The sequence below is a fragment of the Hyalella azteca genome, unplaced genomic scaffold (genome assembly GCF_000764305.2).
Source record: "Hyalella azteca isolate HAZT.00-mixed unplaced genomic scaffold, Hazt_2.0.2 contig7076, whole genome shotgun sequence".
NCBI lineage: Eukaryota > Metazoa > Arthropoda > Malacostraca > Amphipoda > Hyalellidae > Hyalella > Hyalella azteca.
Window position 1 is genome coordinate 270146 of NW_025937210.1, and position 72089 is coordinate 342234.

At 39.5% G+C, this 72089-nt stretch overlaps 3 protein-coding genes across 5 annotated transcripts in view; 2 read left to right on the plus strand and 1 right to left on the minus strand.

The window, feature by feature from the left end:
- LOC108665772 overlaps nucleotides 1-8258 on the plus strand; it is a 17959-nt gene extending 9701 nt beyond the window's left edge. The window contains exons 5-8 of the mRNA XM_047881112.1: nucleotides 1912-2079; nucleotides 2316-2423; nucleotides 5102-5234; nucleotides 6549-8258. Of these exons, the coding sequence (XP_047737068.1) occupies nucleotides 1912-2079; nucleotides 2316-2423; nucleotides 5102-5234; nucleotides 6549-7432 (1293 nt within the window). The 3' untranslated portion in view covers nucleotides 7433-8258. The remainder of the gene's footprint in view (nucleotides 1-1911; nucleotides 2080-2315; nucleotides 2424-5101; nucleotides 5235-6548) is intronic.
- A 4788-nt stretch (nucleotides 8259-13046) lies between these two features.
- LOC108665787 lies at nucleotides 13047-20775 on the plus strand. Its single transcript, XM_018152589.2, has 11 exons — nucleotides 13047-13455; nucleotides 13934-14099; nucleotides 14291-14488; nucleotides 14776-14962; nucleotides 16541-16648; nucleotides 16931-16950; nucleotides 17383-17401; nucleotides 17640-17806; nucleotides 18116-18302; nucleotides 18641-18872; nucleotides 19160-20775. Exons 1-11 carry the CDS (start codon nucleotides 13280-13282, stop codon nucleotides 19317-19319), a joined length of 1620 nt encoding a protein of 539 aa, XP_018008078.2. The 5' UTR covers nucleotides 13047-13279; the 3' UTR covers nucleotides 19320-20775.
- Nucleotides 20776-26239: 5464 nt separating this feature from the next.
- LOC108665780 (transcriptional enhancer factor TEF-3-like) lies at nucleotides 26240-46080 on the minus strand. 3 transcript variants are annotated; one of them, XM_018152577.2, is made up of 10 exons: nucleotides 46073-46080; nucleotides 34094-34221; nucleotides 33197-33208; nucleotides 31352-31390; nucleotides 30692-30870; nucleotides 30044-30239; nucleotides 29543-29605; nucleotides 29261-29427; nucleotides 28603-28837; nucleotides 26240-28243 (listed from the first exon to the last, which is right to left on the minus strand). In XM_018152577.2, exons 1-10 carry the CDS (start codon nucleotides 46077-46079, stop codon nucleotides 28130-28132), a joined length of 1140 nt encoding a protein of 379 aa, XP_018008066.1. In that variant the 5' UTR covers nucleotide 46080; the 3' UTR covers nucleotides 26240-28129. The 3 variants fall into 3 exon arrangements, with proteins under 3 accessions (XP_018008066.1, XP_047737066.1, XP_018008067.1); XM_047881110.1 differs by lacking the exon at nucleotides 46073-46080 and adding an exon at nucleotides 46007-46017; XM_018152578.2 differs by lacking the exon at nucleotides 33197-33208.
- Between the last annotated feature and the right edge of the window lie 26009 nt (nucleotides 46081-72089).

Here is a 72089-nt window from a genome sequence, read left to right on the forward strand (position 1 = left end):
TGCATATACAGTGGGGGGAAATAAATATTCGTACACTTGAAAAATCAATATAAATCACTTCTCCTGTTCAGTTTGTGTACTTACATACATTAAAATACGATTTTTCAAGTGTACGAATATTTATTTCCCCCCACTGTAGCTTATGAAGTGATAGGCCTTGAATATACTATCATTTTTATTCTAAGGTTGCTGATTGACATTCCTGTTATTCAAATTCCAATAATTATTCGAATTTTACTTGTTGATTTTATATCAGTTCCGAGTTTTGCCTCATAAACTTGGTTCACCAATGGGTATGCGGGCTTCGATATCCCACTTATTGAAAATACACTAGTAAAATCGTAAAAAATTGCTCATTGCTGTGTAGTAATTTTCATCATGCAGCCGTGCATGCAATCAATGATATTTTATTATGTGCATTTTATGCAGCTGTACGTGTTAAGCTACCACGAGCTACGCTTCTTCCATTCATCAATTATACACATATACGTGTCATGAAGCAATTCACTAGTGCTTTTAGATAAATTTTCAAGTAATTCACACAGCTGTACGTGTTAAGCTGCTACGAGCTACGCTTCTTCCATCCATCAATCATACGTGTACGTATCACCAAGCAATTCACTATATGCTTTTAGCTAAATTTTCAAGTATTTCACACAGCTGTACGTGTTAAGCTGCTACGAGCTACGCTTCTTCCATCCATCAATCATACGTGTACGTGTCACGAAGCAATTCACTAATGCTTTTAGGTAAATTTTCAAGTATTTCACACAGCTGTACGTGCTAAGCTGCCACACGCTGCTATTCTTCTTGCCGCTGGCTGTGCTTCTCGTCATCTTCAGACGCATTGCGCGAAGACTCCTTATCGAAGACGCAACTCTGCGCAACCTCGACGACCGTCACCCCAACCTCCATCATCGAGTTGAGTCTAGTGCAAATGAAGCAAGAAGTTATTCACCGTTTGTGTCATATTATTATGGTAAACATTGTTTATTCTAGCTACGATTCGGATTGTTTTTTAATTTAATTCTTTAGGAATATGGCCATTATATCGGAAAAGCATGTGAAATTTGAACATAATGGTACAATAAAGTAAGATATTGTTAAAAACGATGAGATTTTGAGTACATAGCAACATAGCAGCGTATAATGAGCTGGTGTGAGGCACTCTATAATGCATTTATCTGTGTCGTTGTTAGGCTTTAAAGAATAAGGGTTGCAATTGTCCAATGTTCCTTTGCAACTGAAAGATAATAAGGATTTACGAATGAATACGTATAAAGAGCCTTTTTAGCGCATTTTCTCATTTATGGAAAAAATGCACTATTGTGCTCGCCATGTCCTTCTGTCTGTATGTCCGTCCGTCTGTCCGTCCGTCCGTGACCTCAAGTTTTCGTCGACGAGAAAATGCGCTCTCTGTCACTCACTGCAGTGAGTACTGAGTTTATTTTTCCCATTTGTGCTGTAAATAGTGACATAATTTATCGATAAAAAAATTAGAAAATGCATATGCAATGATAGGCCTTGAATATACTATTATTTTCATTCCAAGGTTGCTGACTGACATTTCTGTTAGTATTTAAATTCCGATAATTATTAGAATTTTACTTGTTAATTTCATATCAATTCCGAGTTTTGCCTCATATACTTGCATGGTTCATCAATGGGTATGCGGGCTTCAGTATCCCACTTATATATATAGAATAGTAAAATAGTACAAAAATTGCTCATGCCTGTGTAGTAATTTTAATCATGCAGCCGTGCATGCAATCAATGATATTTTATTATGTGCATTTCACGCAGCTTTACGTCTTAAGCTGCTACTAGCTACGCTTCTTTCATCCTTCAATTGTACGTGTACGTGTCACGAAGCAATTCACTTTTAGCTAAATATTCAAGTATTTCACACAGCTATACGTGCTGAGCTGCCACACGCTGCTATTCTTCCTGCCGCTGGCTGTGCTTCTCGTGATCTTCAGACGCATTGCGCGGAGACTCCTTATCGAAGACGCAACTCTGCGCAACCTCGACGACCGTCACCCCAACCTCCGCAACCCCAACCTGGCCCAACGCAAACAGGTCCAATATATATTTACTGAAAATGTTGAATGGTATAAATTCTTGAGTAACGCTGGGGAAACCAGAATTGTAGAAAATTGTCCTATCCATTTCTACTGTTATATTACATTTCCATATATTCATTTCCAGTATTACCTTCTGTTCTGTGCATTCTTCAATTTACCCTTCGGTTATTTCATCCTATATTCTTCATCCCTTGGTTTTCCTGCAGTCCTACCATCGAGTTTGTTGTACAGGTGGTTGTGATGCTGGCGACGGTGGTGGTGTTTTTCTTCATATGCCTTTTGCCGTACCACGTGCTCAGCTTGTGGACGCTGCTGGCACAAACCAAAATACCGTACGAGGTGAGATTTGTGATAGACCAATGTGTCATATCCATTTAATTAGGAAAAACTTCTCACTCTTATTTTTAAGGAAAATATAATTACAATTTATCCCGCAGTGATTTGTGATAGACCAGAGTTCATATCCTCTTACTTAGGATTTAATTTCCGGCAAAAATATAATTACAATTTATCAAGTAACGATTTGTGATAGACAAGAGTAACCTATCTTCTTAATTAGGATTTATTTTTAGAAAAAATATAATTACTATTTGTACGTATTTAATTGCACTACAGTATCAAGTGACGATGTGATTATGCCATTATCTGTTTAATTATCATAACTGCATAAAATGATTTATGACTTTAGATCTGACAGGAACCTTTGCTTGTTGATAAGAGACAATTGCATGGTTTGATTTTAATCATTTTCATAGATTTTGTAATCTAGATTTTTGGAGTCATGAGGGTTTTTCACAAATAGATAAAACGTTATCTGCCGAGCGAAATGAGCTAAATTTGCGGAAAGCGATATTGATATTGTTATAGTAAGTCGATTACCTACGTTAATCTCTTGGCTTATATAAAAATGCTGCAACTTGATAGCTCTTTACCTCTTGTGTTGTAGCTTGTGTATTTGCTTAGCGCTCTAATTGTTTATAAACTAAAAAACTTTATTCAAACTTGACTTCAGTCAACATTCGACTCCATGAACAAGTTGCTGTTGTAAAAGTATCAGCCGCATGAGATTCAAAGTTGTCCGGTTTGATGTATATTTTAGGTATTTTTTTTAATTAATTCAAGCGGCTATTGAAGTTTTTTCTTTCTTGAGCCTTCAATAAAACCTAAGTTCAACATCAAAATAAATTCTACAACGTATTTGTGAGAGCGTATAATCTCGGTTTCAGAACTTTGTAGTATTACTCATTTTGAATAATTTTTAGTAAGTAGAAGGATTAATTAATAGAATCATATTACAAATTAGAGTGGACTAGAGTTGAGTGGACTTAGGTGCTCAAGTTTGATAAATATGTTGGAGCCACGTAGGGCTTTCGAGAAGAGCACAATGCGTAAAAAATTCTATCAATTTGAAACTTTCTTTGCTCTTTGCGCTTTTAATTTCCACATGCATGACATTGGATATATACAGTCAATTACAGAACCGAGCTACGAAACCGGTTCAGAAAAGATTCTGTTCCACTTCCATTTCGTTCTTGCATGATTTACGCGATGGTTTTTCTCTACTTTGACGCTAACTAAACTGGAATCTCCATAAAGATGCCACACAATTTAGTCGTAGAACGACCAGCGAGTCAACGAGTGTTTCATTTAAGCTTGAGAAGCAATTTGCTCTTGCGACGCCTGGCTCATTCATCCTCAACCGCTGTACGTCCAGCCTGCCTGATTACTGTCAGTTCTTGCTATACGCAATCCTGCCTGCCTGATTACCGTCAGTTCTTGCTATACGCAATCCTGCCTGCCTGATTACCGTCAGTTCTTGCGCTATGCAATCCACTCCTCCAATTACCGGCACACGATTGCTGCTCCTTTGCGAATTCGAAGGAATCTTATAGCGCTGGTAATCATGCATGTAAATTGCTTTACTTCATTCTTGATCGATCTGTTGACGAGTTTGATCGTACTTACAATGATAATAGTGTTAGAATAAATTAAAAAAGTGGTAAGTAGTTTAATGTACTAAAGCCGGTGTTTACTATGTCTATTTGGATGCAATGCCTATAGCAGGAAAGTCAGGTTCGCTCGTGATGAAATTACTCTAATTGATGAGATAAATAAATTAATAGAGTCTCCTCTCTTCAGATCTTAGCAATTCATGCGCTGTGCGCATCCTAATTACCTTAATTAGTCTCACTTGAGTGTTATCGACGCAACGTTTTTCGCACTTCGATGTTTTCTCGTGCCATTTATGTAGAATTAATACATTTCAAGTTTCCATCTACATCACAGTAACACAGTGAGTTTGCATATAACACTAGAAACACGTGACAATATTTTTTCAATAACAATTTCTGACTTAATTAAACGGATCCTCGTTTTGCTCACATCTTCCCGTAGACAATTAAGTTGTTGACGCTACTGTATTTCCAACGCTTCTCTCAAAAAAATATTCACCTTGTCTTTGCAGCTGGAACGTTAGCGTGCGACCAGCGTAGCGTTCTCTAAAAAACGAGCAATTTGCGACTTAAAAGAGTGAAGTTGATTCAAATGAATAGCATTTTATAATTGCAACATGCATTTAGAAATTAACGACAGATAATTGCCAAATAAGCAATGTTTTTTTTTCTCCAAGAACTACAAGAACTTGGAATTCGAAAATATTTAATGAAGTGTTCAACATTTACGGTCATTATATTAATTTCCTTATATGCTTGATCTACCTTATATATCTGTCTGCGATATGTATGGCGATCATTCAATTAATTACAATAAATGAATTTCAACTGTTTACTTTTTTTAATTGAACCAAATATATATTACCTGTATTTCTTTTATTGTTCTAGTTCTAGTATCTAGTATATTTTTCCCAATAAATCTATTTTTTGGCCATTCTTCCAACGAGACAATTTAATTTGTTGTCCTATATACAAGAAACAATGTAGCAAAGAATGCTAATGCCCTAAACACGATAGAAATATAGCTGCTACTCGACTTCACGTAAATAAGTCCTGCCCGAACAGGTTTATTTCAACCTGGAGTTTCTAGTACGCCTTCTCGTTTACCTGAACTCGTCCGTGAACCCGGTTCTCTACAACCTCACATCTACAAGGTTTCGAACCTCCCTCCGCCACACTCTGCGCGGTTACCGTTCAGGTACGTGATATCATTTTGTGCTTGTTAATCTTGCATAGAATATTTGTTGTTTATATTAGTTTATCTTGTGACATTTTATATCATTACTTCAACGGTTGTGGTTATTATCCTTCAAATAGCCTGTTATGCCTTCAACCATTTTTTAACTTGAATTCAGCAGCTCATTTAAATTAAAATTTTAAATATTATTAAAATTAAATGCTGTTTATTATTAAAATGCTGCTTTATTAATCTTACTTATTTGGCAAATGTCATCATAGAAATGACATTTCTGACTGACTTAATGCCACCGATACTTCAATATAAATTCAGTCGCACAGAAACGCTGTGAAACAACACTCATAAGTTTATTAAATCATTTAGTAAATCGCAGCCAAACGTTATGGTACGTCGAAGTTTAGCTCGGTAATAACATAACTTTCAGTGCCTGCAGATTAACTCTGCAATCAGTTTATTATGCTAGTTAATCGCATTATAACGACACTGATACAAGTAAATTTCGCTGCAGTATCGCTGGGTTATAACACTGTTATTATTATCGTGCCTGTGCCGAAGCTTATTAGCTTTCTCGTATTACGCCACACAAGATAAAACGCGAAAACGTAGTATGACTGAAATTATTTAAAATGAAATAATTCTATGAAATAAGGTTGAGGTTTCTGTATAGTTTATGGCTGCTGCAAGCATTTATAGGATTTAATTTTGGGTTTAAATTATTTTGCGATTCCGTGAGATTGAGATACACGCACTGCATTGTGTAAAGAGACTCCGTTATGTAACTCAGAAGCAATCAAATCTTAGTAAAGTTTCTTGACAGCACTCAAGATGTTATTAAGAGTTAAGGTTGCAACTCGAGCGCACCTGCTACCTTAATATGATCCACACGGTATGGAGTATTACGAGGATTAAATAAAATGAAACTCTGATTATAATACTTAATAATTTTTAAAATGATGAATCAATTTTGACAAAAATGTTTTAAATGTTAATATTATGTTATACGAGTTAAGATATATCTAAAGCTATAAATCATTATGCACTATTATCGGGCACTATTGACACATTGAACAATACAGAACAACAGCTAAAGTATGAATTGTTAGCCGCGGAAGTACAATATTTACCGGAAAGTCTCATTAAAAAAATATAATCATGTTAAAACACTGGATATACTTGTAAAATGAGACTTATATTGACATAAGAAATTGAGTTTTAATTTAACTATATCGCTTTAGTATAGCATCAGGGATATCATTCAAAAATATTAAATGAATTCAAGGTTAATTCTCAACGAGAACTTTTTCAAATTTTCAGGCCGATCGACCTCGCGAAGTTCTTCCTTTCGGCCAACGGAAGTGGCGCTCTCGGTCTCCCCGTCACCTGCTTTATTAAGGAAGAGCTTGCGAGGCAAATCTGATCATCAAATAATATATAAATTTGAAAGAAAATATCGCTCGGTATCGGTCAGTTCGACACTCAACCTACGGAGCTCTAATCATTTCAAGTCTCTAGCATCCAATTCAACTCGTGATATTGCGAGTACAAGCAACAGTCACAATTTCGTTTCTCCTCAAAATATGCACTTGAATGGACCTGCAAATAACCAGAATGTTCCCCTTATTTCTTTTTCTTCGGCATCCACGGATTCAGAGGAATCGTCTACACATCAACGCCGTAATGCGTCTAGCCGAGAGTACCAAGCGCTCAACTCAGCCTCTTCCTCTGATAATAATTGTGTTTCTATGGATGAACTTTCAATTCCGGAGCGCCGGCCTGAGCGTGCACATAATAGTGCTATTGAAGAACAAATTGGTTTGTTATCCACTTCTTTGTTGAACGATGAATCATCCTATCAAAACTTTGCATTAGATGAGGAGTCTAACGGTAGTTGCGTGAAGAGTGACGTTCAACATGAATCTCCGCAGATATCAGCAAAACAAAACAGAATCGTCATAAAAAATTCTCCATTCTACAGGAAAAAAGTTAGGCTTAATTCAGAAAAAAGCACCACGAGCAGATTTTTCTTGGGCAGAAGTACATCTCTTCAAAAAAATGCATGGCAATGCAGCTACATTGGCTCCAGAGAGGTAAATCTGCCCCATCCCCCGTGGGGCTTGCGACTCCCGAGCAAGAGCTTGAACCTTCGATACGACACTCGCTCTCTCAGCCGATCTAACAACATGGAGAGCCATGTTTGAAACTTTTTTCTATTTAGCTCAATATCGATAATTAGGTAGACAAATTTTATTCGTTGTGACTTTACTACAGCTTTGTGTGTTTAGATTTTAAACTTGATAGCTATGTCCCCTATATGTATGGGGTTGAATGAATGAATTCATTGATATAACCAACGAATGTGTGAAGCACATAAGATTGCGGAGTTTTCGTGAACAACGAATTAATCTACGTGTAAATATTTCTTGCCGTTTGTCCTACGAATTTATCCATTATTAGAGTGTTTTTAGATTTGTGTCTCGGAGCCTAGGCGTAAACTATAAATTTCTAGATTATTTGTAGGTTTTAACTAGTTCCATCGTGCTGTGATTATTCGAGAACCTCTTTGAAAAGAAAATTTTATTCTTTTCTGTGTTAGTGTGAAGTTCTTTATAGGAGAACTGAAAACTGCCCATCAACTGAAATGATCGCTGCAGATCGGTAATATTATGTGCATAGGCTTAACTTGACTTCCTGCCTTAAAAAGACCAACGCTTTTCAAGTTATGGATGCATGTATTTTACGAAAGATTTGTTTGCAACTAAATAGGAGTAGCTTCCGTCAGCACTGCTTGAAAAATGACTGTGAGTTATTTACACATGTGAAAATAATCATTTTTTATAATTACATAACATAATTAATAATTTTCTCTCTGCGTCGTTTCCAAGATGGCGCTTTTCTCTTGTTTGCGTAACAGTATGTTATATTTGAAATTAGAATTCCGTCGCAATTTGCTTTGCTAAATCACCAACTCGAGGAGCGGTAGTTATTAAAATCCTTATTTTCTTTGTGTATTACCTGTTAGCTTTAGAATTAATTTTCTTATAATAGGTCTTAGTTTCATAAAAAAATATGTGAAGTGGTTTCAATTCTTCACTAATGACTCATGCTCGAAATTTCATCAAGGTCGACCCGGCCGGGAGGAGCCGCCTTTGCTCTGCAGAAAACGCAGTGCATCCGACACCAAGGCTCTGCTTGCTTTTTTAATGAGTCGCTCAGTGAAAGATCCCGTGGTCCAGTTAAGTTGGTTTTAATGCATCCAACGGAGTTGTCTTTATCCTAGATAAGTGCACGCTTATTACAGATGTACTCGTATCTACACGCGGCGATAGTTCCAGAATGCCTGTTTGGTAATGTTTTCCTTTCAGGACCTTTCTTAATGGTTTCATTGCCTGTTTTGTAATGATTTCCTGGTTTGGTAATGGTTTCCATTGCCTGGTTGGTAATGAACCTTTCTTAAAAAGTTACAAAGTGATTGTTACAAATCGGAAAAGAGGTTCATGATTTACAGATCACAGATTGTCATATCTGCATGGAAATACGAAAATTCATATTAATTAACATAACATTACACAGTGATGTCGGCGCTGAAGAGTAGGCCTGATGTGGCCTGTCGCCGATTCTTGTACTTTTCGTGACTTGTTCACAGAGGATCTAACATCGTATCCTTTGACAGGATCTCTTCTAGACTGACGATAGTTTGAAATAGCTACTAGACTTACACCGGGTTCGATATGGTGCTAGGCATTTCAGGACTTTTCTCTTGTTTGCGTAACAGTATGTTATATTTGAAATTAGAATTCCGTCGCAATTTGCTTTGCTAAATCACCAACTCGAGGAGCGGTAGTTAATAAAATCCTTATTTTCTTTGTGTATTACCTGTTAGCTTTAGAATTAATTTTCTTATAATAGGTCTTAGTTTCATAAAAAAATATGTGAAGTGGTTTCAATTCTTCACTAATGACTCAGGCTCGAAATTTCATCAAGGTCGACCCGGCCGGGAGGAGCCGCCTTTGCTCTGCAGAAAACGCAGTGCATCCGACACCAAGGCTCTGCTTGCTTTTTTAATGAGTCGCTCAGTGAAAGATCCCGTGGCCCAATTAAGTAGGTTTTAATGCATCCAACGGAGTTGTCTTTATCCTAGATAAGTGCACGCTTATTACAGATGTACTCGTATCTACACACGGCGATAGTTCCAGAATTCTCCATGACAATTGCCTGTTTGGTAATGTTTTCCTTTCTTAATGGTTTCATTGCCTGTTTTGTAATGACTTCCTGGTTTGGTAATGGTTTCCATTGCCTGGTTGGTAATGAACATTTCTTAAAAAGTTACAAAGTGATTGTTACAAACCGGAAAAGAGTTTCATGATTTACAGATCACAGATTATCATATCTGCATGGAAATACGAAAATTCATATTAATTATCATAACATTACATAGTGATGTCGGCGCTGAAGAGTAGGCCTGATGTGGCCTGTCACCGATTCTTGTACTTTTCGTGACTTGTTCACAGAGGATCTAACATCGTATCCTTTGACAGGATCTCTTCTAGACTGACGATAGTTTGAAATAGCTACTAGACTTACACCGGGTTCGATATGGTGCTAGGCATTTCAGGGCCTATACAGGTCTGAACATATATTTTTCCATAGCTTTATCTAGTCTGCTCATGAACGCGTTCATACTCGGAGCGCCAACGATGTAATTGGAGAGGCTGTTCTACATGTCGGTGATTCGAAGCGAGAAGAAATGTTGTCGCGTGGATAAGTTGCAGCGCAGTTTTCTAGTTTATAGCCGTGGCCCCTGGTGTTTGTTCTTGTTTCGAATTCTAGTAATCCTTCGGGGACCTTGTATAAACCAAGAGTAAACTTGTATACTTCAATGAGGTGCCCACGCAGACGTCGATAACAGAGGCTTGGAAGCTTCATAATCTTTAATCTTTCTTCATAGGAATTACCCTTCAAACATGCGATTATCATTGTTGCTCGTGTTTGAACATTCTCTATTAAATTTTTGTCCTTTTCAAGTCTCGGTGGAATCATATTTCCAAAGTAAAATTTGCTCGCGGTAATTACTAAATTTGTGATCAGAATTACTTGAATTATACGGCTAAAAAGTTCTATACAACATTTTTAGTTTTACACATTTCAGCGCAGCTGGAAAATTATTAGATCTTTAAAAGTCATAAAATATGTGCATTAGTAAAGCAAACTCTGTATCTATCGAGGAAACGTATATGTTGAATTATATAACTTGTTTGATAGTTGACTTATAAAATATATTGTAAAGTATTGCTGGACTATTTTATTTCATGGAACAACCGTAATTTTTCCCTGTCAACATAAAGAATGGACATGAATTGGAATAATTTGTGACCTCCTATGAGCGTCATTTAATCGACGACTCGTATTGAATTAAATTAAATGAAATAGCGGTTTCAGCGTTTATTAGGCCGTAGGGGTCGCCAGCCGAAGACCACCACTGCCGTGGATGTAATGGACCATCATGATTCCTGCCTTCCGGAACGTAGCCTTCAACACTTCAAGCCGTCCGTATCTAGGCCGTGGGTCGAACCAGCCCTCGGTCGAACGGCCACTTGTCGAAGGACGATAAATTTTGGAACAGAACTATGCTTTCTGAAACCTAACCTCAGATGCGGTGAACGTAAAATTACGTAATTTAACGATGCCCAGAAGTCATATTCGATCCGCGGCCTGGTGGACGGTGGTGCAAGGCAGGTGGTGGTCAAGGCCGGAAGAGGACAAAGCCGAGTGGTGCACGGCTGATTGGTGTAGGTCAGGAGAGATCCAAGGCGTTCGATTCAGGGCTTATTGGTGCACAAAATTGGTGGTGCACGGCTGCGCTCCCGGCCGTAGGCCTGTCGCCGATTCTTAATATCACAGAACATTCACAGCATTTTGCGGACCCAGAACTCGCAACTCACTGCTACAATTCTGCTTTTGTTTTAACCGCCCTGCTTCCTCGCCGATTCTGACCAGAAGCTGGCGCACAGAGCTGGGATCGAACCCGCGCCTCTCTGCACCAATCTTCGTACTCTGAACTTTAACCACTACAATTCAGGTTGGTGGCCGAGTGGCTAAAATTACTAAGATTGGAGCAGTGGGTTATGGGTAGAGACTTTCAGATGGCTGTGAAAATTCTTGTCAGAATTGTCGAAGTTGCCAGGTGACATTGTAACATGAATTGCGGACTATAGAACAGTATTTAGCCGTAAAATTTCGGTGATATTTCAGGCCTGTCACTACAGCCCCATGAGAGCGTCTGCAGTCATGCCATTACAGCCCCTTGAGAGCGTGTGCAGTCATCATGAGTCATGCCACTACAGCCGCTTGGCGCTTGAGTGCCTGTAGTCATGCCGCTACAACTTAATGAATTTATTTACCACGTTTTTCTTAGCTCGCTTTCGTGTCCTTCTGTCTGTGATGATCAAATCTTGCAATCGATATTTCACCAACTTTTCCGCTAGCTAGCGCTCTGAAACTTTCAGGAAAGCTCAGCTCCCGATGACAATACGATAATCAATAATTTGTTGCACGTTTCCAGGCGTATTTACTCAATGAAAGGTATGAAATGGAATACGGGAACAACAATGTATCCCCTCGAATACAATTTTCTACAGAACTTCGAAAAGAATTTTCTTTCGTGCATTTGCGTGGCCAACTGAAATAAAAGGAACTGAAATTTTCATGTGTAGCAACGGACTAAAAAGGAGAAAATACAATACTTAAAAAAACTTAAAAAAACACGTTTTTCTTGTGGACTAAAGAGTAGAAAATAAATTATGTCTTGCCCCAAAAAAACGTGGGTCGGGCTGTACGTTCACCATCAAATTTCCAAAATTCGTGTGTGTGCTTTAATCATAAATCTGCCCGACCCACGCTTTTTGGGGCGAGCCATAATTTATTTTCTACTTTTTAGTCCACAAGAAAAACGTGTTTTTTAAAAAGTTTTTTTTTTTAATATTTTATTTATATCTGTCATTCATCGTACGAAAAACAAATTATTTTCATTTCTTTTGTGTCCTTTCAACACATTTGATATTGATTTCAAGTTTTAACAAATTGCGTATACTTTGCCAAGTTGTGCGATGGATATTCTGCATATTTGGTAGTTCGAAACGAGAGTACGAGACGTCAATTTGAGATAAACGGACGGAGCTGCAGATAAGAAGGTGGACTGGGTAAGTGCAAGTAGCCCAAGTACCTGTCATGGGGCCACATTCTGGTCTTCAGAGGCTCCCGCAAATCTGAAACGAAACTAAAAGTAGCCAAGTACTGTAAGTGCAAGTAGGTAGCTAAGAACAACAAGCCGGGCCTCTAATGGTCTTGCGTATACCTAATTTTAAAGGGCTTGAATTGAACGGCCTTGAAGTAGTTGACTGCGTTAAAACAAAAACAAGTTCAAATATTATTCTGAACATCGTAGCCGCAATNGACTATGAGGAGCAGGAGCCAGCAATTTATGGTGAGTGAAGCTAGAGTATAGACCTGTATTTTGCATGTTTCAATTCAAGTTTAATTTAGCTAGTAAAAAAATGGCATCATTTATAAGAATAAAAGTAGTCTAAGTTACCCCATTTTACGGTACTTGCATTGTGATCTTAAAATATTGTTGGCAAAAATAGGCCATTTTTAGCGCATTTTCTCATTTATGGAAAAAATGCACTATTGTGCTCACCATGTCCGTCTGTCTGTCTGTCTGTCCGTGACCTTGAGTTTTTGTCGACGAGAAAATGTGCTCTCTGTCACTCACTGCAGTGAGTACTGAGTTACATTTTTTAGTTTTTTCGAAGAAATTGGGAAAAGAAGTTTGGCAGAAATTTGAAAGAAATTTCATTTTTCTTAATTTTCACTGTAGAAATTTTTGTGTAGGATTTGCCAAGGAATGTCTTTTAATGAAACTATCATTGTTGTGCATGAATTCTCCATGAAGAACTCCAATTAGGTATCTTGGAAATAATTCAAGATTAAAGTACCTCAGATCATTTCTGATTGTTTATTAAATCATAATTAGGCATCATTATTAGAAAATGGCTAACTTTGCTGGTGTGAGAGGTAGTAATGCTGGGCAAAAAGGAGACCTCTCTCAACAAAACACTCCAAGTTCAGCTGCTGCAAACATTGGCAGTGGCAGCATCTTCTTCCGTTCCAAGCTGCGATCAGCCATTAGCTCCTCCAATGACCTCATTTCTAGTATTTCTAATAGGTATGTTGCTTGAGATTGCATTTCTTGTTGATATGAAATATAATTAATTCATTGTTGACAATTGTTGAAACACATAGCAAAAATTATGTATAATATTGAATTATCATTTAGCGTTCTTTCTGCATAATTAATTACTCATGTAAATAAAACATTAATGAAAGTAAATTACCAGTAGATCTTTAAACTAATTTTTTACAAATGCTTGCCTCTTTCATTGGTATTTAATTCAATTTTAATGTATTTAAATTGGCGAAAGTGCTGGTGAAGTAAATTTGAAGTGACCATTCAAAATATTTACATGAATATTGCTGTTTAAATAGAAACTATGTAAAAGGATTCATGTTTGATATACTCCCTTTAACTTCATGACTGGTATTGAAAATAAGTGATTTTATTGTGAGGTATTACAATTATGTCAATTTAATAGGCTGCTATACATTCAGCACCAAATAATTAATTAATGACTCCTATCTTCCAGACTAAGCCTGTTGTCCAATCCTCCTGATGCTCCCCCAAGACTTCCTCCAACTCCCCCTGAGCAAGCCCAAAGTCTAGCAACCAGGGAATGGGTGGAGGGTGCATGGGCCAATAGGGGTGAGATGGACCCTCCTAGCAGTCCTGAAACCACCATAACAAAGCTAAAGGTAAATTGTGTGCAGTTATATATTGTGAAAATGAAAAAGATGTATAATTGGGTAATATTAATGTTGGGGATGTGTGTTAAGTAAGAATAATTATTCCTTTATTGATATTGCTGAGCTGAGGTTCAGGCAAATGTGTGTTGTTTTTCTGCTGTGATTTAGGTATCTTATTACATTCATGTTATTAATTTCAGGGCAAGTTTAAGTTGGAAAACCTTCAGGAAAACTTGCAAGAATTGGGTCCTGCTTTAGAGGACCTAATTGCACCTGACCCTGTGTCAGACCAGTCATCAACTCTGCCGTCTAACACTCCCCCTTACTCGCCTGGCATTGGAGAAAGAATACGAGCTGCCATCAACCCCACTCTGGAGCGCAAGCTTGAGGACTATAAGGCTAGTTTTGTTGAATTAGAGCAAGACTACCGGTAGTGATATCCTGGCTGCTGTGATTATCATTAGCCTCGTTTTTGAAAGGTATTGGAAGAATTACAATATTGATTATTATGCCAGCTATAAATTAATTGGGCATGATGGAGTGTTTCATGTCAACTTGCCTGATATTAGGTCAAAGTATTACCTCACTATTGATAAATAAAATAAATTGATTTTTTTTAATAAAAAGACTAAACGGTAAATAGATTATTCTGTTAAATGTATTAAAAAGAAGTATTCTTCTAAAGGCAATAGCGATTCGAACCTTGAGTGGAGAACCATCTGCAGCTGCCTGCCAGAAAATAGACTTGGATGTCGCTGGTGCTGGAGCCAAGCGTCTTTCTCAGACAAACTGCTCAATTAAAGTGGACTTAGTAGAAGACTCGTGCAGCCCGCGAGGCTCTCAAGGTGATCCTCAAGACTCCAACAGAGAAGGTGAAGGTCTTGAATTTTCAAACGCCATCTCTAATTCAAATGTTAATTAAAAATTCCTCAAGTGCAACCTCTATTTTTAAATTTCCATATTTATTCCTAATTGATTTTTTAGAATTTTTTGTATAATCTATGAACATTTATTGATTCCACTGAGCACCAAATAGGATAAATGTTATGAAAGAATTAGCTGTCAGAAACCTTCCCATTTCGAGGTTAATGCCGATGCGGATAAGATTCTAGCTATTATATATGTACTTAATTCTGATGGTTATAAATGATAGTCATTGATTCATTTCTAAAGAACTCTGGATATCCCTAGACTGGTGCCAATGGTTAGATGACTTAGATCAAACACTCGATGCTATAAATAATGTGAAATTTCTCTTATGATTTAAGTACATATTGCGTATGTAACAGAATTACTTGTATTACATTACTTCCAAATACTACAGTCGTTGTCACCAGTTGGAGTGTTGGGAGTTTGGTAAGACCAGAGTTGCTGCTGCATACGATGGCACATTCCAGGGTCAGTTTAGAACGTTCTTTCCAACAAAGCAACGTTTTTTGGGGGTCTGAGGTGTATTGATTAGTTTCAACACTTCAATGACTGATATACTAACATATGAAGGGTGATTTTTGATTTTCCGTGCATGTCTAATCTAATGAATTTTTTGTACTTCTTAATGTGGTCCTAACTAATGTAGGTATCAAGATTCTGCCCAGAAATTGGAACACTGTGCATAGTCAAAATAATTTGAGATGGGAATGCTTCAAGCGTCTTGTACTGAGCAAACTATACATGGTCTAATATGTTCTTTACTAACTGCATTTCTTACATTCTTCGTCTAATGTTCACTAACTAATGCTTTGAAGAAACGGAAGTGTGCTGAAAATTACCAGTCTTGATGCATACCTATGGAAATGCGTTACTATAATATAGGTATTAGTAGAAAATTTATCGTTAGAAATCATTCAGCTAAATAGATGCTTCGAATTTAGATGAAAGATTTCATCTAACTTTGATTCAATCTCGTTCCTGTAGGAGAGCTTCAATAACTATAACAGCATGCATGAACTAATTGAGACTGGGTCTTACAAATTTTTTAATCTAAACCCTGTCTACATTCCACAGTTTTTTTGTTGTATTTCTCGAGGTAACTGAAATAATTTTCTTCAGTACGACCTGTCTCTCTAAAATTGCACATTTGTTTCAATATGCCATTTGATTGTCGTTTCAGCCTATTTTTAGATTTATGGAATAATGTTTTAGTTTCTTTTGTGCTTTATCTAATAGATGAATTCATAGATACTGGAAGCGTTTCCATGCATTTATTCCTTCTATATAATTTTTGTAGCTATTATCATCATTGATATAATTAACTGATTTTTTTAGAGATCAAGAAACCTACCTACATTTGTTTAAGTATATTTGTGTTGAGATCAAGCTGCAGCGTTTTCAATATCAGTAGGTAAATTTTTGCTTAAATTAAACTTCTTTTAAATTTATCACTAAATAAGTTTTCACATATGTTAGCAACTAATGAATATATTGACGTACGACTTATGCTTGTTCTGCAGGCGCTACTGAAGGTCAGAGCGTTTCTGTGTCGTCACGCTCCTTCAACTCCCTTCACTCCCTGCACGCTACCGGCCCCGACCCATACGATAAACTCAAGTATAAGCACAGTGAGTTATCGATTGCTCGTAAGTTAATCATGCTGCTTTCTAGTAAATTAGTTCGGTTTTATTTATAATAATGCTTTTCTTGCAAATTGAATTCCAGCCCTATGTTAATGATTTATTTATTTTTTTAAAATGAATTCTAGATTTCTAGCCCAAATATATGATACTGGATTGCTTGGCCAATATTTTTGGACCGATCTCGAATTAGTGCGTAACCGCCAATAAGTCACTCCGGTGCCTGTCAAGTACTAATTTAAATCGGTGGTTGGCCTCTACCTTTTCCAGCTATTCATTCTCTTCTTCAAGTTCGAACCAGCAGCTTGTACACCACTTATTCAAACTAGAGTTTGTTCACTAATGGTTTTAAAATTTAAATTTGAAACCAGTGCTTGCCCACTACCAATTTAAATAAATTTTCTGCACTAAAAATTTAAAACACCAAACCAGTGTCGCTACACTACCAATTTAAACCAGTTCTTGCCCACTAAAAATTAATGCCAGTGTTTGTACACAAAATAATTTTTTCAACTACTAATATAAACCAGTGCACTACTATAAACTTAAAATTTAAGCCAGTGCTTGTCCACAATTATTTTGAATAAGGCCTGCTTTTCAAGATGTCCAGTTACAGCAGCCATTTTTTGTTGGAAATTTATAAGGAACAGTCGCAAAAAACTCGATTCAGAATCATGTGGTAGGTAGTTCTATAACATTTTTAAGATGTCCAAGTGTGAAAGAAGCTCTGGATAAGGGACGGTAAGATATTAAATTATGGTTTAGTTATTTCTTGGATTTTTTTTTCACTGATTTAAAGTATTATTTGATTATCTTGAAACTTCCAACCGTTATTATTTACATGATTCTTCTTCTAGCCGAAATCTGTTCCTCAAAACTGAAAATCAATGTTTCAAGCTATATTATCAGTATCACTTGTTGGTTCAATTGCTTAATTTTTCCGTATTACGTTTAATTGACAGTCGTTTATTTGTTTCAGGATCATTAACGTCATTGCAGTCGTGGGCATCTAGCCTTTCATACGATAGCCAGCAAGACGACCCCAACAACCCACGCGACTTCATGCGCAGCTTCGTCGAGTGCATCTTCAAGGCCCCCGATGACATCAGCGCCGTGCAAAAAGCGGCTTTTGCTGACGTTGCTAAGGTATGATCGGACAGAAATTTTACAGTGAACTTATCAATCGCATAGGTTTTTGTTCACTAGATAACGAAATTAATTGCATCTGGCGTGGTTACCAAATAATTGGTTTACTAAGTGCAGATTACTAAGTGACGAAACAAAATTTTCAGAGATTCTCTAAGTGTTGTTCGATAATCTTTTAACAAAAAATTTGATTTCATGATTGAGTCACTGCTTGCATATTGATAACAATTTTTTCTATGAAGTAACCCATATAATTTTAGCTTTAGAATTATTCAATGGAATAAATTAAGATTCAGTCATTGCGTGCAGACTGACAGCGGCCGACTGTGGTTCGCGAGATGCATCAATGGCAAGCGCTGCTGCCGGTGCGTGTGTGACGCGAGCTTCCTGGCGCTGGTGCAGCACTTCAGCGTCGTGCTAGCCGAGTGCGCTGAGGCTGATGACTTCTCGCCTGCTAAAAGCCTTATGAACATGTGCTTCACATATTACCATGAACGTGAGTGGCTGTTAACTGTGATGAAAATGTGCTTCACATATACCACGAGCAGAATTTATGATACTACCAATTTATTTTTGATACCATCAATACTATGATACTACCAATTTATGATAGCAAGTATGTCACCAGCAGCCATGATTGTGAGTAACTGTTACACAAGAGATTTTGTGGTGTAAGATTAATCTGTACGCTTGAAGACTTAACTTATTTTGTTTCCTGACTGTACCCCTTGTTGCTTGCAATGGAATAATGCTTTAATTTCGAGCTGGAAAATCATGTAGCTAAAATTCCCACCAGCTTTGGAAACATTGTGCTATCTGTTTACCATTTCGCAGAGAAAAGCCCAAATAGCGAAGTTCGGACCAAAGAGTTCCTGTACATGCACCTTCGACATCAGCCGATCTGGTCGTCGCTGCGATTCTGGAACGCAGCTTTTTTCGACGCCCTTCAATGCGAACGAACTTTGCGCCCCGTCGCCACGAGACAGGAGCTCGAGGCGGGATCTAAGGACCAGGCAGTCAAGGATGAGCTTCACTACCAGGAAAACATCACTTTTGGACAGCTTGGGTAAGTGTTTTTGAACTATAAAGCTACACAAGTAACACGATCAAGTTTGATGCAAGACTGGGTTGCCAAACACGATTAAGGTTCTTGAACTTTAAACTATTGATTTTCCTGCCTTCTTTCTTCAATAAATCAAGTCTGATTATTGAGAGAAATTTCGATTTATGGATGCCATGCAATTAATTTTCAAATGATTGGATATGAATTTATCCTATCTATTACTGATTTGCTAGTTTATTATTTATGTGAAATTATGGAGTATTCTTTTGGTGAATCAATATTGCTTTCAGGACGTTCACCTGCAACATGCACGCGTTTGGTCTAAGCAAAGAAATGGTGTCGGAGTTTCTGCGTAAACAAGTCACCATAGCCAGTCTGCGTTCAGAGCAAGTCCAGCTACTCAGAGACAACGTGAACCGCCTCTACAGCGAGGAGCCTGAGTGGCAATGAACTCGCTTACATATTTTTTTTCTAGGAAAATTCCTGATGTTTCCATTTAGATCGAAAAGCATGAAATTATTTGCTTTCATTTGCTCACGTGAAGATATTCCATGGCATGCGATATACTAGTCTCTGATACTAAAAGTTTCAGGTAATGTATTGTATTTTTCTTTAATGAAAATATTTTGCCTTCATTTCACTAATATGACACATCATTCAAGTGAAGACGCAAATTTTACAATAAATATTTCACCCATAATTCTGCGAAGTAGCACCACAGGTTCATTCATGCAGCAACGAATTGATGACGTCCAAAGTATTGAGGCGTTCTTTTGCAGATCACCTCTTCATAAAGAGTGTTTTACTTGGCCATAAAATATAAGTAGAAACACTATGTCAATTTAGGTCTTCCGCATCTGTTGTGGGTGTGAATTCAAGAAACACGAAGATCTTACCTTATCTCTTACGTGTTATTGTTAGCCTTTGTTATTGTTGAACAATATTGAAGTAAAATAAAAACTGAAGTCTTTCCTGTAACATTTCAGAGTCCGATCGTTCATGATTCTGGTTTATAAGAAAAAGCCTGATAAATGATTTATTCATTGTGACTTCAGGGCCATCACAATACTTCTTGAAAATAATTACTCCTGAAAATAATTACTCCATATTGTGATCACCCTGCGTTTGTTTGAATGACATAAACTGTTATGTTTACCTATCTTCGATGTTTTGGTTCCGTAATTAGTTTTAATAGTAATGGAGAAAACTCTCCATACAGTAAAGAAAGTATAGAAAGTGCGGTCAAGAGCAGAAAAGAATATAAATATTAGTAATAATTGTGCCAGTTTGGCTTCTGCAATATGTTTCTGCTAAGCTGTTCTCATTGATGCTGTGCGTGATTGTGATGAAAGATTCATCGTTATCATGAATACCTTTCTTGACCGTTTAGAATCATATTTAAAATGACTTAAGTCGTAAAATATTTAGAGGAAAACGTATCAACGAAAACTTTATTAATTCCTAATATGCATGGTATAGTAACTCATCACTATTTATTTATGTATTGCGCTGAACTTGGTCATGAGCCCACCAATAAGATTTATTCTGTTATAGGCATTGATGAAATTTGAAGCTCACAACTTCTAGTATCGATTTGTCTTATACTCGTATGGGAGGATTGTTGATTATTAATACTGTTGTTGACGACGGTGATGATATTTGTGATATTGTTGTTGATATTGTTAGCTTGTACACGAAACTGGTTAAATGCAGCAACAGCTTCTCTTGTTGTTAGAAACGCTTCTTGTTATTGCTGATCCATTACAGAGTGATTAAATTTTGTTACTAAAATTGAGATAATAGTTGATTTTCTGGTACCTGCAGTCCTTGGAATTTCGGAGTTTTTTCCTGATCACAGTTTTGATTAATTTCCACTGTCAGCTGTGTTGCAGGAAGCTGTGGCTGGTTTGCAAGTCATGACAAAAATTGGCTATACAACGACTGTATTTATCTGCAGATAAATTTATTGAATTTTTAATGGAATTTTTTAGAAACTTCAAAGTTAGCTTGCTAAGGAGATTTGTGAATTTGAAGATTGTTATGCTTTGTGCTTTCAATGAATTGGTTGTGAGCTAGAATAATTAGTCTTGACGCTTGAATCTCGCCTTCAGATTTTAGATTTAGCTCTCTTGACTACTTACTTGATTATTATTCTATTAATCTAATCAGCTTATTCGGGGAGAATCATTCTGTAAATATTTGCTTAGCTATTTTTTTCTTAATTTTTTTATTTACTCTACATACCGTTGTATAAACGCAAAATGTGTTGTTGATTTAAAAATAAAAAATTTAGTTTCAGTCAATGTTTTCTAACGATTGCTCCCCATAATTTTTCTTGAAATAATTATTTTAGTTATCTAGATACTTATGTTTTATTTGAAAGCTGACTTTCATGAGTTCTCAACTTGAAATTACAGAACAGTTTCTAATTATTATAGCTTGTATATTGTCAGTATAATAAATGATGAGAATCTCATGTTCCTCGTTGGTGCAGTCCACTGGTTGAGTTGATATCGTTGCTCACGCTGTCGTTGCTGCAATTAGAATTGTTAGTGCTACAGCCAGTAGTTATCACTCACGGGTATTTTGAATCTTTTTCTGCATTACTGTTAGATTATGACTTTTCATCTTTACAATTCTTTATGAACTTATATACGCTTCCCAAAAAAGTTATTTATTTCGCTTTCATTCATTTAGCTGGTCGATTGGTCTTTGCTCTCTTCTTTTAATTGCACTTCAGAGAGAAACTGCATCTTTTGATTTGTATGGATGTATTCCATTAGCCTATTCATCTTCGTGAAGGTTTGTCACATTTTATGCTGTTGTAGGTATCGTTGTTACGAAGCTCTCTTCGCCTCGACTGCTACAGGCCCAGTGGTTAAAGTTCAGAGTACCAATATTTGAGCAGAGAGGTGCGGGTTCGATCCCAGCTCTGTGCGCCAGTTTCTGCTCAGAACCGGCAAGGAGGCCGAGCGGTTAAGCAAAATGAAGCAGTGAGTTGCGCGTTCGAAACCTCAACAAGCTGTGAATATTCTGCGATGTTAAGAATCGGCGACAGGCCTACGGCCTAAGAAACGCTGAAACCGCTATTACTATATTAATATTATGATTGAAATCTTCCTATTTGACCGCTTTGCTCCGGGATTTTAGCGTCGTTAATTGCATTGAAACTATTTTATTCATTTGCTTGCCTTGCATTTGTTTGCATTTTTTGGAACTCCTGTTCCATCTGAGAATTTTCAGAAAACAAGTACTCTTTTTTTTGTAACTTTCTCCACACTAAGCAGCGTATTTTTTAACAAATTTTGTTACGGGATCGCGATTTTGTTTGGCTTTGGTTCATTCTGTATGAAGACCGTAAAAATTTCTAGAGTATAACTTCTGCCATCGCATTCATTTGAAAATTGGTTTTCCTTTTAGGTGTCAAAAAACATGCCGCTAATCTCGAGATAGCGGCAGGCTGTTATAATTTATAGTAGAAGCTAGTAAAATTTTCGCTTTTGGTTGCCTTTTTCTACTTTTCTCCTTACAGGAATGTTGCTCATTATGAGCTGAAAATGTATTAGAAACTGCGAAGATTTTTGATGCATTGTTAGTTCTTCCTATTTTCATTTTGAAATCAATTTTAACAAATAATTGTAATATATGACAGGTACTCGCAAGTATTTTCAAGCCCGTTATTTCGCATCGAATATCGGAATTATTTATGCAGACTTTGGAAATTACCCTGGAATTTTACAAAAAATTCCAGGACATTTTCTGAAAAAGTCGAGAAAATCTTAAGATATCGCTTGCCGTTAAAAAATGGCCAAAAACCTTTCGTAAGTGGTTTACAAAGTTCTTTGTTTCCAAGTAATACCACTGTATCTGCCTGGTAAGCATTCACATTCAAAACGATACCATGCATTAACTACACGACGTATTTGTTATCAAACTCGCGATTTCTGTTAGCTCAACAATTATCAATGTTTTTGAGAACTGAATGCTAATGTAACCATTTTAATAATTTCCAATCAACATGTGCAACCATGAATGATTATAACGGAACTACACATAAAAATGACAATTTATTTACAATCTGTACAAATGAGTAAATTTTTACATTGAAATTTTGTGGGGTGGTCAACACTGAACATGTATTAGGGCTTAGCACCAACACATTCAACTTACATCCTTAACTTACGAACATTTATCAATAAAAACTGTGTCCATTCATCATAACAGGTTTGAACCAATTTCAAGAAATATTCAACATTTTTCATATTTTAAAATTAAACGCGGCTTTCATAGTGAATAATTAGGGAAAATTGATTGCATAACACTGAACAGGGAGCCAGTGGCATTGTTTTAGAATATCGTCAAATTGTCAATCTTGCGGTACCAGGATGAAAGTCGAGTATATCACGACCTAAATTATATCCCTTGATTGGTTGAACCAAAAATGTAAAAGAAATATTTCCTACCTTACACCGAAAAGGACTTCGGGGTTTCAATAAAAGAACTGTATCAATAATCTCTTCCAATAGTAATCACAGCAATCGTGAATTCGCAAAAAATTTAATCCTCACAAAAGCTGGTGGATCAATGAATATGGCTAACCGGTAGTAGGTATTACATCGTTGAAGCGTTAAAATAACGCGTGAAATATTCATGATGCAGCAACCAGTGCAGCTAATCAATGTCCACACATACAATAAAAAATGTTCCCCTAAAAACTTTTTTGTAAAAACGTCAAAACAATGGAAGTGAGCTCATGTCGAAAACTTCGTATTCAGTAATAGTCATCGCATCGAATTAAAACTCCGAGAGCGCTGTTAAACTTTTAACATCTGTGATGACAGCTCAATACCTCGAATAAGTTTGACAAATCTCTCAGTTCAGACGGCTGATATCGATGCCTAGTCTCGAACCAATAGCATTTGTTTTTTTTATCACATTCATTAATTTTATTTAAGTGGTATTAAGTTCTCTCCGTGAGCAGTAGCACGATCTCATCACAGCCACGCACATGACACCAGAGTCCCTTGCTATTTACGTGCGGCTGGAGTAATTACCGCCCTTTTCCAGCACTCTCGACCAGCCTTTCTAGGCGCACCATCAGCAACAACCCACTGAACAGGGCCTATAATTTCAAAAAAAAAAAAAGGTTGAGAGATCGTAAGTTCATGAGCCAATCATTGACGGACTATCAAACAAAATCCACCAATCATAGACAAGAACTAAGAGCGTAAGTACTTACGTTCACTTATCGAGTTTTGAAAGTATGGCCCCAGAGGTCGGCAATTGCGACACCGAGTTCCAGTTGTGCCGAGGCTGTCGTTATTCTCGAACACAGAAACAGAATTTTATAATACGCTTCAATTGAAATGTGTTCGACACCTCAAAGATATTGTGCAAGGAAAGAAAGCGGGGCTTCGCTGCAACTACCCAACATGATAACAGTCTAAGTTCTTTTTCACCGTTCAATTGTTAATAAAGGAAATACAACCGTTCGTTTTCTGTACTTTAGGCGCGCGTCACTCTGAAACAAAACCACCCAAGAACAGCACTCATGCCCATAGGGAATAACTTTTAACTAAATCAATCAGCAAGGTGCACATTTAGTTATCCTCGCATTAAAATACTGAAGAGGCTAATTTTCTAACTAAACACGGCACACAATGAGATCAATTCCTTCACCTCCGTTCACGAGCAAGCATCGAATTTTTCTATCCTAGATCTAGAGCGATGCAGAAGAATTATGATTGATGTGGCCTGTGTTACCCACGAAATGACAATTGTACACACATCATTTCAAATTAAAAATGAAATTTAAAATCACTCCATTGACTGAATCGTGAATAAATTAAGAATTAAAAAAAAAACTTGCCAAGACGAACCTGTGTCGTCGAATTTCATGGCTTTTTCTTTGGTTCTAAACTCTTGGACAATTAAATTTGTTCCATATAATCGACTTCTACCTAAGCTTCAATTTTGTAGGCCGGAATGGTATCTTTTAGGAATATTAATTAAACCTAGAACCTTTTCTGCGAGTATCAAATTCCCTTTTTTATTTTATCTTAAACGTTTGGTTCTATAGAAGCATCAAAAAATGAAGGTAGAAGATAATTGAAAAAAAAGCCAAGGCGGGTCTTCTACTATGAAAAATGTAAGTTATCGGGAAGGGAAGCATCGTGGCAGCGCCATGTAAAATACAATTTTAAAAAATTATTCTAAAAGCATTGGGCAATACATGTTGTGCTGTTCAGGAGAAACTAATGTTAAAAATCTCACACGATATAATCTTTAAGTGGTTGGTATGAAATGTAAATCATAAAATTCATTCGACATGACACCGTAGAACTAAAATGAGCTCTCACAGCAACCATCAAGCGGATGAATGACATTAGTTAAGTACAAAAAGTTGCATGCCGGAACTTTACCAGCATAAATATGAATGTATATCCTCCAGCCAGATAGTACTAATAACATAAAAGTAAGCTTACATTTGGCAGAAACAAATTAGGCGTGAGAATTGCTGCATGCTTACAAATATAAAACGTATAGTCGCTATATTTCGACACTCGGTACGATCGCCAGCCTCGTTACTCGACAGTATAAGCACTTTCAGGCCTTTATAACGACGAAAACGATGTCTTCAAAACTCCAACCTACGACACAGATCACCAAATCGATCGTTCCCAATGACCAATCAATCAACAAACATTAATGGCTCTTTACATGTAATTTGGACTTCATCGGCATGGCGTGTTTAAAAAGAATAGATGACTTTTCATGGTTAAAATTGTATGTAAAACCACAAGTAAAAGATGCACTATTTTTCTAAATTAGATATCAAGAACGGGAATTCGATTACGCGTGGTGAAATGACACCACTTGACAAAATTGAGTTCGGAGGCATTTGCTTCATCTTCCACTATCACGAGTAGGTGAAAGTAATGCCAAAAAATAGCATGTCTGGCATGAGGCCAGAATGGCCAGGAGGCTAACAGAAATTGATTCAAAGGTTCGGTTTTGAAGGCAATGGCGATTTCGAGAAAATCAGATTAACAATAATAAAAAGCAAGCTTCCCATCGTCGCTTTGAGATCATGGGCGCAATGCGGCCACTTAGACGAACTATTAAATAAAGTATTCAACAAGTCTAAAGAGAAGCTCATGCACGTAACAAAACTAATCTAATGCACCAGCTAAACGGATGCAGTCTTTACATAATGAAGGGCCACAGCAAAGGAAAAATATTTAGAAAACGAAACTATCATGAAAACGACAGATGCAAGCGTTTAGCAAACGTGTCTACAATGCTTGAACGAAGTCCAGGAGCAACAAAAAAAATGTATGCCATTGATAGATGTTACGAATATGAAAAATATGGTAGAAAATCCATCAAAATGTTTAAATTTTGAAAATTATCAGGAAAAAAAGGACTAGTCTCGACGACTCGACCTATAAGCTCTGGTTTATCACAAACACTATTAGTCAAGGACATCTTTTCAGCAATAAAAAGCGCAAAAAATCTTGAGATAAGAAAGACGGCAGAGGAAATGAAAAAGAGTTATTAGCCCATGGTAACGAAACTCGCTCTGCTGTGACGACAGCAATTCAGCAATACTTAAGAGTAATCTAAACACTAGGCAATATATATCTGAAGAGAAGCAGCTGTAACAGACGAAGTAACGGGCGACTTAAGCTTGACCCTCGAAGAAGAAGTCCAGCAGAAAGGAAAGCTGTACAAATAGAAATACAACAATATTCCCTAAGAATTTCAAATGCGCGAACAAATATATTACTTCTTAAAACTCTTAAGAAAAATATAGAATTGGCAAACTGACCCTTGGAAAGATTATAAATGAATTGTTTCCTTGATATGCACAGACCAGAATCATTTTAAACGGCACGTTGTGTCTAAAAAATTTCAGACAAATTTGAATTCATAATATAGACGTGAGCAATCGAATAGTATGAAATAAATGTTCAAAATCGTAGGACAATTTAAAATATACTAATTTTGACAGCAAATATGTGAAACGGAGGAGTGCAAGAATGTGGCACGGTTCGGACTTTAGTACGAGTCGAGCAGCAGGGCGGCATGGACTGGAGAATAATGCAAAATAGGTTGGAGGTGACAATTATAAATTGAACTACAATCACGCAGCTGCGATAATTACACTCACAATCGAGCTGCCTAAGAGAAAACAAACCATCATATTGACATAAATAATTTCAAGACAAAACCAATAGCTTGGAGATTCAACACCTGCAAATGACTCGTAAAAGAACTTGCAAGTGCGCTCAGCTATGGGAGCTCGTCGTTGAGCCACATTTAAGCACAGGCAAATGACAGACATGATCACAAATACGAGTTAAGTATCATTATGATATATGGGTAAAGCAAGACCCCTTCCCTTGGTAAGGATAATAGGTACAAATATAATAGATTTCCGTAACCCTAAAGGCACTTCATTACTTTCGTTTGCTTTAGGCTCGCGTTATATATACAAGAGTTGCACATTGCAACAGCGGAGTTTGCGCTTAATGACAAACGCAGTCTTTTGCAAAAATAATGGCGTGGGATGCAAGAGATCCAAGGAAAGGAGAAGTGATTCCTATAATTTCTTCACGAATTTTTGGTGAAAAAGTAGAACATATGAAAACATTAAGTACTGTTCGAAATAATGCAGCCAGTAAGAAGAACCAACCATAAACTGAATAAGAAATGAAGGCAAAAAACGCTGCATTTAATGGTCCTTACATTAATCCATAACTACCGGGACACCCTTTCTGTATTTGTCGCACTGCGTGGTCAGAGTGAAGTATGCTTACTTTTAAACTATATAAAGCATAAGATAATTGCGTGCTACAAGTCGGTAATAAACATAAAAATTATATGCACGACGATAATTTTGGTCAACAGACATAAAAACTTCAGACGCAGAGGATAGCTTAGTCTGCTCGTCTTGGATTTTAGCTGCACGCAAAATTGTTATCCAATTAACTATGCATTTTATACGAAAGTCATAAACTTGTCATCGACAAAATTTCAATGCAACGGAGACGAGAAAACAATGGGTTTTTAAGAGCTTGTATCATAAACGTTTATAAAGTAGGATTAACGTGGCTTAGACATTATACGTTTTTGCGGGAAGGTGTACGGGGAGGCTACGAGATACGGACGAGCGTGGGCACAGAGGTAACGAAGGAGATGTGGCGACATTTGTTGTGGGCTGCCACAACAAGCGGGTTGCTGAGCTTGGCCGTATGTTAGTCTTTAACGAGTCTGTATATGTGGTGCTGGGCGCCGTGCTCTGATGTCGACACTTCAAAAACGTAGGCTATGCAGAACAGAGTTTCTTGCGTCTCCCGGTGAGTCACCACCTAAAATTTTTAAATTCCTTTCAATTATAAGGAACAACATTGACTATGAGAAAACTAGCAGGTTAGCACGGCGTTCACGAGGATGGATTAGCTCTGTAATTCAGGGCTAAGGAATCTCAAATCTAGTGAGTAAAAATAAATCCATTGCGTAATGATAAAGCAAAGACATGTTCAAATTCATATTATACATAGAAATGAGTGGTACCATTTCAGTTCCATAAATAAAAGTCATGATTTTAAATTAAATTGATATTTACCGACAAAATTTCCAATTCAGTCTTCTCGTATATTGCAATAATACCACTGATCAGTTATCTATCATTTAAAAAAAATCTTGATGTAACTCTATGACAACTCACCTGCAATATGGTAAAATTCTCTAAGACGCTGTTCATCATGTATTTTTCCGGGAGATGTTTTAGTTTGTGTATAAAATTGATCATATATTCACACATGGGCGACCGTGTGATCCGATAAACAAAGCGACCGTTCTCGAATCTAGGATATTCCGTCTCGACCTTTTCGACAACCTGCTTGCCAAACGAGCACACTTTGGTCGAGCAAGTGATCGTCATATTGTCGGGGCTCTCGTATCTGTAACGGGAAAACAACATTAGTCAACGTAGCAGACAACATTAATCAACGTATCAAACAACATTAGTCAAAATATCAAACAACGTTAGTCAACGTATCAATGAAACAAACAAGAAAAATAAATAACGATATAAGACGTGTCACGGTCAAACGGAGAACAAAATAACGAGCGAAGAACTCTCCATTTAAAATTAACGCGTTGAGTATGTATTGGTTTATACATGTATAGACATGTATTTTAAACATACGTGTTCGCAAACAAATGTATTCCTGATATTGAATATAACGATCAATATTACGGCAAAATCAGTAGGTAAGGACGTAATATCAGGCATCGTAGCCTGAGAGTTAATAACACTTTTTATTAATACATCGAGCCCACAATACAGAGCCTAAATACAAGAATTATAGAATAGGACTGACTGGCTGGTGACGCCGTAGAAGGTGCCCGTCTCATCCTGCATATTTGTATTGAGGTCCGCCCAGAACTTCACAAGGAAAAACGCGCTCTGAGGACCTTTGTCATAGAGGTCTTTTAGCCCGCCTTTTTTCTCCGGAAATTTGTCATAGATTTGTCGAATATCCACAGCCTGTGAGCATAGAAATTAATACGATCAAGAATTGACTCGAATAAAAATACGGGAATTAGTGATATATATGGCAAAGAAGAATTCAGCTGATATTGTATGATGTTAAATGTCTTACTTCCAAAGGAGGATCGTTGTATGTTGTCTGGCCCCCGATGTGGACGAAGAGATGTTTCTGGTACTGCACAAACGAAAATTTTTATAAATAAGCTAAAAATTTCCAATTCTCTGCTAGATTAAACACACTCTCAGGAATTTGTGGTAAAAGTCTTACTCCAATCCTGTTCTTCATCACGAAGGCATCACACGTCAGCACTCTACTCAGCCATCATCAGTACAGGAAAATTTGATCCATTATACTGATGATCGCGACTCCCATTCATTCATTTAATCAATCATAACTATATACTATTCTTTACAAAGATGCAACTAACACTAGACAAAAGCGAGGACAAATGTGATCAGCAATTTTCGAGGCTACCACGCAACTTAATTTATTATTAAAAATTCGGCGACAAACTTGATTTTTATTCCCGTAAAGAACTGTCCGTGTTATTTATTATTATTATTATTAATATACAAGTTATTTTTTCGTTGTGAACATGCAAAAGGCACTGACCGTGTCAGGATCTCTCTGGCTCTCGACGAAGGCACTGAACTCGACGAGTCTGAGCTTGTGCGTGGCTATGGACCGGCCCTCCCAGGGGGGGCCCATGACCCCGGGGGCGGCGCCCTGGTGCCCTGGCAGCAACATCGACGCTTTGCTCTCGTCTCCACATACGAAGTTACCACCGTGTTGGCTGAACGGCTTTACGCTGTGCAAATAATTATATTAACTCGCAGTCTGAAAGTCAAATAATCGATAAAAATACTTCACGATCCTGAAGTCGGATAATTTACGCTGGTCAAATAATAATATTAATACTTACAAGTTAAACATAGGGCGTGGTGTTAAATATCTATCATCTTGGAAGCAAATTCTGACAAAATAGCGGAACATTTTTGATCCAAGTAAAGAATATAATGATTTTTACATAATAGTTATATAAGTAGTAGTTATATAAAAAGTATATTTTACATAACATTGCGTGAAAATGAACGTACTCGCGACTGGTGCCAGCTTACTGTCTGCCCTTTCAGAAGCCCCTGATACAGTCATGTAAGACATGGAGGGCGGACCTATGTTCAGTTCTACGGAACTAAATAATTTTTACATAGTATTCCCAAAAGGTATTTTTACATAGTATTTTTCGCAAAAAAAACGTACTCGTGGCTAGTGCCAGCTTGCAGTCCCCCTTGCCAGAAGCCGCCGATGGACCCAGGGTAAGACATGGAGGGAGGGCCGAGGTTGAGGCCGCCCTTCTGGTGCATCGCAGACGCTGACACGATTTGAGCCGACGACATCGAGGACATCGTCTGCAGCGCTTTCTCCTTCGTTGCTTGGTCCTGAGGCACGAGGATTCGTGTCAAATTCGGTATTGGGCGCGGTAGTAAATAGAGTAACAACGGACAGTGAATAACTAGAGTGACTAGTGTTTCATATGCAAGCACCAATGAGTAACAATAGTGACATGAACCAGTGAACAACACGAGTGACAAGTGTGACATTTACCATTTCAAGCTAGGTTGCGAAGAAGACAAGACTTCTTGTAATTGACGTCGATAATAACAAGTGTGATGTATACCAGTGATGTTTCAAACATATTACAAGTGCCGGTTATACATTTGCTAAATATGGCGTTGCATAGTGAAAAATGGATACCTATAACCAATGAAAACAAAATGTAGTTCGATAAGTAGAAGCAACAGTGGATGTTCTCAGCCTTAACCTTTGTAAGACAACTAGGTTACAAATGTGACTAAACTCAGTTCGATTACAACGAATTAAAATTAAAGTATGACAAGGATTAACGAAGTAAATGCTCACCAGTCTTAGCATGCTGTTGCTGTCGTCAGGTGAACAGCCCTGTACAAAAAAACATTTGTGAACGAAAGACACGATCATGTTTCTTAACTTATTCTACAGGGGTTGGTCAAAATAAGGGAAACACCTGACATTTGGATATCGTAATTTTTGAACATGTTATAAACAATGAAACGTGACATTTTTATGCTGTATTGTTGCTGCTAGTTGATATTTTATCCTCGAACACGTATTTCTAGTAAATTGTTGTGTCTATAACCTATGAATGGCAAACCTCTCTGACTTTCAAAAAGGCCAAATTGTTGGTGCCCGTATGGCAGGTACGGGTGTGACAGAAACTTCCCGAATGCTTAGTTTCTAGAGGTACTGTCTCAAAAGTAAAGACTGCTTTTGAAAGAGAAGGAAAAACGTCCAAAGCAAAGCACAGGTCTGGCAGAAAGTCGAAGTTGTCTGAGAGAGACCGTCGGTACCTAAATCGAATTGTGAGGGACAATCGAAAGATCACGGCTGTTGAAATTACTGCAAAGCTCAATGGACACCAACAGAACTAGTTTCCGAAAAAGACTGTCCACCGAAAATTGCACAGATCTGGATTCTATGGAGGAGCTGCAATTAGAAAACATCTGCTTTCAAATACAAATGCGTGCTTCAAAGCGTTTAGAGTGGTGTAAAAACCTCCATAATTAGTCCCTCGAGCAGAGGAAAAATGTGAATTTCTCTGACGAATCATCGTTTACCTTATTTCCAATCTCAGGCCGAGTTAACGTTTGGAGGCAGCCAAATGAGTCATTTAATCCCTACTTCCTCCACCCAACCGTAAAACATGACAGGGGATCTGTGATCTGGGGTGCTATTTCTTGGAAATACAGCGGACCAATGATTTCTCTTCATGGAAGAATCAACAGCCGCGACTATTTACGAATTTTGGATGACCAAGCTCATACAAAGGCGTAAGCACTGTTACCGAAGGGGAACGCCATCTTTCAAGATGATCATGCCCCGATCCATACAGCTGGAATTGTTAAAAAATGGCACGAGGAACATTCTAATGAATTTGAGAATCTCATTTGGCCACCAAAATCACCAAACCTGAATATTATTGAGCAGTTATGGTTGATTTTAGATATGCAAGTCAAAAGTCGATTCCCGCCGTCATCCTATTAAAAGATCTAGATCATCGTTCAAGTGAAGAATGGGTTAAAATTTGTTTGGAAACAATTAAAAATTGTTATGAATCACTGCCTCGCAGAACTGAGGCTATAATTTCCGTAAATGGTGGACCTACACCATACTAGAATATTTTTGTGGATTTCTCAGGTGTTTCCCTTATTTTGTCAAACCCCTGTAGTTCACAGTCATGTATTTTCAATATATTTTCATTCGTCTTCATCAATATTTTATTATTTTTATACAATGAATCAGAAAAATATGATAAAAAAATTCATTAGACTGCATTTCTAGATCACTCAACACTTTTCTTCAGTTAGACTAATCATTACCAGTAATTAATCAATATGTTAAATTACAGCTGCGATATATAATAATACCGCGCAAAGAACACAAGGTAGTAATTTAAACTATTACTCACAACTAAACGAAATAAAATAAACATAATGTCAAAAAACTAAGCCCTAGTTAATTATCAAGCAAATCCTGATTAACTACTACCACGAAGTTACCCTCCAGACAAACGACGTTGAAATAACGTTGATCACATGAAAAAACGTTAAATCAACGTTATTTTAACGTCAGGTGCCTGGTGGGTGAGTACTACACAAGAAAAGTTCGCGTGGCTGCCGAAACCAAGCAAAACGAAAGATGCACGATGACGTCACACACTCAACTTACCCCCGGCACATCCTGCAACAAAACGAAAAAATGTTCGCGTCATAAACAAAAATAACGACTACGTAAATAGAATTTATTAACAGAATTTAAAAAAAACTTCGATTAACCCTATGTCTACGGTGCAGTGAACGTCGCCAGTGCTATTCGTATCTAAATGCCAGGTATTGCCAGCTACCGTAAAATACGATAAAAGTCAGTACCTTTCTACGTGGACAAAAGTCAACAAAAGATAAAGCATTTTTCTCTTTGATAGAATGGCTGTCGTCAATGTAATTCCTGTCTAAAGGCCTGGCAACGATACCGTCAGTAGACATAGAGTTAAATAAAAAAACAGCTGAAATAAACTTGGAAGGGCAGGTTAGAGATAAACGAGTAATGTATATGAATGAAGAAGTGAAAAACGTTAAGTGGAATCATTAGTAGCTTCACTAATGAGAGTAAAAAAATGTTTTTTTAAGAAACATTCTCCAAAAATAGGTAATGCACAATAATAAAAAAAAACGAGAAGATTATTCAAGAATGCGTCATGAGTACAAATTACGAGTGCACGGTCTGTCTCGTTTTAAAATAAAAAATTGTTGTAAAAGTTAAAGCGTAAAAAAACAGGTGATTAACCTCCACAATCATGAACGCATAAAGACTGCACAAGTTTATTCGCAGATAATACAACAAAAGGCAAATAAAAATGGAAAGAAAGAAGTTATCATTAAGTTTACAACTGCGCAGTTGTGAACTCAATGACAGAGTGTTATAACGTGAGACGATATACACACTAACACACATAAAAAATAATTAGGAAAACAACAAAATTAACTAGAAAACTACCATTAGAATAAAAAAATAGACAAATAATACCACTGGGGAGAAGGTAAACGGATAAAATCATGCAGAACTAACCTTGAGTTTAGCTTGAATTTCGCGCAGCTTGCGTCGTGCGAGGACTTGGATGTGAGAAGAGACTTGCTTACGCGTCCGCGTCTTGCCCGTGCGAAGCTTTATGTATCGGGCGATGAGCTCGTTCCGACCTGAGTACAAGTCGCACTTTAGTGATGTTGTGGCATCAAAACACGCTGAAACATTCATGCTTTCCCATCCTTTAGTCTTTCTAGAGAAACACAAGGAAAAATGCATAGCACCGTGAAAAAATGGATCGGAAATAAACTTAAATGTTTAAAATGAAATATGAAGAACCTCGCAGATCGGAAGTCAGAGAAATGAACTATATATAATGCTAAGAGTACGCAAATTTTCCATAGTTAATAAATTAACTTTCCGAGTGTCTGTCGTCAATGACAAAGCAGCGTCTACAATTAGAACAGACAACTAATTTAGGGAAACATAATAAGAAATATGTCCACAGTTACTTCATTATCCTCATACAAAGCAAAGCTAGCACTTTTTTCTTTTGTATTCTATGCGAATGAGAGAATCCCATGTATGCAAGTCACAAAATTACTTGAAATACAAGCGTGAGATCCGCACGAACACTGTGGCAATCAAATCGATATAATTTTTTGCTTGCATGCCTACAAATGAACTACATCAAAACACGCTGAAACATTCATGCTTTCCCATCCTTTAGGCTTTCTAGAGAAACACAAGGAAAAATGCATAGCACCGTGAAAAAATGGATCGCAAATACACGAATACAAAACTCAAATGTTTGAAATAAAATATAAGGAACCTCGCAGATCGGAAGTTAGAGGAACGAACTATATTTAATGCAAAGAGCACACAAATTTATGGCATTTATAAATTAACTTTTCGAGTTTGATAATTAACAGACAACTAATTTAGGGAAACCCAATAAGAAATATGTCCACAATTACTTCATGATCCTCGTAAAAAGCTCGCACTTTTTTTCTTTTGTATTCTACGTGAATGAGAGAATCCCACGTATGAGAATCAGAAAATTACTTAAAATACAAGCTTGAGATTCGCACGAACTCACGGCAATCAAGTCGCAATAATTTATTGCTCGCATGCCTACAAATACCCCAAATAAAACTTGTACGAATGAAGCTCAGCACAACCTCTTACACTTGCGTCTAACAAAGGCTTGGAACGCTTCAGAAAGATGGCAACAAATTTCAAGAATTACCAATAGCGCGGTGCCTTATATGAAGCCTTTAGAGGTGCAGTCCCCAACCCTCCCCGCACACATGAACCCCAGCAGCAGCGAGGCTTTTCCCCTCTTTGCTGGGCGTTTAAAAGTTACCCTCTTTGAAGTAGGGCGCTTTATTAACAACTTATACACAGCGGCGTCGAGGGCAGAGGGGTTGAGGGTAGAACTTATGGCGATCCACTCATGTTGATTACGACCACGATAACCAAGTTGAATTTTGATCCGCAACACTGAGCGGAAAGTCCATGTAAGTGTTAAACACTGACTTTATTGGGCTTGGAGAATATACATCGGTGGTGGTTGCGAATTGAGCGTTCTTTAATGATAACTTCATTTTGTGTTGGATATATTGGAAAAATTATTCCGAATGAAGCGTAAAATTTGAACTTCTTTGATGCTTATACTGATCCCTTAGTTTTGAGTCATTTATATTACAGTGTAATAGTTATGTGCCACCGAAATAAAAATAAAAAGCGTAACACTATTTTTCAGTTCACAGATAGTTTCATTTTTTCTCCATGAACACGAAAAAGATGAGCCAATGATTCAGGCAGAATTAACGCTTTTTTTCTCGTCTAGTAAAGCGAGCCTTTCGGCACAAGTGAGGACCCAAGAGCAAGTGAAAAACCGAGCGGGTCTCCACAAAGAAATTAATCGAGCAGAAGTCCGGAGTATTTTACTCTTGTTTGAGCGAGACTGGAATATTAATCTGCGTCGCCTCTGAAGAAACTGCCTGACATGATAAGGGGTGAAAAACACAGCAATTAATAGACCTTGTGGGCTGCTACAGAAGAAGCTCAAATGGAAGATTGTTCGATTTAGAGAACTTCACAAATGTGTGAGGACATATACGCAGAACTGTAAAGCTTATTCAGTACAAGGATGTTTGATCAATGATCAGTCTCACGCTCACTTTAAAACATGACAGAATTCGTCGTTAGACTTGAGAAAAAAGTTGATGTTCACTTCTTCTTTTTCTTATGCTCTAATGCATGGCTTGGTTGTCATAACTTTGGAGTATTATTTTTTATATGATCGAACTTATAGTATTATAGTATAATTATTTAGTATTAGAGCTTAAGGCTTTCTATCTTTCATTTGAAAGAATTCTAGAACATTATAATTGCTCTTACATTACTTCCACAACAAATTTCTAGCATTATTTCGCTGCAAATTTACAGGAACACAAATAGCCCGGTTAGGAGGTATACATTGCACCAAACGGTAATAACCTTCAAAGTCTAACAGTGCACGAAATTGCACCAACTGGTAATAACCTAAATTGCACCAAGCGGTAATAACCTTCAAGGTTAACTGTGCACTGATCCAACACTAAAATAAAATAATCCCTTAATGAAAAACTACAGCTACAACTGACATGAGGTGAATGAGCGTTGCACAGTGAGGGGGAAAAGTCAAGGGGGTTGACAGAAGTAGGGAGGGAACTTATGAGCTTCATAATAAGGCCGCGAGATGGCCCTAAAAGTTGCCATAAAGAGCAGCCCTACAAAGCCCACTCAATAAAAAGCGAGCCAGCCCGGCCGTCACTGATACATTAAGGCCTTAAACTTGCTGACAATGCCTGTAATGAACACATTGCCTGCGCATCCATCGAGCGAACTACGATGCAGTGTAACTCGCCTCCACCAACGCAATTCTTCAACGATGAAATTTCTACGGAACTGCACTAATCAACGCTGATTGTAATTTTAGCCAGGTAATTGTTGGAGCAAGAAGCCTTAGTCACGTACTCTAAGCAGTTCGAAGCCTTAACTAACACGTATATGCACTCGAAGTACGAAGCCTTAGCACGTATGTACTCGAAATACGAAGCCTTAAAACGTATGTAATCGTAGGAGTACGAAGCCTTGACACGTATGACGTATGTATTAGAAGCACGAAGTCTTGACACGTATGCACTCAAAGTACGAAGCCTTGACACGTATGTACTCGAATTATGAAGCCTTGACACGTATGTACTCGAATTACGAAGCCTTGACACGTATGTACTCGGAATAAGAAGCCTTAAAACGTGTGTACTCGTAGGAGAACGAAGCCTTGACACGCATGTACTTTAAGGAATACGAAGCCTTGACAAGTATACACTCGGAGTACGAAGCCTTGACAAGTATGTACTTTGAATGCGAAGACTTGACATGTGTTTACTTTGAGGACAAAGCCTTGGCACGCATGTAGTGGAAATACGAAGCCTTAGACACGTACTAGAAAGAAGATTTCTATAATAAAAACTGCGATACTTCTGACAGCGAAAGACATTGCATGGCGGTGCGTAGTGCTGAAGACATTACTGAGCTCGATAATTATCTATACATCGAGCAGTAGGTTATTTTTACTAGTGGTCTTTTGAATACGTGTCACAAAATGCACGTTTAATCAAGTTTACGTGAATATATTTCAGCATTGCATAAAGAAATTAAAAATTCAGTAGTCAATTTCTTTCGCAATAAATACACAGTACCGTATGTTCCACCAAGCTCAACGCGCTACAGAGATTTTTATAAAACTTAGCCATGAAGCACGAGCACAAACATTTCGATCAATTATAGGTACTACTCCCAGACTAACATACTGAGTCTGATCAATTTGGTTAGGTTTACATCAGCCTCTTGTTCGTTTTCCCTCAGTCGCAATTGGCTTACTTTTCGATACTGTGTCCACAATTAAAACGAAACCTCTTTCTTTTACTTTACCCAAGTTCTAACGTGGCACTCACTGCCACGACCAATACTTGCCCGCTAACCAAATCTAAGCGACTTCCCCTTTTGTAAAATCCCAACTCGCAGCTTCCCCAGACACATCCTCATGATACCGCGATGGTAAAAGATTCGGCATGCAGTAAGGTAGCAGCAGCACTGTCAGCAGCACCATCGTCATCAGCATGGCAGCGGCAGCAGCACCATCGTCATCAGCATGGCAGCGGCAGCAGCACCATCGTCATCAGCATGGCAGCGGCAGCAGCACCATCGTCATCAGCATGGCAGCAGCAGCAGCAGCACCATCGTCATCAGCATGGCAGCAGCAGCAGAGAGTCAGCCCTTGTAGCTCGCAGCTCCAAATTCCAATTAAAAATGAGCTGGCATAGTTGGCATACCAGGCGATCCTCGGCGACGTGCCTCCCTCCCCACCACTCCCCTCACTCTCTTCCCTCTCTCTTCCCCAGCCCCCTCACTCTCTTGTTCTTGTGGCTCCTCCTTCCTCTTTCTTAACTCCTCCTTCCTTCCAGTATTATTTTACATATAACTACCATCTGTTCAGAATCTGAGTTGATCAACTAGAACCCAAAACTTGGACAGTTTTTTTTTTGTTTTTGCCAGTAACAAAAAGATCTTCAACCTCACCTATACATCGCAAATACGGTAGCGAAATTGCTATCAGACAAAAAACTTTAAACTTCAAAACCGACAGTGAATTCCTACAACCAACCAAATAATTCTAACGAACCAATAAATAACCAACAATCCCAATTCAAATATCAACAAAAAATTTTCTTCTAAATCAAAAATACATTGAATACTTGTCACTGCACCGAAAAATTGTCTCAATTAGGCATACTCAGAAAAGCGCGAGCATTAATAAGTAATTGTGGACGATGATGTAAATTAATAGCCTTTAGTTTCTCAATGCGGTCACATTAATGAGAAGAGCGGCCGCTGCGCTGTAGACCACCAGAACAAAGTCGGCACCGACATCAATTCCAGCCTGCGGCCACGAAGCCGTAAAGCTATAAATTAAGGACCTAATCGTCTGACCAGTCAGGACAGGAGAAGGCATATATAATAAGGAATATTCGAGCACCATCTCAGGAAATTCTATGCATTCCGAAAATTCTAGGGCCTGACGTATCATGAAATTTATATAAATGGGAGTAAAATAAAATTAAGTTGTCATAAAAAAATATTAAAATGGAATTTAAAATTGATGTAATTATAATACGAGAATACTACCCTACACAGCGCTTGCAGTGATAGAAATTCGTGATGATATCGCTGGAAGGATAATATGAATTGCTTGGTGAACTAAGGAATTGCGTAATAAATTTGTTTTTCATTGGAAATCGAATACAACGAAAGATAATTCTGAAAACATATTATTTCAACATGATCGAACTAACGATTTGCAGCAAAATTATTAGATCGTGAGGATCCAAAAAAATCGTAACGTTGTAAACTAAACTCGACTGAGCAGCGTATCGCCTGAACTAGATTGATAAAAAAAAACTCATCGGCTCGACGAGTTAAAAAAACTCATCCGTTTCAGCTTTATTTGCTTTTTCATTGCGTACTTCACAACGTCGAAGTTAGAATAAAGAAATACGTATGAATACGTATACGTTAGAAATACGTAAGAATAAACCTATAAGTAAATACGTATACGTTTACGTATGCAATTCAATAATAAAAATAAAGATTGTACACTCAAGCAGAAGATGCTGCAAGTAGTTTGCCAAGTAGGCAAGCGATCTTCAAAGGAGAGAAGCTCGTCTCAGTGGCCAGCAAACAAACGCTTATTTCTGCTCGCCGTCGGTGGCCAGCGCTTTGGCTCCTCGAATTGACTGAGCGGCTGTGGCGCCAGCAGGGGTGACCAGTGGCCACACTTTGAAACGGGATTAGTGCACGTAGCGGGCTAAGTGCACGCAGCGGTTAAGTGCACGTAGCGGGCTAAGTGCAAGTAGCGGCCTAAGTACACGTAGCAGTCTAAGTACACTTAGCGGCATAAGTACACGTAGCGGCCAAAGTACACGTAGCGGCCTAAGTACACGTAGCTGCACAAGTTCACGTAGCGGCCAATATCTCATCTGTGATTTGTGGGTTTAGCTTGAAAAACCGACAGTGATTGACTCGCTGAGTTGCAAAATTTTGATAAATTACCCGAAATGGTGTAAACATATTACCTTGGTTATATACTTCTTTACAATTGAATGAATTATGTAGTCGAAATAGTGACACACTTTCTTACCCGGGATATGAGCAGAGAGCGGACGTAACACTTGTATAACTTCCTTTTGCCAAGCAAAACTCGATCAAGACGAGTACCTGGATCACAAGCGTAAAAAGTGTATTGCTATTTGGACAAAAAGCCGCTCATTTATCTTAGTGATACGCTTAGCGATGAATCAGATAGAGGAGACGCTGCACAATGCCAAGTCCAATGCGCGCAACAGTCGTATATTGAAACGCAAATTATTCCCCTGTATGTGGTTTAAGAAATAATTGATATTACGCTTGTATTATTTAAGGATAATTATCAGCCGGCAACATAATGCAATGAAGCGATTAGTCGACAACTATAATAACACTACCTAACGTATGCGTTGGAGCAAAATTCGATGAAGACATGAACATTGAACGGGATGCAGATTTCAATGAGTTTGACCGCTGGAAAGCCTGTGAAACATCACGAATGAAAAATAATTCTATCTATCGAGAGAAAACTTGACAAAAGCAGGAAATAACAGAATTTGATGTCCTCAGGTGAGACTAACAATATGGCATGAAAAATAGTGTAGAATTCAACGAGTTTGACCACTGGAAAGCTTGTTAAGTATCACGAATGAAAAATAATTATATCTGTCGAGAGAAAACTTGACGAAAGCAGGACATAACAGAATTGTGATGTCCTCAGGTGAGACTAACAACATGGCTTTAAAAATAGTGTAGAATTCAACGAGTTAGGCTGCTGGAAATGCAAGTGGAGATCCAGAGAACTGGCATCATGGAAGCGTCAGGATCGAGGGTAGGAGGAGCGACGGCGTCAAGTTTTGGGCCCGAGGGCAGCCAATGCGAGGCGTCGAGTGAGGGTAGCAGGCGTGGCCTGACCTCACCGTGACCCATGGTAATCCTACCCTTCATCCTATTGAGGGATAACACAATCCTAGAACACTTATACAACATATTAAATCACTGAACACCTTGAAAACATATTAGTAATAAATATATATGCAATTTTTCTGCTTAAATCACAAGTTTTGTTTGGCCGCAACAAAAATTCTGTTCTTGGTGCGTGTTCACCACACGTTCTGATATTATCCTCACCAGAAATTTACACAACATTACAGTAGCAGAAAGCATAGAGAAAAATATGTTTTATCCAACAATTAAAATATTTATCCGACAGCTATCCATAGACAAGCAATGTCCAGTCATATTTGATGTCCCTGTAAACGATGTCGAATGAGGATATCGCGTGCAATGTCGAATAATAAGACATATCTTCGTAAAAATTTGATGGTCTCACACTGCATTTATAAAGGACGTTATAAAGCGGAATGGCTTCTACATGCTCTGTTTAGAGGCGACAGAAAAATATACTTTCGATTGCTATACGTAAGCAGAGAAGCTAAATTTCAGCGTCAGATGAAATAAATGCGCGGCCAATGCATTAAAACTTGAGTTAACAATGTGCTGGCATGATGAGTCAGCACGACTGCAGCAGCACGAGCTGCTCGTCAGCACGACTGCAGCAGCACGAGTGCTCGTCAGCACGACTGCAGCAGCACGAGCGTTCGTCAGCACGACTGCAGCAGCAAGAGCGCTCGTCAGCACGACAGCAGCAGCACGAGCGCTCGTCAGCACGACAGCAGCAGCACGAGCGCTCGTCAGAACGACGGCAGCAGCACGAGCGCTCGTCAGCATGACGGCAGCAGCACGAGCGCTCGTCAGCACGACAGCAGCAGCACGCAGCCTGCATCCCCTGTTGAATCTCTGCCTGCATCCCGTGTTGAATCTCTGCCTGCATCCCGTGTTGAATTTCCGCCTGCATCCCCTGTTAAATCTCTGTCTGCATCCCCTGTTGAATCTCTGCCAGCATCTCCTGGTGAATCTCTGCAGCATCTCCTGGTGCATCTCTGCCAGCATCTCCTGGTGAATCTCTGTCTGCATCACAGCACACTTATAAAAGACGAGTTTCTGCACAATCATCAACGCGAACAAATTCTCTAATGCCTTGTTTACGTATGCAATTGAAAAGTGCTATTCAAGTGACAAACCTAAATTTTATTCTAAATTCTGGCTCAGCTAAACCGCATGTTTTCTTCTATCAGTAAAATTCGGCAATATATTGAAACGCTCAAAATTAGAAGGGTGTTGATCTAATAGTTAAGAATGCAGCACTCAACACACGCAGGCATCTAGGCTCATGAGAATTCAGGATATCAAATGACCAATTAAACAGAAATGCCTGTCATCAACAAGGTCTAAAATTACGTATACAAGCTCAAATTCGTCCGTTTCACACCTGGCAAATACAAAAAAAAAAAATGAAACTAAAATAATCAAGTAGACTATTTTAGTACGTACATATATTGATTCAAATGCAATGTAACAACCGCGCGTCCGATACGACCAGAAAACTCGGCATGACGACGCTAGTTTGAGACGCGTAAAGGTGTGGTAATTTTTCAGCGCAGGGTGGCGTAGGTTTCATTACGTCGCCGTATTGAGACGCACACAATTTATTAGACGACCCTAGTGCATGCATGGCCCTATAGGGCTGCCTAGAGCAGCGTCTACCGCAGCTCTGAGGCTCGCAGCAGGCATGTATACGGATAACACAAGGGGAATATACACGGATAAGGAGTAATATACACGGATAACACAAAGGGAATATACACGGATAAGGGGAGGAACGGATAAGGGTAGGAACGGATAATGGTAGGAACGGATAAGGGTAGGAACGGATAAGGGGAGTAACGGATAAGGGGAGGAATATGCACGGATAAGAGGGGCAATATACAAGGAATAGGGGGCAGGAATATATAAGAATAATGGGATAATACACAGGGATAATTGGGAGACTAGACACCTATAAAAAGATAATAAGAACCACACATGAGTAAAGGAGCGAGGCACGCGATTTAAGAAGGATTGTAAGTAGAATATGGAAGATAACACACGAAAAACTATAGACCATATACGGACGAAAAAATACGGACGAATACAGAAGGTTCACTCACGGCCAACACACGAATAAAAAATTCCATAAATAAATTTAGACAAGAATATCGCGAATGCTTTGATTGGGAGCTATAAGTAAAATGTCTCGAGTTCTCATTTGAAGTCATTCATATGCTGAGGAGATCGTTAAGTAAATAATTAATGAAGTGACGTAATTATCACACGAATATACAGTAGCAATACTAGTAAGATTTATGTCTGAACGCAAACATTTATGAGAGGCACAAAGAACTTAAGGATAGATTTCAAAGATAAAAGGATAACAAATGATAGATAGGATAACAAGTATAGATTTTATCCCCGAATGCGGAGGATAAAGAGACGAGAATAAGACTTGAAGACGTGGTGGGGCTTGAAGAAGCAATAAGTTGTGGCGGCAAGGAAGCAGCAAAAAGCCACCACAGACGAGCAATAAACGATCAGACGGCGAGGGCGCGACGCAACCACGCGTCGCCTGGCCGTGAGCGCACACCAATGCACGCAAGCGCATCGCCGTCCTTTCTGACGCGCCAGCCTTGGGCTAAAATTGAGGCTTAAACACAGCCTAACGCAGGCTAAAATTGAGGCTTAAACACAGCCTAACACGGGCTAAAATTGAGCTTATGTTCGCCGTGTGGTGCAGAGCTGCATTTTACTGTGTGGTGCAGAGCTGCATTTTACTGTGTGGTGCAGAGCTGCATTTTACTGTGTGGTGCAAAGCTTCGTATATTACTGTGTGGTGCAAAGCTATATCCTACTCACGTGCTCCCATTAATCCCTCCTTTAGTTACGAGAGTTTCACTATGGCGATTAGATGCGTTCTTAAAAATTGCTAACCATGAGTTTAGATCAAGCTATTATTAAATGTTCATAAAGGAGTTTTACTATAATTATTAATTATTATTATTTTTATTCGGAGTATTGTGAAAGATAACTAGTAACAAGCTAATTGTCATGTTGAAGTGAGCAAATACAAAGTAGTTTGTAACTAAATAGCGAAAATAGCGTTAGGCGCCCAGAGTAAAGACTGCGTAGTTGCATACGAAACTACTAGAAAAGCTTGAGCTGCAGTGATGGACTAGCACGAGCTCTATAGGCACAGGTGCTAGAGATGACTCATCGCTGTAAACAAACGAAGCATGAGGATGAACTGATGCACATTTAGTAGCAACTGAGAACAACAACCCCAAGCACTGGCTAGGCTCAATTACACCTGCCTCCTCATTATACGAGGAAAATAATGAATCAGCCGACATGACCAGAGACACAACAGGATGTTTCTGTATTAAAATGGGTGTTTCTGTCATCAGGTTGGTGGAAGCGTTGACAAATTCTGAGTCACGTTGAGACGGTGAAATTTAATTCTAACTTAACGAGGTGAAATGAGAACGTGGCATAAACTAGCGAGTGAAAAAACGTGTCTCGTCAACTTGGATGATGGTTACAAGCAACATCGCAACAAGCCAATAGTCTAACAAAACTCTTGCATTTAATCTCATATATGAAATATGAAATATATGAAATAATTCAACATGAAAATATAATTTCATGTTGAAATTAAGCGAGCGAACAGCCGATACATGAGTTACCCTGCCATCACATTGAAACTCAATAATGTCGTCACGAACTCACTATAACGCATTTACGTCAAAAGCTAATAGCGAAATAATGACGTGGGTATAAATGCTTATCAGTTGCAATATATCTTATGAAGCACCGTGCCTTGGGAGATTTCCTGAGAACGCATAAACGGATTCGCAGACGGATACGATTCAATTAACCTGAATTGTACTTGTAAATTCTACGTATTGCAGGCAGTAAATAAAATCGATATGGATTGATTAAAATCACTCTAAATCGACTCCATTAAAGATTGCGGAAACAACCGCAAAGTTGGGATTTGTCATCTACAAATTTCTCGCCTTTCTTTATAGTGGAACTAGTAACCACTGATGTTTTATGTCACGTTGAGTGACCTCATATTGATAGCACTTGACAATTCCCGCCACCGAGCGCACATCTTAGGGAATAAATCACGAAAAGCACAACTAAATCATTCTGAAGAACTAAAATAAATCCCTGTCAACAAGCTGGGCCACAAGGAGACATGTGCCCTGAAGAGGCCGGTCGCCGCCGCAGCGAATGACGACGCAAAGCAAAACTAATTTAAGGGAAGCAAAAGCGGGGCGGAGGAGTTCCCCAAATTGCCCTCGAGACAAATTAAAAGATCACGAGTCTCGCGAGACGCAAGACAAGGTCTCGCGTAGCACTAAAAGCCCTCCAGCGCAGGCTACAATTAGACCAATAACGGCGCGCGGCCAAAATAATGCCGGCTTATTGCGCCGCGCTAACTATAATGTCTTTTTCGGTTACGGGACGAAATTTTTGGCTTTATTTATTCAAGTTCATTAAAATCAAACGAGGTTCATGACATACAATATTTATGTACAGACAGGCGAATATTAATAGAATTAGTGGTGCGTGCAACGATCGCAGACAATTGCAGCAAGAGCATTTATGACTGGTAATCGTAATTGATGCAGATTACTTTTGTCTCTCTTCACATAATATAACTTGACCTCGCTAAGTGCGTTCACCTTACCAAGTAATACACGTAAATTCATTAAATCTTATATGTACATGCTACCTTAACCACACCGCCTACCCTCACCCCCTTCCAACCCTAACTCCAGCACTCACCACACCCTCCTACCCTCACACCTCATCACTCACCATACATCTTGCCCTCACTCACCATACATCTTGCCCTCACTCACCACACATCTTGCCCTCACTCACCATACATCTTGCCCTCACTCAACGTGGTCCTTGTCGTCGCCGTTCAGGGAGGACGCGTCGTCGTCGTCACCCAGCGGCTATACAAACGCATACCTTATCCTAAGCTGCTCGTCTTGTTGCTTACTCACTACTTAACTACCTATATGCTCTACTCTACTGCCTCTATGTTAGTACCACTGCATGGTGTGTCTGGTTGCATACTGACTACTTAACTGCCTCTGTTCTACTTTACTACCTCTATGTTACTGCCACTGCATGGTGTGTCTGGTTGCTTACTGACTACTTAACTACCTCTATGTTACTGCCACTGCATGGTGGTCTCGTTGCTTACTGACTACTTAACGACCTCTATGTTACTGCCACTGCATGGTGGGACTTACTGACTATACTTTACTGCCACTGCGTTACTACCACTGAGTAACTGGTCGTCTGGCTTACTGCCTATACGCTGCTGACTATCTATGAATATTTATATTGTTGCTTACTAACTAGCCTTACAGCCTCTATAATACGGTACTAGCTTTTACTGCCTTATAATACTGATAATCATTAAATGGTTGCAGGACTCTGGTACTAGGTACATTTGTGTGCTTATGCTACTATTCTGAATATTTCATTGCACTGCGACATTGTCTTCACTAACAGTTACTATGAAGCTTCCTCATATTAAAGCTACTCTTCATTTCACAGCTCGGTAACTGGTTCACCAGTTTTTTCTGTAATATTTGTTGCTGACAACAGCAACAATGACAACGATAAGAGCAACAACAGCATTGACAACAACAGCAACAATGACAACAATAAGAGCAACAACAGCATTGACAACAACAGCAACAATGACAACAATAAGAGCAACAACAGCACTGACAACAACAGCAACAACGACAACAATAAGAGCAACAACAGCATTGACAACAACAGCATCAACGACAACAATAAGAGCAACAACAGCAACAATGACAACAATAAGAGCAACAACAGCACTGACAGCAACAGCAACAACGACAACAATAAGAGCAACAACAGCATTGACAACAACAGCAACAACGACAACAATAAGAACAACAACATCAACGACAACAATAAGAGCAACAACAGCATCAACGACAACAACAAGAGCAACAGCAGCATTGACAACAACAGTATCAACGACAACAATAAGAGCAACAACAGCATTGACAACAACAGTATCAACGACAACAACAAGAGCAACAACAGCATTGACAACAACAGCAACAATGACAACAATAAGAGCAACAACAGCATTGACAACAACAGCAACAATGACAACAATAAGAGCAACAACAGCACTGACAACAACAGCAACAACGACAACAATCAATGAGAACAGCAACAGCATTGACAACAACAACAACGACGACAACAATAAGAGCAACAACGACAACAATAAGAGCAGCAACAGCATTGACAACAACAACAACGACGACAATAATAAGAGCAACAACAGCAACAACGACAACAATAAGAGCAACAACAGCATTGACAACAACAGCAACAACGACAACAAGACGGGCAGTTCACCTGGCCGACCCAGCAACAATCAATAGCGGGGTGGAGGAGGGGGGGAGGGCAGAGGGTGGTGAGAGAGGGGTAATAACTTGAGGGACGGGGGGAGTAGCCATTTGAAGGAGCACTAAATCTAATGCCAAATTATATGAACGAGTTTCGATAGGTTGAGTTTGAGTGAAAGACGAAGTAATGGCGGAGATGAGAAGGTTGCGGCGGCGGAGACGATGTTAATAGAAGCAGTCTTCTATTATTAAAGTTCTGATGTGTGTTTAAGAGTGTAAGAGTGCCGACGTATTAGATTGAAACTAGGTGCTAAAACGAACAGCAAGAACAAAATAGAATGGGATATAATATAAGCATTATGAGAGCAGGTTGCGGGTTAAGGAACGTCGACCATAATCAACAAGAGAAGGAAGTAATAACAGCTTTGTTACACAGCTACAAGCTGGAATTGTGTAAGTAAGCTTCCCAAAAGGCATTTTACGCTGAATTAACGTTGAATTAACGTCGTTTCAACGTCATTTGGCAGGAGGGTTGTAACCGAGGTAGGTACAATCTAATGAATGCGATAATCATCATTATCATTTAGAACTTATGGAGAGGAGAGACATGAGGAATGGGAATGATAGAGTTTTGGATGTGAGGGGAACAGGGAAACAAGACAAAGGGGAGGAACAACAACAAAGAAGCGCGTATGAATAACGGAAACAAAAACACGCAACAAGGACAGGCAGACAGGCGACAATGCGGCCAAAAGAAGCGACAGAAGAATGATATATAGAAGTGGGAGATGAATGATATTGAAGTGATAGGAGAATGATATCAAAGCAAGAGAATAAAAGAACTAAAGGAATGATATACACGCGAAGAAAATGATAACGGAGCGATAGAATAATGATATGGAAGCTGGTGAAGAACGACATCTACAACACGACAACGAAACCAGCAATAGTCAACTCCGGAAACATACTCTCAGCAACATCCCTGAATAAAGAAAATTCAACCTCGATGACTCAAAATAACAAGCTTCAATCAACGCATCTCATACTGAAACTAATGTTTCTTTGTAATCTAATATTCACAACATGTGTCGAGAATAACAGCATATTTAATAATCTAAAAAATTCGTTGGCTAGCAAGATAAACTAGACTAGTTACAACAAACGCAGTTCCTACACAGTGTGTGCAGTCTACCTATTAAACACTAAGTAATTAATAGATAATTAATACTCACGTCTAAGTCCTGGAGGCAACATGAAAAAAAAAGAAGAATGACAAATCAGCACCTATTGCATTGAATTTACAGACATTTCAACACACAATATTTCCAAGTTGGTTAGTGAAAGTTAGAATTCAAGTTATAAGTGAAGATACGTTAAGCGTACCTATATATATACATACAATATTCCGAGTCAACGTACGTAGCATAACAAATGCTTTAAATGAGCCCATTATATCATTTTATACACTCTTAATACGTGTCACGACTAAACAATACAAAACTAATGGAATATCTACATTAGGTTGCACACTGTACGTGCAATATTCAAAGCTTGATACACCAGTATGACAGTTGTATAGTTAATTTAGTTAACTATTATATAATCATATTAGATTCTACTGTTGGAAAAAGATCCACGCAGGGGTAAGAGAGATTTTAGAGAAACATTCTAACAAACTAAATATGCTATAAGAAAAGACATAGCCTATACTGACTGATCATGATTAGTAAACGAAATTTCGTGACTCTCGACAAGTGCGACGTTCGCTTATTTCATCATGATTTTATAACGAGAAGAAGCAATTGGTTTGATGCACATGACCCAGAATACATTATATCAACTACAAAGCCACGTCAAATGGCGATATCAATACTTAAACTAATGCATACTCATTAAAAAGTGAAGATGCTAATGAAATGCTGGCTTCAGAAAAAGAAAACCTATGAAGAAGTCGGCAATTTGGTACAGAATAGAGGTGCCCTGAGCGATCGCTTCACATTATCTATCATCTTAATGTCAGTCATGGGCAAAATTACGATAGTTATAAATGCAATATTCAGATTTGCCTGCCCGTGTGTATGAGGAAATGTGATCCAATAATATACATGAACATAAAGAACAGGTTAGATTGGCAAGTGCAAGTTCGGCACTGAATTAAACTCGAGATTTACTACAGCGAGTTCTTATTATATTCAAGATTTATGTGATGCAGATAATGCGCACACTTGTGCACAGTGCACGTAATGCTCACTTGTGCACAGTGCACGTAATGCTCACTTGTGCACAGTGCACGTAATGCACACACATGTGCGCAGTGCATGTAACGCACACACATGTGCGCAGTGCATGTAACGCACACACATGTGCGCAGTGCAGGTAATGCACACACATGTGCGCAGTGCATGTAATGCACACACATGTGCGCAGTGCATGTAATGCACACACATGTGCGCAGTGCATGTAATGCACACACATGTGCGCAGTGCATGTAATGCACACACATGTGCGCAGTGCAGGTAATGCACACACATGTGCGCAGTGCAGGTAATGCACACACATGTGCGCAGTGCAGGTAATGCACACACATGTGCGCAGTGCATGTAATGCACACACATGTGCGCAGTGCATGTAATGCACACACATGTGCGCAGTGCATGTAATGCANTCAGTAGATCATGAGTAGTTCATTCCTCAGTAGATCATGAGTAGTTCATTCCTCAGTAGATCATGAGTAGTTCATTCCTCAGTAGATCATGAGTAGTTCATTCCTCAGTAGATCATGAGTAGTTCATTCCTCAGTAGATCAGGAGTAGTTCATTCCTCAGTAGATCATGAGTAGTTCATTCCTCAGTAGATCATGAGTAGTTCATTCCTCAGTAGATCATGAGCAGTTCATTCCTCAGTAGATCATGAGTAGTTCATTCCTCAGTAGATCATGAGCAGTTCATTCCTCAGTAGATCACGAGTAGTTCATTCCTCAGTAGATCATGAGCAGTTCATTCCTCAGTAGATCATGAGCAGTTCATTCCTCAGTAGATCATGAGCACTGATTCAACTCTGGATGAATGATTCAACTTACTCAATTTCGAGTTGATCACGACACTGTTAACTGTTATTGACAAGGGACAAAAAGTTTTATCGTTGACATAGCCACTGATTTCGACGAGTAGTATTGATGAGAAAAACTAATTCAACATGAAGAGTTATTCTTGCATGTGGTGCATAACTGAGACCAGTATGTGACAATCACGTATAAATTACAATACTTAAACAATTAAAGTTTGTAAATGCATCACGGCAGGCCAGCTTGTGACTGAGTGAATAGCACATGACAAGATCAACACACATCACTTGACACACCACAAAATCATCACACTATACCAAGCACCACAGCATGATGAATACCACACCACGCATCTCTAACTAACTCTCATATGGCGTGCAAGGTACCACACACAACGTGCCTTCACCACACACTCACGCCGCACACCACGCACTCACGCCGCACACCACACCACGCACATAACACCACACCATACCATACCACGCACACACCATACCACGCACACCACACTTGCAGGCACCTGCGCTCGCACCACTACGATACCATCATACCATCATCGTCACAGTGCCCATAATGGTGCACCGTCATCACAATGCACCGTCATCATAATGCCTCGTCATCACAACGCCTCATCATCACACCGCCTCGTCATCACAAGGCATCAGGTTCACGGAGGCTAAGATGTATCCTGCCAAACGTGGCTTAGAGGTGAAAGTGAACGCCGCTTAGCCGACACCTGTTGCACCTACCGTCTCTCTTTCCCGTGAAGAGAGAGAAGTGAGGGAGAGAGAGAAAGAGAAGTGAGAGGGAGAGAGAAAAGTGAGGGAGGGAGAGAGCAAGCCACGGGTATAGAGAGCGAGTGGGGACAGTAAAATGAAATAAATATTTTTATTAGAGAGATTGCGAGATTTTCAAGCTATAAGGATTACGAGAGCAAGTGTGATAATGGATGAAGATGAGTGACCGGAACATGGCTGAGTGATGACAAACGATAGAAAAACTGATGTCAGATGATGTTACCTATTTTTAATTATAGATAACATATAATTTTATGACATCAACATATATAGATAATACCTGGTATGCAATATAGATAAATATTTACACATATTAGCTACACGGGAGAATATTTTCTTTATATGAGAACAGCGGACGATTGTTGTGAGGAGGAGGAAATTAAGGATCTTATTGTGAGGGAGAAGGGAGGACGCTTGTGAGGAATTAATGGGAAGATGAATGTTATTTTTAGAGGGAGGCCATACATGAGGAGGGAGGACGCTTGTGAGGAGGGAGGACGCTTGTGAGGAGGAAGTGGGAGGCTGTTTGTGAGGAGGACCCCCTCCACCTGCCTTCCTCCTATACAGTGTATATAGGATACTGTATACAGTGTATAGTATACACCTTTGCAATACCTTTTCTTTATTTGCTCAGTTCTTCTAGCTATTATATTTTATACCTGCTTCTGATTTTATTTCTCTAAAGCAAAAAGTAGATTCGAAAGAACATTACTGCGTGTCGAAGTCACAACATAAATACCAGACTATTTATATATTATAGAGGATTAGAATACGATAAATAATTGCGCGCCTGGGGTTACTACGCCAAAAGCAGTGCTACGTCATCCACAGCAGTGACAGTTGTCTAAGCTACACAACAAAACTACAGCATTCGAGTTCAAATACGTATTGGTTTTAACTGTATCCGTATAACATTTAAAGCTGGCTCTACGAGAGATAAATACTGACTGGTTTCCAAACTTCAACGATAAAGACGCTGTTTTAGCAACAAGTGCCTTCATACTTCATGTTATAATTACCTTCATATGAATAGAATATCGAGAAGATTATCGAGATTTACTCAGATTTAACTTGATTGAACCAGGTTAGGTTAAATCAGGTTAAACACGTGCATTCACAGCACGTGTCGATATTACGATCACTGTCTCGGTGGCATCAAGCGCGTTAACATCGTAACATTTTTGGATTGATGGTTCATACATACAAGATCAATCCAGCCTATTTGAGAATCACCCAAGTTTGTTCGTCTAGTTGTAGATTAATTGATAGAGTATAATGTGCAGTTATTTGTGTATATTGCTTGTAATGATTAGCATTCTGCTCAATATGTTTATTCGGATGCATGGGAGATGCTTGTGAAGCATTCATCAATACATGCCGGCCATGAATTCATACACAATTTTCATTCATCTTTATAACACTTATATCCCCACTGCTTATGAATTTATATTATTCTATCAAAGTTTAATACTTCGACTGCGAATATATGAGTAACTTAAATGGTTTCGTTTTTTACACATGCTGGTGGTGGTGAACGCGACTGTCTAATATGAAGGGGCAAGGCGAGCAACTAACCAACACTTGACACGCTGCCTCCCTTCCCTCTCCAGCTTCTCACATCGCATCATTAACAATAAACGAGTTATAATTACATTACCAATTATGAGGGAATCTCTTCAACATCTCAAATGTTGTTACTGCACGTCACATATCAAAATAAAATCTATTCACGTGTACGTCCAAAATTAAAGTTTAATTTAGTTTGGTATATCATTTGATACTCTATTATATCCTCTATGTTATCAGTAGAAAGCGGTACTCGGCAAGCATGCAGCAGCAGCAGCAGCGTAGTACCACTCAGGTTTGAGTAGTGGCGGCGACTAGCATGGCCTAGTATGCTGGCTCGGCACGCTCACTATGCTAGCTATGCGCGCGAGTATGCGAGGCATGCTAGCGTGCTAGCCACTTGCTTTGTGCGCTCAGGCACACGGAGGTCAACTAAACACCCCCTCTCCCTCCCTCTCTCTCTCTCTCTCTGGAGGGAGGGAGGGAAGAAGGGAGGGTGAAAGAAGCCTGAAGCGAGGGTTAATCTCACCCCCGCCCCCGCTCCATTGTCTTGATAGTCGGAGAGAGAACGCCCCTCCCTCCCTCTCTCTCTCTCGAGGGAGGGAGGGAGGGAGAGAGGGAAGAAGGGAGGGTGAAAGAAGCCTGAATAGAGGGTTAATCTCACCCCCGCTCCATTGTCTTGGTAGTTGGAGGGAGTGAGGAGTTGGTGGTGTGTAGAATACGTGCTCATTGCGGCCAGCGATAAACGACCAGGGTTTAAAAATGTATTGCCGAGACCAGCGCGCCTGCTCCACTGTCGTGGTGTGTCTAGGCGTCGTGTGCTGAGCTGTCGTGCAGCCAATAGCACTTACGAGCATGAATAAATACATCAAATCGTCTTCACTCTTTAACTCTTGTGGCTTTTATAAGGCATTGTTGTTCTTACACCAAGTGGTGAACTTTGTTCAAGTTTATGCTAGGAGTCTAACCAAGTCTGACATTGTTTGCTTTCGAAGCCCGCTTGAACGCAGTGCATCTTGAAACTTAAATATAATAAAAACTAACCAATAACAAATAACATTAGTTTCAAATTATTCCATCCTGAAGGCCGTCTTGAATAATATTGTAATCTTATAACCGGTACGCGAAATAAAATGTAAAGAATTAAGTCCGGCAATGAAACTTCGTAATAAAGTTACAAATGAGATGTGATGTACCTATAGCGCATGAGACAAAGAGCTCTTGAGTCTAGTTAGCTCCTGATGGAATGATGGATAAGTCCATCAGAAATATTGTAAAAACAATTGATGTAGGCATAAATTCATCAGAAATATTGTAAAAAGCTTTTGATGTAGGCATAAGTCCATCGGAAATATTGTAAAAGCTATTGATGTAGGCATAAGTCCATCAGAAATATTGTAAAAGCAATTGATGTAGGCATAAGACCATCAAGTAATGGACTAGATAAGACCAGGAAATGCCTCAAGTCACGAGCAACACGAGACAGATCAAACAGAGATAGCAAGACAGTCGTCAAGAGAACAAGGCAGTCATGTCTTACTGGCCACGCGGTTACACTTAAACACATGTTAGAATTCAGTGATGTCAATACATTTTCTTCACCATTTAACCGGATTCAAGACGCAGCGCTATGCACCTCTTCTACAAATTTTATCGTGGATACAAATGTATGACTGAAATATATGACACTAGGATACATATGACAGAAATATATGACAGTGGGATACACATGATACTAGGATACATATGACTCAAAGATATTACACTAGGGCATATATGACTGAAAGATATGACACACTAGGATACATATGACTGAAATATAGGACACTATAGCGGTACTCTCGATGATTAAAGTAGATTATTAAGAAGATCTCAGCAATTATATATAGAGCGATCTCATGAACAAATAATTACAACGTAAGTGATGAATCGTGAATCTGGGGAATAATTAAACTTAATGGAAGATTGGTCAGATTAATGGAAGATCAAGCAGGAAAATTGCTGCAGCTGCAACATTCCATGTGCAAGCAGTAAAGTTTTATCCTCTAAAAACAAACTCAATCAACAAGCACCATTTTTATTCCCGCTCGTCCACATAAAATGTCGGTATATTACGTATAAAATCACATCCATTAATGAACCAAAATGTACAATAAAGAATGTTTCAACAATAAATCGACGCGCCAAGCAAATAATTTTAGAATAAATATTTCAACACTTATCTTGTTTGAAAACGTACAAAATCGATGTATTCGTAAGTGGACAAACAACAGGAGAATATCAGGTCACAGAGCTAAGAGAATTGCAATTCAAATACAGTAATTAATGTCGATATCGAGTTCTATAATCATGCATGCGTCCAAGCGCACTCACTCTCGACCTTATCACTTGTTTGGGCATTTGGCACACAACACACGGACCTCTGCAGTTTGTGGTGAAATTTTAAATAAACACAATCTGTTATATGACACCATACTCTTTTCCTCCTTTTCTTTAATATCGTTAGATTCCCAGTTTTAATTTGAATAATCGTTATTTTAGCATAAAAGGCTGGTCTAGTGGCGGCAAATTTTGTTGTGCTGAACGCTGCCAAGTGTGTGGACCAGTAAGTGTGCGTGAATCACAAATAGGTATATGGTAAAGGTATAAGGACCAATTGTTGCGTATCAAACACCGTAAAAAAGCGAGGGGTTGATATGTGTATAAAGTTTTGTTTCAAATTGTGCGAGGATCAAGAAGTTTATTTTAGCACAGAGCGAGGTGCTGTTGCCACATGTGGGGCTGCTGCTGTTGCCACATGAGTGGCTGCTGCTGTTGCCACTTGTGTGGCTGCTGCTGTTGCCACATGTGGAGGGGCTGCTGCTGTTGCCACATGTGGGGCTGCTGCTGTTGCCACATGAGTGGCTGCTGCTGTTGCCACTTGTGTGGCTGCTGCTGTTGCCACATGAGTGGCTGCTGCTGTTGCCACATATGTGGCTGCTGCTGTTGCCACTTGTGTGGCTGCTGCTGTTGCCACATGAGTGGCTGCTGCTGTTGCCACATATGTGGCTGCTGCTGTTGCCACATGAGTGGTTGTTGCCGCTAAGCTTGCCCAGCCTTGGTCTGCCAAAATAAAATAGCGGGAAATCCCACGAACGACGATTGGCGGCCACGGTCTTGGCAGCCCCAACACTTGAGGCTTGTTTGTGCCGCGGCACTTCCTTCCCCACCTCCCCAATGGTGCTGCAACACTTCCCCACCTCCCCAATGGTGCTGCAACACTTCCCCACCTCCCCAATGGTGCTGCAACACTTCCCCACCTCCCCAATGGTGCTGCAATACTTCCCCACCACTCCCCACCGATTAGTACCTAGACCAGCACATGCAACACGGCATGTGCGTTTGAAAACCTCGAATGTAAATGAATTGTGCAGGAGTTCTAGGGCTGCTAGCACAAATTACAGATATATTATTGAGATAACACAAGAAAAGCTCATAGGTAAGCCATGTGATTATAGCGTATCACGAGGACCAGATTATTCAGGGAGTTCTTAATAACGTAAGAGACCGTCACGGCAATATTTATAATGAAAGACGACATGGCAATCTTATTGAAACCTCACGACGACTTTGTACGGAGCAAGTTAATAAAATAATCATATTGAATCGTGTCTTTAATGATGACAATCCATTCATGAAGCGGTGCAATATGGAGTTTAATATCATTCACAATCATTTCGTAAAGAAGCCTAGGCTGGAATAACAGAAAAATAGAGGCCAGCGCGCTTAGCTGATGGATTAAGATATAAAGAATTCCTGTCAACGCCGAATTTACAAGCCACGTCGTTTATTAATTTAATCGTTTACACAGAGCAGCTGAAATATGAAGGGAAACATGAGGACATTATTCAAGCGTTCGATGTAATTTGATGACAAGGATATCAATTGAGGATTGAATATTAACCGGCCATTGAAACCGAATATCGCACTCGTGATTGCGATGAAAACAGCGGAATATGAATGAGTCATTGCATTGTTCCATGAAAAACGTACTGAATTGGTGCTGTCTTCAGGACCGAGTTAATCGAAGATGAAGCAAAAACTGAATTTAAAAGAGTTCTTTTCATGTAAATTTGGTAAGCCGTTGGTGATACACGTATACTATATATATACCTATATGTTCATACAGACGCATGCAGTATTCAGTTATCGAATGTCGCGCGTGGACTGATTTTTCTGGCGTAAAATGGCTCATTATAATCGCAATGATATTAGTCTGTAGCTCTTAGGCTCATGAAGCTTTAGATTTCCTGTCATACAGGCGTGGGCGCAACAAACAGGCGGATCTTATACTTGTGTCCGGGAAAACTAAGCGATCCAAAATGATGCATTGCGATTCAAAAAGAAAAATTTCGATCCGCAAATATTAAAAAAATATAACTCAGTAGTAGTCACTGCATTGAGTGACAAAGAGCGCATTTTCTCGTAGACGAAAATGTGAAGTCACGGACGGACGGACAGACGGACGGACGGACAGACGGACATGGCGAGCACAATAGTGCATTTTTCCATATTAATGAGAAAAAGCGCTAAAAAGGTATAATTTGGTTATAACTTGCAATTTGACGCTCGGAAATGACAGTGTCTAATATAGGGAATAAATTCGAGAGACAATTTTCTGTCATGACAAAAGATTCTATATAGGTGACATTCTATGGGGATCAAATCAATGAAAAAAGAAGTCCTCGCGCATCAAATAATATGAAGTAGATAAAAGTTAACGTCTATATGTATCCTCAAACAGCATCAATATCACTCGTACCTACTCAATTTCAGCTCTCGTTGAGCAATTACAACGCCATATATGTTACAGTAATCACAATCATTCAAATATGACTAATTACATCTATTTAATAACTACATAATAATATAATAACATTCACAACGTAATAATGATAATAAACAATAATAACATTCACGTATCACTTTCGTCACGACTCGTGTCCTTTGTTTCTCTTTAAAGTTGTTGTCACTAAGACATATTTCATATTTTCTCTACATATAAATGCTATGAAATCGCACAGCATGGCCGCCGTGTTATCAAGACTTAATACAAGCAACTGCGATGTCAATTATAACAATCTCACATAATTCACAATGCTTCATCAATAAAATCTATATAGAATGGCAAATCAGCTCAGGGCAAAAAACTGCATAAGCAGGCAGATATTTTGTTTGCACATTATGCCGGTTGCATGCTACTAACATGCTACCGGTTGCATGGCTGCATGCTTGTAGTAACGCTGCATGCTACTCGCGACAAGCTGGATTGTGGTACTTCAGACGATGTGGCATGAATCAGCACAAGTACCAGACGGCGATAAGAATATACAATAGCGCACGTCGGTAGCGTACAGCAAACAATTAATAATAATGAGATAAGTCCGCTGGATAATGCAGTGCAACGCAAAAACCCTTCGCTCTTCAAGAACAGCGGCCGAGGAGCTGAGGGCTTCAGTAGCAGTGAATCAAACGCATCATGCATGATGATTGTGCAATAATCCATTATTACTAAGGCATACATTATCAAATAACCAACTAGGAAGCATGAAAAGTACACAATATCAATGAAATAATCCTTGATGAATAATCAAAATAAAATCGTTAAATCAATGAAATCGTAACTACAGCAGATTTTCTAGTGATACCCTATATACAGCTCATTCATTTATTTCATTTAAATAATTGTTCAATTTCGCTGAGGAGATGAATTAAAATATAGTTGATTCACGGACACAGAGTAACTTATGATTGCATGTGTTCATTTAACTGCACTAGAAACGGAACAACATTTTATCGAGACTTATCAGGTCCGAGTTTAGAGTATAGGATATTCACGTAATTAGAAGCATTAAGTAGATTAATAGTACGGTACAGTTGCTAAAGAAACAAAGTCAACATGAATAACTAAAATATGCTGAAATTTTCAGGTGGATAGTTTACGATATTCACATCTGAACTATAGTATCGCAACCATGCAAGACTTAAAAAAGGTTTTTTAAGTATAACAAGCCGAGAGTCTTGCCGCAACAGGTGTCAGTTCACGGAACAAACAAAAAACAACCTGGACAAGCCAGCGACACGGTCCCGTCATGAGCTTAGCTCGTGCTTGCATGAAGGCTATCGATAAAATACGCATATATTTATACGTATCTTACCTCTAAATAAAAAGAGCTCGAGTTTGCATGAAAGCCCTTGAAAAAATACGTACTATCTATACGTCGTGCTTGCATGAAGGCACTTGAACAAATACGTATCATCTATACGTAACGTATACATGCCCAACATAAGACGGTGGCACTAAATCGTCTTCAGATGAGAGTGGATGGAGCGTATTTTCAATTCACATTAGCATGCCAAATCGAAAGTCTGATACTAGATACATTACTCGAGTGCAGAACTATCTAACTTGAATATCCTTTAGCGTTGAATATCCTTTAGCGTTTAGCGTGGAGCGTTGAGAATAGCTGAAGTTCAATGTGCATGGAACATGCAAAGCCAGCAATAGCACGACGATCAAGACGTCGTAAAGTTACAGGTAAAGTTGTAGCAAAAACGCAAACTCTATTTAAGGTAATATAGTGAACTTAGCGAACGACATGTTGCTCGGTGTATGCATGATTATGTGCACCACAGCAGGGCGGTGCAGTGAGTGCACCACAGCAGGGTGGTGCAGTGAGTGCACCACAGCAGGGCGGTGCAGTGAGTGCACCACAGCAGGACGGTGCAGTGAGTGCACCACAGCAGGGCGGTGCAGTGAGTGCACCACAGCAGGGCGGTGCAGTGAGTGCACCACAGCAGGGCGGTGCAGTGAGTGCACCACAGCAGGGCGGTGCAGTGAGTGCACCACAGCAGGGCGGTGCAGTGAGTGCACCACAGCAGGGCGGTGCAGTGAGTGCACCACAGCAGGGCGGTGCAGTGAGTGCACCACAGCAGGGCGGTGCAGTGAGTGCACCACAGCAGGGCGGTGCAGTGAGTGCACCACAGCAGGGCGGTGCAGTGAGTGCACCACAGCAGGGCGGTGCAGTGAGTGCACCACAGCAGGGCGGTGCAGTGAGTGCACCACAGCAGGGCGGTGCAGTGAGTGCACCACAGCAGGGCGGTGCAGTGAGTGCACCACAGCAGGGCGGTGCAGTGAGTGCACCACAGCAGGGCGGTGCAGTGAGTGCACCACAGCAGGGCGGTGCAGTGAGTGCACCACAGCAGGGCGGTGCAGTGAGTGCACCACAGCAGGGCGGTGCAGTGAGTGCACCACAGCAGGGCGGTGCAGTGAGTGCACCACAGCAGGGCGGTGCAGTGAGTGCACCACAGCAGGGCGGTGCAGTGAGTGCACCACAGCAGGGCGGTGCAGTGAGTGCACCACAGCAGGGCGGTGCAGTGAGTGCACCACAGCAGGGCGGTGCAGTGAGTGCACCACAGCAGGGCGGTGCAGTGAGTGCACCACAGCAGGGCGGTGCAGTGAGTGCACCACAGCAGGGCGGTGCAGTGAGTGCACCACAGCAGGGCGGTGCAGTGAGTGCACCACAGCAGGGCGGTGCAGTGAGTGCACCACAGCAGGGCGGTGCAGTGAGTGCACCACAGCAGGGCGGTGCAGTGAGTGCACCACAGCAGGGCGGTGCAGTGAGTGCACCACAGCAGGGCGGTGCAGTGAGTGCACCACAGCAGGGCGGTGCAGTGAGTGCACCACAGCAGGGCGGTGCAGTGAGTGCACCGCAAGTTCGGCCTTCATTGAACGACGCAGTCAATCGAAGATACCACACGCAACCTGGCATACCGCGCATACCGGGCGGCATACCAGGCATACCGGGCGGCATACCAGGCATACCGGGCGGCATACCAGGCATACCACGCATAAACGGGCGGCATACCAGGCATACCACGCATAAACGGGCGGCATGCCAGGCATACCACGCATACTGGGCGGCATACCAGGCATACCGCGCATACTGGGCGGCATACTAGGCATACCACGCATACTGGGCGGCATACTAGGCATACCACGCATACTGGGCGGTATACTAGGCATACCGCGCATACCGGGCTGCATATTAGGCATACCGCGCATACTGGGAAGCTTACCACGCATACTGGGCGGCATATTAGGCATACAGCGCATACTGGGCGACATACCACGCATACCGGGCTTCATATTAGGCATACCACGCATACTGGGCGGCGTACCAGGTATACCACACATACCAGCCACATATCCTGCGTGCTGCACATTCTTCCTAACATACCAGCCACATATCCTGCGCGCTGCACATTCTTCCTAACATACCAGCCACATATCCTGCGCGCTGTACATTCTTTCTAACATACCAGCCACATAGCAAGGCATGCAGAACAATATCGCTATCTTATCTTGAGCAGGCGTGGTTTTAACGATGATATGATATCGGAGCGAAGAACTAAAGCACGATTTTGGTGGATGAGGTACAGAAAATGAAGCAACAGTAAACAGCTGCGTGTGTTACCACATTATTTAGCTCTGGTCTAACGGCCAAGTAAACCTTGCTCTGGCAGCCAATGGGAGGCAAGCAAATCGACTAGAGGAGTTGTAAGAGCTGCGTTGATTGGTCGCCATGTCATGACGTCACAAAGGCAGAGTGACTCACGGACACCAACCGCCGCTTGCAGCAGAGAAAGCGGGCAACCCAACAACGCTCGACAGCACGTACACACGAACAAACCTACACGCCATTTCAGTCAGCACTTCTGCACCAAGCTTCGCTTGTCCGTTCGTCTCCTCTGTTATACCTCGGCCGGCTCCTAACGCTTCGACAACTCAGAATTACACCCGCGAAATATAATACAATTTCGTTAGTGTGGTTGAGGCAGTAGAGAGAAATTATGAGACAAGATGGCTCGATTTGTCAAAGTGAAGGCCGTCGTTTACCGTTCACACAATTTAAAGACATATTATAAGGAAACCTTCAGTATTCTTCGAACAATTCTCGCCGTAACAATGGCTACACACGACACAAATAACACGCAAATTAACAATCTCGTAAACAAGAAGCAAAAGGTTAGGATGAATATACATTATGCATGGCTAAGCGAAGGCAAGAGTGATCGGTTTATGTCGCTGTAAATGCAGTATCAGCAAAACTTGTGGAGATAACATGCCGAGACTTGATGCATCTTACCGGCATATAAATAATCTTTTAGAGAGTTAGGTATTCAGACGCAATTTTCTTGTGTATTGTCGTAATTACTCAGGTACGAAATAATGTAGACAAAAATGCTAATATGTAATGGGCGGCTGAAGCAATAAGTTTCCTGCTTTGGAAGAAGCATAATAAATTGAAACAAATTTGCAGAAAACTACATACCACGAACAATTTGGCACTTCGTATAGGAACCTCGTTAACAGACAATCAAAATAGTCTGCATTGAAATAATACAACAATGGAACGGACATGGATGATGAAGCATGAAGCATACCCTCGAGATGAAGCATGGGTAAAACGGTAAGTTCCATTTCCATTACTCACTGATTTGAAAGTCCAGAAATGAGTCCTTGAGAGTTGACACAACATAGGAACATTCAAAATGGATGAAGTAAGCAAGATGTCGAGCTCGCGACCAAGCGCATTCAAATTCATCGCGGTACAGACGAAGGGTGGCGAGACATCCAAAAACAGGGGCAGGGTAGGGAGGAGGGGATGGGGGGTGAGGGAAGCCACAAAGGGAGAGGTCGTTGGAAAGATGAAGGGACCGTTGAAGTTGAGACGTGACACAAGCCAGTACAAAGATGCTTTATCTAGCACTAAAAATTGAGCCTGCCATCTTAGGCCTGCCCACGAGAGTGCACGTTTCTAACAATAACTCACGGGTAGTGGTTGCTTATGGCGCGCATAAGCGCAAATAATACCTTTAAATTAAAAGCTGGTCTCTTCAACGACGTTTCATACACACGCATGCAATTCGAATTCAGTAAATTTAAACATATAATCCCTTGCGAATAAGCAATCGGGTAACGGTAATTATGATCGGTGTAAGATTAACCATGAACATGTCTAAACCATTTGCGTTAAAGCCTTGCTGATAATATGGCCACGAGGCCAATGCAACAGCGGACACGCGCAAAACCTTGACACACAGCATTGAGGTCGGGAGAATAAACTAGTATGATCAATCTTCCAGCTGTGCCAGAGGGTATCAAATTCTATGATCTGTAAAAACTTGACAGCATCTTGCAGTGAAAGTTAATGAACTGCAATTAATATTGATAGTATTCAATGAATGGTGAGGTAACAGCAGTGAGCTGGCAACCGCATGTTAGAAGTGCAAGCAATCGTCAGTTTAAAGGCCACTGCATGGCGAGACCATCAGTTCCGCTTCGTAACGTGCCTCCCCTCATAACCTCCTTCTCCCCTCACAACCTCCTCCCCACACAACCTACCTTCTTTTCTTAACAACCCTCCCTCTCTCCTCTAAACCTACCTCCCCTCTCAACCTTCATCTCCTAACAACATACCTCCCCTTATAAATTGCTTTCCCTCTCAACCTTCTTAATCTCACAGCCTTCTTGCTCCTCCTCACAAATTATCCTTTTTCAAACCCTCCGATAGGTAGATTAATTTTTTAAATCTGCTATTGAAAATTAAGATTTGCAACATTTCAAAATAAGGCGATGCTGCACATAAAAATCATGTACCTACCAGCGTCACAACACGCGATGACAGTGAATGTAATTTGAGCAACGAGCGATGACTTGGCCTCAATGAGTTATACTTACAGCAGCCGCTATCATCAAGCGACCACCCAAAATCAAGTGTGATGTCCATTATTTTACCCATGGGCACATGCGACGTCTACCTGCTGGCTACCTGACGATTGTTGATACCGACCGCCGCACATGGCTACTATCGGGGAGGTAGCATGACTACATGTTGACTTGTGGCCATTAGTTCTCTGACGTATCAGCATGCGAGGCATTTCATCACTGGTAGCAATTCATCATTCGGACCTTTCATCATTTCATGCTTCATCATTTTAACTTAACGTACATGAATTATTGTTTGCAAAATGAATTTTATGCAATGATGACATTTTATGGTGAATTGCTATATTGATAACATGTCCCAATGATGAATTGCTTTAGTAATGAAATGTCTAGTGTGGTGAGGTGTCTATAGCCACCTTGGTCAACGCGACCACTGCACCAACGATTACTTGCAGTTCGCGATACGAAGATCAACATAACTTTATTAAGCACACAGCACAAGAGTAATTACTGCCAGCCTCATAACTAAGGTTAAATGCAAGAACTTAAAAAAAATTGTGAAGAGACAAATCGCAAGACGACGTAGGAGTGAGTATAAGCGGTAAGTTTGCTTTCATGATGAACGGACAGACAAACAAGGAGCCGGGCATGCAGGCAGACAAGCACCATAGCTATACGAGTCATGTGCACTTCACTTGCCTCGAATTACAGCGCCCTTCTCCTCCACTGAACAGCTTTATACTTCCAACGTCTAATGGAATATCCTCGCTTTTCTCTCTCTCTTCCCTGTCCTTCTCGAAGCTCCCATTATCCTGCTTTTCTCATTCTTATACTTCTTTTATTATCCTTTATTTTTTGCGAAACTCAGTGGCAGCTTTCATCTAGACGGGTCCTGTTCGACGTGCTCATTGTTCTCGTGGGTGCCCCATATACCTGTGCGTGGACCTGCCTCAGAGCCATCATCCTTCTTCTCCACCGTGGCTTCTTTCAAGTCCTCTTTTAAGCCGGGCAGTTTCTTCGCTAAGCGTTCAGCTGTCGTGAGAAAATGTCAGGTATTGGCCAGACATCTGAAGAATGTGAGGAAGGAAGAGGGGAGTGCAAAGCCGGTGCGTTGAGAGCACACAAGTGAGATGGTGTAAGGGGAGCTAGAAGCTCTAGCTCGTGTTTGGGGAGTTAGAACCTCTTGCTCGTGTTTGGGGAGGGAGAACCTCTTGCTCGTGTTTGGGGAGGCAGAACCTCTTGCTCGTGTTTGGGGAGGGAGAACCTCTTGCTCGCGTCTTGAGTGGAGGCTCTTGCTACAGTAACTTGAGCGACCACGCACTCCCCGCGAGCGCCACGCAGACCACACGCGGCCGTCACTCAAACAACCTTAACATAACAAACGCCCCACTAGCTCGTCGTCACTGCGCTTGATTCTACACCGGCACTACGTACAAAACCGTTTCTCACACATGACAAGTTGACTGTTTTTTATTTACATTAATAGGTACCACAAATGGCAGGAATTAATTAAACCTACGAGCAAAACATCACAGTAAAACTTGTTCATGTAAATGAATGGCAGTCAAATCAATCATCACATTAACATGTTCGCAAGATTAATAGGAATAGATTTAGTAATTAATAGACTAATTAATTGCACTAAAGGCTCATACACAGCGAAATTATACGCAATTAGTGATTAAGCTACGAAAAGCTCAAGAGAGCCACAAACCGTTGTTCACTGAGGAGACACAGTCTCATGATTCGCAGCCTTGGACGCGAACAACGTCTGACGGCCGCGCGTGTCGCATCTCACATTCCCGCTCAGCAAGAGAATGTCACTCGAAACTCGCACAAACATAATAAACTGTTTTACATGAGGTATAGTCACACGATAAAGTATTTACACAATTTACATCAAAAGCACACTCATCGAGCTTCTCCAACTATTTTTACACAACAATAACCTGTAATCACTCATCTACATGATTAATTTTGGATCGAAACAAAGCTTCAATAAACATAACTTTTATGGCCAGTTGGTGCTCATGCACGCAGCCTTCGCCTTTGATTTGCAGCGCTGAACGACTCGCTGATGTGCAATGAGGCGATTGCTGTGTTGCACATGTGATTTATGAACATGCTAGGGCAATTACCCAAAGCTGCGATAATCGCTCAGCAAAACAATTAATTCAAGCACGTCAATAAAAGCCAGGAGTGTAAATGGCGAGGCGAGTATCGCCGACTCGTCCATCAACGATCGTCATAGTAACGGCGACACGGACAGCACGCGAGCCTGTGTCGTGAGTCGCGTAGTAACTTACACCAAATAAAAAAAAGTAATATAAAGCTGTCTTGAGTAACACAGCTCTTAAGCTTTTGCAAATTGGGATTTACTTATAATTATAAAAGACAAGGCATATATGTTCATTATTGATACGCATGCACTCATCAATTTTTAGAGTTACAGTTCAATTCATTGGTAAGCGTCAATGTTACTGGAGATGGTTCGGGTTACAGCACGTCAAGGAAAATGTGCACCTTTTTGATCGAGTTGGTTTTGGTTGCAGCTTTCGTTTTAGTGCAACGGCGTTTAACTTCCCCGCCAAACTAAAAAAGTGAACATGAACAACGAAAATTTAACTAAAAAAACAGTTTGATGACGATACTGGATATCACGCTTATATATGATAAATGACGATAATATATAATATCTTGACGTCGGATAAAATTAAACTGATTCACGCCTGCATATATTACTTGCTAATGAACATCTGTGCACTATCGACTTTCATTACTCAGTTGCAAAGAACACGAAAGATCTTCAATACCGACTTTTTTCATGAGTTTCATTACAATATTGGCTGTACATGCCCACTAATAGATCGCATGGTTATAATCCATGTTTAATAAAATGGTGTGCTTGTGGAAGACCGATAAGTTCCAATTGTGGGGATGAACGTAAACGGTCTAGCTTTTGCGTAAAGTTTTTTTACAGTGAAACTTTTCAAAAATAGAAAAGCATGTATTATTCGGGAATTTCCATTCAATATTTAAAATTTGATTCTTTCTAGATATTTCGACGATAAATATACATTTCAAAAATATAAATCGTATATATTTCTTCTATTATATACATGTTCTTTACTTCCATGCATTCTTTTCGAACTGCTGTGAAGTTGAACTTCGGTTTGAAAGGTTTATTCAGTTCAAGTAAGATTCAAATCAGTAAAAATTAACTGCTATACACGTAGGCAAAATCAGTAGCATAGTCACAGCTGTCACAACGTTACTGACATAACACTGAAGAACGAATATTTTCAAACACAAACTTTAAGGGGATACAAGTATGAGGATAATTTTTTAACAGCAGAAATGGGTGGTTGAAAAAAGTCATAAATCGTGCCTATGACAGCAGAGAACGTCAAACGGCGACTGCACGTTTCTGGCACAAGGTGCACAGCAAGCGAAGATTTCTTACAGTCCTGCGTATCTCTCTTCTCAGAACTGCTGCCGTCGCTCTACCTGATACATAGAGTATTACTAATGCGTCATCACCACCGCCGCACCACCAGCGGTTTTCATCTCGTTCTGATACGTGTATAGAGAAATGCTAGTGTTGCCGTACCGTACCTGATACGAACATGGAGAAATGTTAGTGTTGCCGTACCGTACCTGATACATATATAGAGAAATGCCAGTGTTGCCGTACCGTACCCGATACGTACATATATAGTGAAAGGCAAGTCTTGCCTGACATGATTAACGTCGCACTATATGAACGGTTTTCATCTCGCGAGGCAACTACGCAAACTTTCGAGAGAAAAATTAAAGATGGAAGAATTAATTTTGCGTTAAAGACCGTAACAAGTTTGACAGTAAGACCGTTTTGACTTATTTTGACGAATAATCGATCTTGTTTTCTTAATTTTCAGCGGGCACAACGAAAAAGACAGTCATATTTCACTAGTCTGTGCCGAAAAATTGGTCAAACCCTATAAAAACTGATAGTTTCCCCCCAAAAAACTAAGAACTATGAAGGTTGATTCAATCCCCTGAGGGAGCTCGGTTCTTCTTCGAGCAGACTTTGATCAGCTCAAGTTATATTGAACTGACCATACACGCTCAATGCAACAGCAAGCGCTGTATAAGCATATACCTGCGGATGGATGATAGGCCGGCCCACGGGCACCACGCCAAGCAATACAACAGGATGGCGCCAATTGTACTAAACACTAATATATATTTTTCCAAATAACAGCCAAGACGAAGCGGGTAAAATGTGAAATAGAAATAGTACAATATTTGAGAATGATAAAAAACGTCAATTTTGAAGCAACAACAAAGACATGTACGCGTTTTCGGGTTGATACAAAGTATAGAAAAATACGCCTGCTATGTTTAAGTTTAAAATACAATTCAGATATGTTCTAAAAGCACTGTAAGAACTTATTCAGTCATGGACCAGTACTTTTCTTTAAAATATTGCAGAAATACATTCATAGGTAAGTAAACAAGAAGAAGTTTTCAAGCTATCTAGTATTACAAAAATTGAAAAAACTAATAAGAAAATTGCGAATAAAACAAATTCTCTGGTCTTCAATGAAACCTATTACAAAAATGTGCACTTGTTCAGAACAGTAAATACAAAAAAGTTTCCAATTCGTTTAAATTCGGGTCTAAAATTTGCAATGCAAACATACTTAACAGACTTTCGTACTGCAGGACAAAAAAAGAAGTTCGCTCAAAGTCTTCAATGCAAGGAATACAAGAACGGTTAAGTAAGAATCATTACAAGTGCACCACTTACACCTATTTGAACTGCTCGTAAATACAAGAGTTTTGAATGTTAACAGTAATTGGTATGTCAATCCTTGGAAATCTTTACAGGTAACATAAATACACTTGCAAATATTTATTTTCAATCGTATCAGTTAGAAGTCGAGTTCCGGAAGAACCGTGCATGACGAAATATGAGGAGTGCAAAGCAAATCAACAGGTAGAGGTATTTCATCAAGACGCGCTATGTCCAAACAGTGGTAGACAAATCAAAGGATATAATGTAAATGTAATCTTATACCTATGCATTGTATTCAAAGAAGAGTGAAGCACAGATACCATAACGGATAAAAAGCAACATTGCTTTCTACGTACATGCGTACCTGACACGGGCTGTATATTGATCAAACCTATCTTCACGAATAGTGGACGATATTATAAGAAAAGCTCATAAAACGATAGTGCGCATAGCTTCGAAAATAAAATAAAAACGTAGCATCCTGTTTTTCGTTATACAAAAGACACTATAAATTTCTGAACATCTGTTAAACTGGTCCACACTTCACATTGACAGAAACACATTCTGATGACGCTTGCTGGGGAGTCGAACATGTCAATAGGCATCAGGATTAGGAGTCAAACATGTAATTAGTAATCAAGATTATGAGTCGAACCTGTGACTAGTCATCAGGATTAGGAGTCGAAAATATAAGCTCATAAAGCATTTAGAGCAGTCAGCCCAAACTTAAGTGCGTAAACACTTTCGAAGTCCTGAATTATTTTAGTTAGTGATTTGTATCTAAACAGAAATGTCTAAAGCCGTACACGATATAATTCATACGGTGAGCAGCTGTTGCCAAACGTCAGACACCTGCAGTCTCAATGGCAAATCGTTTAATCAAGATAAAAAGTATGCTTTGCGCTAATGACTATTGTATTATATTTGAATAAAATGAAATGAACTACTAAGTTGGTTCTACGCGGTAGATAGATTGTAGTTGATNCGCACTATATGAACGGTTTTCATCTCGCGAGGCAACTACGCAAACTTTCGAGAGAAAAATTAAAGATGGAAGAATTAATTTTGCGTTAAAGACCGTAACAAGTTTGACAGTAAGACCGTTTTGACTTATTTTGACGAATAATCGATCTTGTTTTCTTAATTTTCAGCGGGCACAACGAAAAAGACAGTCATATTTCACTAGTCTGTCTTTGTCTTAGTCATAGCCAGCAAATTGGTCAAAACCCTATAAAAACTGATAGTTTCCACCAAAAAACTAAAAACTATGAAGGTTGATTTAATCCCCTGAGGGAGCTCGGTTCTTCTTCGAGTAAACTTAGATCAGCTTAAGTTATATGGAACTGACCATACACGCTCAATGCAACAGCAAGCGCTGTATAAGCATATACCTGCGGATGGATGATAGGCCGGCCCACGGGCACCACGCCAAGCAATACAACAGGATGGCGCCAATTGTACTAAACACTAATATATATTTTTCCAAATAACAGCCAAGATGAAACGGGTAAAATGTGAAATAGAAATAGTACAATATTTGAGAACGATAAAAAATTCAATTTTTAAGAAACAACAAAGACACATACGCATTTTTAGGGTTGATACAATGTATACAAGGAATGCCTACAATGGATACAAGGAATGCCGAATATACCATTCAATTGACAATAAAAATTACAACCTGTTTATATCTCGAAAAAAGTGTAAAAGTCGCAGATTTGATGAACAATAATATTCAAAGTTTCTTGAAATTTCCTCTCATTAAAACTCTTTTAATACAAAGTTTACATATCTTTTGTTACTGGTCGACGCTTATAAATAAATAGCTGGGTAAGTATGGAAAAATCCATATCGCCATCTCATTTGCGAGTGGAGTAAAGTCTATCCTAATTAGTGAAGAAACGCTTAGGGAAGAGCCGAGCCTGTTCGAAGCCTCTCGGCTTTCAATCAGGGCCTTAACGTATAAGAAGCAACATAGCTTGCCATGTACATGTGTAACTGGCACGGTAAATGACATGCGTAACTGACAGTATTGATGAATCCCATATTCATGAATATAATCAAAGGCTTATAAAATGATAGTGAATAGCTTCGAAAATAAAAGGAAAATGTAGCATACGATTTTTCGTTTTACAAAAGGCGCTGCAAAGTTTCGAACATCTGTTAAACTGGTCCACACTTCACATTGACACAACACATTCTGATGACGCTTGCTGGGGAGTCGAACATGTCAATAGTCATCAGGATTAGGAGTCAAACATGTAATTAGTAATCAAGATTATGACTCGAACCTGTGACTAGTCATCAGGATTAGGAGTCGAAAATATAAGCTCATAAAGCATTTAGAGCAGTCAGCCCAAACTTAAGTGCGTAAACACTTTCGAAGTCCTGAATTATTTTAGTTAGTGATTTGTATCTAAACAGAAATGTCTAAAGCCGTACACGATATAATTCATACGGTGAGCAGCTGTTGCCAAACGTCAGACACCTGCAGTCTCAATGGCAAATCGTTTAATCAAGATAAAAAGTACGCTTTGCGCTAATGACTATTGTATTATATTTGAATAAAATGAAATGAACTACTAAGTTGGTTCTACGCGGTAGATAGATTGTGGTTGATCGCGAGTGAGCGGGACCTTTTAGTGATATAAATTTGATTACAAAAATGTTGCATGCTCAAAGACTTATGAACACAACTCTAAAGAAGTTTAATAGATGATGTGTTTACCTGCGCCGCTTATGTTTGAATAAAATGTACCACTATAAATCATTATTTGTTTTTCTAACTGAGTTCGTTGGAGTGAACTTCTTAGTTTGAATTTCTGTACGCTGATATCATTCTGATTATCAAGTGTATTGATATGCATCGATGTTTTATAGTTATTGACTTGAATGAGAGTACCATGAAGCGATAACAGATGATCAATCTCCGGGTAAACAGATTTGGTGCAAGCCTTGATTTAGTTATCGTATAATCTAGCACGCAATACAAACAATTCATTATTATTATACCAAGAGAATATCGCGACGTCTGGTTCAATTAGAACTTCGAAGATACGTTACATATTGACGAACAAAGAAAAGTTTTCAAAGTGAGCGCACAAACAAACAAAGAGCGAAGAAAAGGATAGGGATACATGGCGCACGAATTGCAGCTTCATACGTCACAGTCTTATCATGGGAGGCACTGATACAGATAACACAGCAATCGTCAATCTTGGACGAGCCTCCCACACTGTGGCTATTCCGCCTCACTAGCAAACTCCAAAAATAAGTGTATTGCTAAATATATATGCCTCAATTAATTACATCTCATTAGTAGCTTTAATAAACTTAGAATTACATATAATGCATATTTCTTAATAAAATGGACACTAGAAGAATAATTTAAAGCAAGGTATCAAATTAAAAAAAATTAGTGGGATTTGACTGGAGAAATTCGACCACACAGAATTGGCTAGGGGAAAATGGAGCATGAACCTCCGTCAGGGATTATTGATAAGATTT

Excerpts from the sequence above, each read along its gene's own strand:
- LOC108665787 (XM_018152589.2), top strand. The coding sequence starts at position 13,280 with ATGGCTAACTTTGCTGGTGTGAGAGGTAGTAATGCTGGGCAAAAAGGA. Across the intron at positions 13,456-13,933 it reads ATTTCTAGTATTTCTAATAG|ACTAAGCCTGTTGTCCAATC; the intron begins GTATGTTGCTTG and ends CCTATCTTCCAG. Across the intron at positions 17,807-18,115 it reads CTTTTGCTGACGTTGCTAAG|ACTGACAGCGGCCGACTGTG; the intron begins GTATGATCGGAC and ends CATTGCGTGCAG.
- LOC108665780 (XM_018152577.2), bottom strand. Across the intron at positions 30,240-30,691 it reads CAAGCTGGCACTAGCCACGA|CGTAAAGCCGTTCAGCCAAC; the intron begins GTACGTTTTTTT and ends TTATTTGCACAG. Across the intron at positions 29,428-29,542 it reads ACAACGATCCTCCTTTGGAA|GCTGTGGATATTCGACAAAT; the intron begins GTAAGACATTTA and ends CTATGCTCACAG.